This window comes from Chionomys nivalis, chromosome 17, assembly GCF_950005125.1.
Source record: "Chionomys nivalis chromosome 17, mChiNiv1.1, whole genome shotgun sequence".
Classification (NCBI taxonomy): domain Eukaryota; kingdom Metazoa; phylum Chordata; class Mammalia; order Rodentia; family Cricetidae; genus Chionomys; species Chionomys nivalis.
Genome location: NC_080102.1, coordinates 37,983,218 through 38,053,145, shown reverse-complemented (window position 1 = coordinate 38,053,145; position 69,928 = coordinate 37,983,218). Strand labels below are relative to the sequence as shown.

Sequence of the window (69,928 nt, the reverse complement as noted above, 5' to 3'; positions counted from 1 at the left end):
CCCTGCACCCGTCAATCAGAGCGGAGCCCCCTGCCCCCTCCACTATTGTGTGGACACAATGGGAGCAAAGTCAAGGCTCACACAGAGGGAAGAACTAGTCCAGACCCTGTGACAGGGAACACTGAGGCGATGGGCTCTGACAGAGTGGTTCTCAAGGGGAAGCTGCTTCCGCAGAGTCCCCCAGTCTGGCTCCAGAGCCCACAGGAGCTGGGACCCATTCTTGCCGCTTCTCACAAGCCACTCAAATGTGCTTTGTATTTTCTGGAACAATAAGCCCTCATCCCATGGCCCCCCATTGTGCACCCTGGTGAGTTCGGAAGTGGGTTTCCGCTGCCGACCCCATGTGTACCTTGAGTCAAAGTCCTCAGTAGAGCAAGAAGATTTGGGATAAGATGTTAGGAAGACAATGTGGGGTCCAAAAAGACTAAACAAATTACCCCGCATCCTCCATTCCTCCAGCCAAACAAAATACTGTCCTGTGCAAGGACAGGACAGAAAGCCACCAGGTCTCTTAGATAAAAGCCTTTAGGAATTGGGGAGCCTGGTGTACTTTGTCTGGGCTGGGCACCTGCCCGCTCTCGCTCTCTGCTTCCAATCTTCCCACCTCCTTCAAAGTCTTGTTGGAACTTTCTTTCCTCCTCATGGCATTTGGCATTCTCCTTGTTTCTGGGACTCGCAAACACTCTGGACCATAGTACAGGCCTCCTCCCTCAGGTGGGGATCTCTCTGCACCACCTGGCCCCAGTGAGCCGCCTCCTAAAGGTCCGAGCACCAAGGTGAACCCCAGGCCAGGCTTCACACAGCCCCTCTCATGTCCAATCCCATCCCGTTCACTGGTTTTCTGTCTGCCTGTCTGTCTCTGCGTTTTTATCTTATTTTATTTCATTGAGACAGTGTCTATGTAGCCCTGGTTAGCCTGGAACTCTCTTTATAGACCAAGGTGGCTTTCAACCACAGATATCCCCCTGCCTCCGCCAAGTGCTACAGGTTAAAGTCATGCACCATCATGCCCAGCTCTCTCCACTTTTACAAACACAGATCTGTCTACAGTCCTGGCTTGAGAAGCCTACAATTTTATGAAGCCCCTACCCAAACCCCACTATGCCTACCCAGTTGGGAAAGTCTGTCACCAAGATATAGGGGCTTCTGGGACTATACCACTGAGTCAGGGATACTAGCGTGAACATTGTTGGAGACAATCTCATGGCCACCTCTGAACCAGGGCTGGGAGGAAGTGGGCATGGTAGTGGGACAGGAGAGTGAGGCAGGGTGCTGCCTGCCTGGAAATGCCTGTGGCTTTGGCTTCAGTAGGCAAGTTCCGCAGGTGCCAGGCACGAAGTTTCCACAGCTGCCGTCAGCTGACCACAAATCCTGCCGACACACAAGGCAGCAGATCCGGGCCTTCTTTGTGTCAAAGCACATTAAACAAGCAAGAGCTTGACCAGAGCACGTTGTGAGGCCAGCTCTTTGCAGATCCCTGGGAAGCATGCAGGTTTCATGGAAAGCCTTCCTTCAGAGCCCTCACGGGTCCCAAGGACACAGAGCCTACTCTGCCACTGAGTGGACTTGGGTTCCAAGCAGGAGCAGATGGTGAACTCTTTGCAGGACGAAGCTTCCACGAGGTGCGCAGAGAGCCACCAAACAGTGATGGTCGTACAGAACAGGGCACAAACTCCTGTCCTTCCATCCACAGCAGCAGACAAGGAGAGGTGAGGCCGGGTCACTTTAACAGTACAGGCAAGGAACTGTGCTAGTCAATATGGCTGCCCCCAAACAGAATATTCTCTATGAGGCAGGATGAGTGTTTTCAGCTGTTTTCTCTATAAGCATGAGACAGAGGTGCGGGACCCCGAGGTCCCTCACATAGGATAGTTACTGTGGTTGGTACGTGGTGAATATCGTGGTGATCTAGAATCACCTAAGGCAAGTGTCTGGGCATGTCCATGAGGTGGTTTCTAAACCAGGCTAGAAGGAGGGATGATGCCCCTCACCTGTGGGTGGCATCACTCCATGATTGGGGTCCAGGATAACGCAAGGTGGGCACCGGGCGCATCTCTCTGCTTCCTGACTGCGGATGCGATGTGACCCGCTGCCTCCCACCCTGGCTGTCCTCTGCCCCCTGTCATCCATGCCACGGCAAACTGTACCCTCCAGCCATAATAAACCCTTTGTTCCTTGAATTGCTTCTGTCACTCTATCAAGGCAGTAGCTAATACAATTGGTTCAGCACTTGGGAGTTCCCGGCTGGAACGTGAGCTTCGGGATGGTCTCTATAGAAACAACCATTGTGCTGCGACTGCTACAAGGAGCCACACTGCAGGTGACCGACAGATGTTGTCCAAGAGGAACATGGCACCTGCCAGGCTACATGCCATCTAAACCATTGTCACCTTCACTTTGCAGGCAGTGAAGTTGAGACTCAGAGATGGGACTTACCCAGACCCTAGCTGACTCTCAGCGGGTCCCCACTAACTCTAGGACCCTGGCTCCAGCTGTGTGAGAGACTAGAGCTGGTATTTCTTTGTAGGCAGAGGACACAGAGAGTGAAGCCCTTAGCAAGGCTTTGTTTCTGTGAAGCGCTCTATCTGCCCCCAGCAGGGCCAGAGTGGCTATCTTCCAAGGCAGGAGAAGGGCATAGGGGAAAAAGTACCAGGCTGAATTGCCAAGAGAATCCAGTAATTTTATTCACACTGGCCAAGCAGGCAAGGACAGTCAGGCTGAGTGTGGTTTTGTCAAACCAGTCTTCACAGCACGTGGCAGGCCTTGCCTTTGCCACCCTGCCATGGCTCCCTTGACTGTAAGCACCAGAGATGCCTGCCCAGGGCCAGTCGTGCCCTGGGTCTGCAGAAGCACCAATGGACGGAGGCCATCTTCCCCTGAGAAGCTTGGGCAGCCTACAGTGGAAGAGGGGAAGGTTAGAGGGGCCACCAGGCCATATGCTCTGGGAAAGGCATGGGGGTCTCGGTGTTCCTGCTTCTCCATGACCTTCCCCAGGGCCTGCCTTGGCAGCATGGCTCAGAGAAGGCCCCCAGATAACCTGAATATCACTGGCTTCAGTCCCTAGACCTGCTTTGGGCTGAAACCTACCACCTCTGTCCTGCCTGACTCCCCATGATGTCTGCTAGGGCAATACAGGCAGGTGAAGTCCTGAAACAGGAGCCACCTCCTGGGTGTCCTTAGCACCCTCATCAGCCCAGTGTGACACTGGGCTTTTGGAGGGGTCAGGAGGTACAGAGAGCACCTAATACGTGGTCTGACCATGGCTAAAGTCCTGGGGAATAAGGTAAGGAGGGAAGGAGTCTTCAAAGATCAGGGAGCAGAATGGGCTCCAATTCACACGTTTTACCCTGGGTGCCTCCAAATTCCTGGGCCTCCCCCTAACCAAGACTATATCTAGGGTTTGCTTCAATGCTGGGCGTCTGGCAAGAAGGTAGAGAATCTAAAAGGGATATCATCCCCACTCCAGCACCTGGGCCACCACAGGAGCAGTGAAGAACGGCCCTTGCTGCCTCAACACCTAGTTTAGAGGAGCACCCAGTAAGTGCTCAAGTCTTTGTACCCACTTGAGCACACCGCAACCTCTGTCCAGGTTCCTGGGCATTTGCCAGGGGAGGGGCAGCACGATTAGCCTAGGTTTTCCTCAGGCCTGGGACCAAGTGAGCAGTCAGCATTTGCTGAATGCATACGTGAACAGTGGCTAGAAAAGAGGCTGGGGGAGGGACAAAAAGGGCAGGGGCAGGGGTTGGGCCCAGGGTGAGAAGAAAACCTGAGGATGCAAGAATACTAGAGTTTTCAGTGCGGGGGAGGGGGCAGGATTCCAGAATGTTTGGGAAGTCCCTAGAATGCTAGGAACGTTTTAGGGAGCCCAATTCCTCAAGCGTCGTCCATAGACCCGCGGCATCAGCATTACCGAGGAAATTGCTAGAAATGCAGAATCCCGGGTCCACCTCCAAATGCCAAGCCAGAATCTACCATACAATAAAGTCCCCGGGGATGAATAGCACGGTGGTGTGTGAGGAGAGTTGCTCTAAGTCTCTGAAAAATGAAGCCAGGAGGGGAGGGGGCAGAGACAGACTGTAAGTGATGCTAATAATCCAGCCCTGGGGGAACCTACAGGACCTGCCCTAGCCACCAGCTCTCCCCCAAGCTGCCCAGCGGCGAAACTGGTCAGGGAAGGTCAGTCCTCCGCCTTGATCAGATGGCCGCTGAAGGTAATGTAGGTGTCCACGTCATCGCTGTAGATGGCGTTCTCCCGCTCCCGCTTGAAGAGCCGCACCCACACGTGGTCACCGGGCTCCAGCGGTAGCATCACACTCTGGCTCTGCATGATGCTGCGCTCGCTGGGCTGTGCATAGAGGATCACAGCCGCCTGCTCGTTGTGGACGATGTGCACATAGGTCTCCTTGTAATTCCAGCTGTGCACGTTGAGGCTGAAGAAGTAGAGGCCGCGCAGGGGGGCCGTAAAGCGGCCAGTGGTCATGTCGAAGTGGCCGTCGGTGTTCACGAAGACCCTGTCAAACAGCAGTGGGAGGAAGTCCTCGCTGCTGTGCAGGGCTGTCTTGCGACCCACAGAGAAAGCCGAGTAGTGCACCTGACACGCGCTGCCAGGGTTGCCTGCCTGCCCCTTGTCGCCTTTGACACCCTGAGAGCCACGGTCCCCTCGGGGACCATCCTTGCCTGGCTTCCCTGGTGTTCCTAAAGGACCTCTGTCCCCTTTGTCACCTGTGAGGACATGAAGGGGAGAAGTTAGGACAGCCACCCTGGCCTATGCTAAGCACTCACTTTTGGAAGTCACTGCTTTTGCCTGGATCCAGAAAAGGACCTGGTGTTTAGTGAGAATCTACTCCTGCTGGGTATTTACCACCCCCTAACATCCCTCTGCAGAAGTGAAAACTGAGGCCATTTCCAAAACCCAGACTGTGTTTTGTCCGGCTCAGCCTGGGTCCTCTTTCTGCCAAGGAGGGCACAGCAGGATTCCAGGAGGCTGCCTGCCAAGACAAGTAGGGAGGTGGGGCAAGGTAAGATACACTTTGCACCTCTAGTTAAGAATAAAACTACCTTTGCCATGGCCTGGGAACTTGGGGGTCTTGAGTGTCTGGGGTATACTTTAAAAGGATAATGTGCACCTCACAGGTGCACAGGAGTCCTCACTTGGCAGGAGAGGGCAGGATATCCCCTCAGAATGGCCCAGTCCATCTCCACCCTCCCTGGCAGTGGTGACCTGGTTACTTTTCCAGCCCTGGCTCCAGGCTGAATCTGAGCATAGACAGGACACCTCCCATCCCACCACAAAACACACCTAGTGTGCACTGAAGAGACCTGGCTCCACATAGTTCCCTGGTGAGGCTGTGGACTTTCTCAGGTTCCCTGGACCAGGGCGGTGGTGAAGCCAATAAAGAGAATAGAGAAAGGAAGGCACAGGTCCTTGAAGGCAGACCAAAGGAAAGGGAGTGGGGGTGTCCATGACTATGGGATGGCACCACAGATGCCACCTCCCAGCAAAAGCACCTCTCTGAGTACAGCGCTTTAGAGTGCCCACTCTGCCCAGCCTAAAGCCAGGGTGGCTGTGAGGAGGGGGCTGTTTTCCTTCTACCCAGATGCTGGCAAGAGGTCAGCCTGACCCACAAGGCTTAGACACGGCTCCAGATGCTACCCAAGCACCCTTGGTGCTACAAGGAACCGTCTTCTTCTGAAACCTGTCCAAGGGCAACGCAGGGCTGAAGATGGACAGTCACAGCAAAGGGTCACCAGGCCTGGGCCCCTCCACCTCCAGAGGCTAAGCTACCTGAAGTTGCACTGAGTAAGGCCATCAGGCAAGGAGACCAGGAAGTGACCTCCCCCAGGTCTAGAATGAGCGGGAGTCTCAGGTGTGGACTGGCTATCAGAGAGGAGTGTCCTGCTCTGTCCCTGACATGGAGGTGACTCCAGAAGACCCCTACTGGACACTACTGCATGTGGGAGGAGCGACCCAGTCACCCCCTCACATTGGGCAGGGGCATGGTTAGCACAGCTGGATGTCAATGGTGTGGCCATGGCCATCATGGGTCCCATCACCTAAGTGGAACTAATTCCCTCACATCTGAGGCTATAAATCAGGGGGTTGCCACCCCCACTTTCAGCCATAGAGCTCCCCTAGGTCTTTACACTTTCACCTCTCTCCTTATCGTGTGCCCCACAGGACACCAATGGGGGCCAGATCCTCTTTCTGCTCAACCCCCTTAGGCTTGCAATTCACCTTCCCAGGAGCCCCATGAACCTGCCCGGCTCGCTCTGCTACCTGTGCCCCACACTTCACCCCAGTACCTCTCTGCTCACATTTTGGATCCCAGGGCCTTTCCCATTGAGTCCTTCACTCTGAACTCAGAACAGCACTTGCACATTCTAGGTGCTATGCATATACAGACCAAAGTCAGGCAGGGCCTGTCCTTCCCTCCTTCCTTCCCTTCCTCCCTCCCTTCTTCCCTCCCTCCCTCCCTATCCCATAACAATTCCGCCAGGCCACGACTCACCCTTCAGGATGGTAATGTTGATATAGGGCCTGACCTCGGGCAGAACATAGGGGAAGTGGGGGGAAGCAGGGCCTTGGACAGGGTCAGCAGAGGACAGCGGTTCCTCAGGGTCACAGCATCGTCGGCAGCCTTTGCTGAGATGGGAGGCCACAGAGTCCCCAAAGGTGGGCTCCTCTGTGGGGACTCCGAACACAAGGGGAAGCAGGAGTACTGCCCAGAAGGAACCCAGGCTGTCTGTCCCCATGGTGACCTGGACAGAGAGACACATTTGACTCAGCGTATCCAGCATGTCAATGCCCAGGGATAACATTATCTCCTGTAGCCAGGGCAGACCCCGTGTTATTAGGGGGAGTAGGTAGGACCTCCTGTAACAGGCAAGTCCGGGGCCACCAGGGGAAGCAAGGCTGAGGGTGCCAGACTGGCCACCGAGCCTCCTGACATCTGTCTATTGTGACCACTGCCACATGGCCTGAGAAGAACGGAGCCCCTATGGAGACCCTCAGAGGGCACACACCAGGCTCCTGGCCTTTACTGGGGCACCAAAGGAGATGCCAAATGTCCATGTGGCTAACTAAGGAGGTGGAGAATGTTTCTTTGCCCCCCTCATCTCTAAAGGCCATGGCTCTCACCACCACCTGCAGGTACCACAGGCAGTGGCTAGAGCTGGGGTTCCTGAGGATCAAGGCATCAGATCCTGCACTCCTCTTCTGTGCAGAAGCAGGAGGCGTCTTGAAGAAGTTGGAAAATGAGACATTCCCTTTGGAACAACACAAAGTTGAGGATATGCAGCTTAGTAGGACTCACAGTTCTGGTACCTTTGTGCCCTCCACAACCCACCTTTAGCCAGGAACTGCCCTGCCCCCTGCTCCTCCCCACAGAGAAAGTTCGGCGTTCAATCATTGGAAGATGGTTGTATCAATCACACAGGCCTACCAATTGGCTTCTAAGGTGGTAAATTGAAATTAAGTGGTGGGGGGGGATCAAAAGCACTGAGGTACAGAATTAGTGACGTTTCATCTTGGGCCTTGAACATGAAGGGGTCCAGAGTTTCCAGAGTGGGGCAGGAAGTAGGCCGGACACTAAAAAAAGAGCCTGGACGGGTGGGCAGGAAGCCCACAGCGGGCTTTGAGGTGGTGACAGCCTCGGGGACTGGCGCCGCCTGATTATCACAGATCAGAAACTGCTATTGAAACCAGACTGGTTTTTACACCTCTGGCGTCTCTTTGTTTATTTCCTTTTTGTTCCCCGTTAACGTTTAGTACAATTCAAAAATATTTTTCTGTGGTTAATACAGGCTGAGAAGGTAAAATGATTCTTCTAGAAAGGTTTGAAGAGGGAGTAGGGGTTAAAGAGACAGAAGCTCTTGGGGCTTCTCCCCAGCAGCCAGGGTGATGACAGGAGACATCTTAGGAGACACCCCAATTCTGGAATGATCCTGTCCACACTTCTGGGTTTTGCTGGTTCTGCTCCACCAGGCAGGCAAACCTCTCAAGAGACCAACCAGCCCTATTTTCCTTAACTCCAGGTTGTAGCACACACACACACACACACACACACACACACACACACACACACACACACGCCTTATTTGGTCCAGAGATGTGTCCCCGCTGTGGGGAACATCTGAATAACACAAACAGTGTGACCAAGGCTTGTGGCTTAGCCCGTCTGGTCTTCACGTTCCCTCATTCGCACGAGATGCCAGCGTGTCTTCCTTGCCAGGCTATGTGGATGACCGACACACAGGGAAGCTGCCTAGCTTGTCATATATTTCATATACTTCCAAGAGTTCATTCCTTCCTCTGCCTGGCAGTGCCTATGACTTGAAAGGCACAGAACTTCTGGGATGTCATCATGGTTTGGAGACATTTCTGTTTCTTATTGGGGAGTCAGAGGCTCAGAGACACAGACCGGGTGCGGGGAGGAGGCTTAGGGACGGAAGCAGGAAGCAACTCTGGCTCCCTGGAAGCAGCACTGGCGGCTCTAACTACAGCTAGGATCCCTAGCTGGCTTCTGGGATGGGGCCAATCAGGACTGTGTTGGGAAGGGAAGCTCACACTAACTGTAGAGCGATCTTGAGGGTCCCCACCATCTCTACTAAAAAGCCAGAGCCTCCTGGAGGTGGCTGAGCTCCCACTAGCATCCTCCAGTAAGTCAGGGCTGAGCTGTGTGGCGAGGGGAGCAGGAGTCACTGCAGGGGGCAGATAAAAGCCAGGAGCAGAGGGGTGGCAGAGAGGAGGAGATCCTCCAAGGAGCTGGCTAGGCCAGAGGAAAGAGCTATGTGCTTGTCAGAAAGAGGGGAACAGAGAAATCTCAGACTCTGACCGCAGCCCCCAGCCCAGACAGAAGCAGAGAGGCTTCCAGCCACTCACCCTGGTCCTGCAGCCTCAAGCTCAACTCACAGACCCCGGGCGGCCTCTGGCTCCTTGGCCCATGTCTGTGATAATAGCTTGTTGCTGGCCCGACCCCCAAGGCCTACGACTGAGCTGGGAGGGTGGAGGGATGGAGGGAAGGAGGAAGGAGCACGCTGAGCTGGCTTCCCATTCCCCACCTCCTGCTCCCGCCCCTCCAGCCTGGGGCTCGGCCTCAGAGATACTGGGAAATGTTTGAACTTCCTTGGGCATCTGTAGCCCAGTCCCAGCCGTGGGACCCTGTTTGAGTCAAAGGCCCTGAGAGTTTAGACTGCACGGACAAGGGCAGGGGCCTAGAAATACTTGGGCGTGGAAATCTTGCGTGCAGCAAGAGAGGGGGCAGGGTTTTCCATTACTCAGGAAAAGGGAGGCAGCACAGGGAACTCCCACAGCCGTAGTCTAGTCGGAGCCCAAGACCTATCTGCCAAGAGCTACAGAGACAGAGAGGGTGGCGTGAGGGCACTAGTGCCCATCCTCCATAGGCATAAATCCTGGTCAGTCTAACACCTAGTAGCCAGCAACAAAGCCAAGCACTGCCTCTCCTACCCTAGGTGGTCTGCCCACGCCCCCAGCCCATAAGCGCTAGACCGAGATGACTTGCTCCTCTCCTCCACCTGGAATCCTGCCTTTATTGAATCAACCTCTGGTCTCCTAAAGCCAGCTGCCTCACAGAAGTAACCCCCAAGAAGCTCATGGGGGTCCTGCCTCAGTTTCCTCCTAGGCAGGCTAGGGGAATTTTAGCAAGGGCCACAGGTCAGAGTCCTAGTCCCAGCTTCCTGGGGCCAGAGCCCCTGTGCAGATGATGTCAAACGTCCCTCACTCTTGGCTACCTTAATATTTTAATTTCATTATTTCCCACCTGAGTTAGGTGTCACCTCTCTCGGGGACCTTGGTCCTCAAAAAGTGTTTAGACCCACGAACACACTTCCCCCCACCCCTCCAGCCCAGGGAGAGCAAGCAAGTTAGCAGCTAGAGGGTCTTGGCAGTGACACTATTCTCCAGATCACTACTTATAAGACAGATTGAGGTCTGGGACTTCCTGGCCCCACTAAAGCCTCCATGCTTTGGGTCCCTGACAGGGGTGTCTCTGGCCCAGGCTTCCTGTGTGTTTAAGCAGACAATCCAACAGCATATCAGGCCTGGAAGGAGTCTCCGAGATGATCTAATCCCATCCCTTAATCAGGGACATCGTGGCCCAGGGAGCTCAAGGCTTTGGTACAAGGTCACATAGCAGAGCTGAGTCCAAGTTGGGAGGATGCCAGACTCTTCTAGGCTGCCCTCCCAAAATGACTCAGAGTCCTTGGGTCCAGTCAGGAGTACCGGGGGTAAGGGGCAGAAGAGAGTAGACAGAGGGATGGTGGCCATATAGGGACCACCACCAGGCCCACACTGGCATGGCCTCTGTGTGGCCTTGCCTGAACAGCATTCCCAGGGCATTGAGCCAGCTCTGCAAAGAGGCTCCCCCTCCAAGCTGCAGCCACCAGAGCAAAGGGCTGAGTCAGCAGCCCTGGGGGTGGGGACAGGACCAGGCAGTCTCAGTTTTCTGGTGTAGAAAGCTGGGAAGAATGGATGAAAGAAAAGATGGATGGAATAGAGAGAAGGGCGGGGGGAGGCCGGGTTCTGTTGGAGGCCAGCTGTGTGCCTAGCACTGGGCACCCCACTATGTTCTGCACCCCACTTATAGGGCAACACTGCTCACTCCACTTTAACAGTTGAGGTGGCTCCAAGCCACTGACATCAGCCATGAGGATGTCCCAGGCAGGTCAGATAGATTTGAGACCGCATTCCAGTCTGGAGTAGACAGACAGACAGACGCTGTTTCATGTCCTTCCTCAAGTTGTGAGACATTGGGTAAGTTTTCTTCCTACTCTGAGTATTTTGTTTTGTTTCTCAAGACAGGATTTCACTGTGTAGCCTAGGCTGGCCTCAAACTCACAGAGATCCGCCTGACTCTGCCTCCTGAGTGCTGGGGTTAAAGGCGTGCGCCACCACCACCTGGCACTTGTCTGAGTCTTAATGATACTGGGCCAGACAATTTTGACTCCAGGATTGTATGAGTGTCTGGGAATAGTCAAAGGGTGTTTCCTCCTGGTTACTTTGGTTAAGCCCTGTATGCTGAGGCACGCACTCACTTTTCTGAGCACAATTGCCAGTAGGTGCCCCCAGGGCCGTTGTTGCCCTCCAACCTCTTTCATAAGCCTCTATGAGCAAATGTGTACCAGGTCACCAAGGGCAGAGTCTCACGGTGTGAGTCTGTTTCTCCACTCACTCCCGCCCTTTCTGACTTCCGGGAGCCAGGACGATTTGCTGACTCCAGAAGTCAGGTGTGTGAATGGCAATTCACAGAGTTCAAGGTCACTGCCAAGTTACCGGTTGAACTACTGGAGAGGAGGGCGCCACCTCCTGGGGAGTGCCAGCGTGCGGCCCAGCAGCCAGCACACAGCCAATCCAACCTGGTTGGAGAGCTGAGGTCCTCCAAACCTCAGAAAGTAGGCAGGGCTCCTCTGACATACAGCCCCGTGAGGACAGCTCCAAATTGGCTTTACTGGGTGCCCATCTATTGAGCGACCTGGGTTAAACCCTCCAGGCCCAGCCAAAAGTGGGCAAAAAGATGACTTCAAGATCCCTGGGCCCTCAACAAGGAAGCCAAAACCGGAGAGGAGAGGAGCAGAACCGAAAAGGGCCGACCAGAGCCGAGTCCAGCCGAGCAAAGCAGAGTAGAGCCGAACAAAGTCGATTTTTCCCGAGCCAAAACGAACAGATTCGGGTCCAGCCGGTTGGGATCCGACAAAGGCCGAATAAAGCCGAATCTGGGCGAAGAGAAACGTGAGTGCGCTGAGGTCCAGAGGTGCCCCCTGGCGGACACAGGAACACTGAGTTGATTTGAGCGTGACTCATTGGGAGTCCCGTGATAGTCCTATAAAATGGGATCGTGGGGTGCACTTCAGGAATAAGGAAACTGAGGCTCCCGTCGGGTCCGAGACTGCCTTACAGGTCTCTGAGCTGGGAAGTGAAGGCTCTGGAGTTCCTTTGATGGTGTGTGGCCAAGAACACCCCTGCCACTTAAAACTCACATGTAAATTTGGTTGTGTTTGCCGATTTATTGCAGCCAAAGGCCCACAGAGATCTCCCTTGTGGAGGGCTAGCAGAGTTCAGGTACAACCATGGTCTCACAGATGGAGAAACCAAGCCGGCTTCGGAGGTGTTGACCAAGGGCGGTGGGGCAGCAGTTCCCATGAGCAAATATTGACACATTTCCTGGCCATTAAAGCAGAAAGCTGGACTGAAAAGAGAATGTTCTGTCCCTTCTCTGCAAAGCTTAAAGCACCCTGCCCCCACTCCAGGCCTCAGTTTCCCCACCTGCAGCAAGATAGTAGCAGAGGATGTGGCCAGGATCCCCGGTACCTGGATCCTAAGGAGAATGAGGCATTCCCTGGAGCCAGGGAGAAAGAAAAAGCTGTTTATACGCCTGTACAATTCACCCCAATTCACCCCCATGCTACAGCACTCTGGAGTGCCTGCCCAAGGCTGCAGGGTTTGGGGTGCTGGGCCTCTGGGAAGCAAATGAGGCCCTGGATGGCCTGGGTATCTCCTCTGCTATATACACTTCCCAGGGGCATCGTGTGCCACCAGGCAGCTGGCACAGGTGGTCTCAGAGCACCCCAATCCCCAGTGCGCCACTAGGCAGCTGGCACAGGTGGTCTCAGAGCACCCCAATTCCCAGCATCACTTTTTCCACCCAGCACGGGGGAAGCTGAGGCAGGAAGATGACCCCTGTTCTCAGTCTTCTTTCTGATCGTGACATTGGGCAACAACTGTGACATCCCAGACCTCCAGAGAAGGTCTTGCACACCTGTCCTGTGAGAACACTTCTGGATATGCTTGTGCAGTCCCTGTGAGCACCAGGCATTGACCTAATGCCTAGCTCTGCAAATGTTAACTCTTTAACGACCTAAACCACAAATTACCCCATGAGGAAGAAACTGAGGCAAGGAGAGGTTGGTCTGCTGGCTCAAGGTCAGACAGCTAGTGAATGCGTGAGCAGGGACTTAACCACAGGCAGCCCGAGTCCACACACTGTCACTCTCCTCTGCTGTCCCCTTCTTGGCTCCTAGACAAACCATCTGGCCTCTGGGTTGAGCCTTAAGGGGTTAACAGGGTCCACATACCACATGCTGCATGAAGGATGAGCAGGTTGGTTTGACAGACCTTCTAGGGACCTGGGAGGGAAGAGGCCACTAACACCATAAGGCAAATGGGCAGTGGTCTTAACCAGTACCACAGCTGGGAGCTTCAGGAACAAAAGCTTATCGTGTTGGCAAGGATAATGGTGTGTGCCTGTCATCCCCGCACTTGGAAAACTGAGGTAGGATTGCCATGGGGTCCAGGTCAGACTGCACTACAAAGTGAGACTTTACCTTGAAAAAGAACAAACAAGGGCTGAAGAGATGGCATAGCTGGTAAAGAGCCCGCTTTGCAAGTGTGAGGACCTGAGTTCGGATCCCTGGGGACCTGCATTAAAAAGTAGCTTGTGGTCACATGTACCTTCAGCCCTAGTAAGGGCTCCAGTGAGAGACCCTTTCTCAAAAGACAAACAGGAGCCAGGTGGTGGTGGCGTGCGCCTTTAATCCCAGCACTTGGGAGGCAGAGACAGGTGGATCTCTGTGAGTTCAAGGACAGCCTGGTCTACCAAGCGAGTTCCAGGACAGCCAGGCTGTTACACAGAGAAACCCTGCCCCCCCCACTTAAAAAAAAAGCAGGGAGAAATTGGGGAAGACACCCAACATGGCCTTTGGTCTACACATATGATACATACACGCACACACACACACACAAAAGCATGCACACAACATGGCCTTTGGCCTATACATATGATGCACACACACATATATATGCACATGCGCGTGCGCACAGACACACATACACACACACAGAGAAGCATGCACACAAGTTTATTGTGACCCAGTTCTGGAGTCCAGAAGTCCAGGACCAAGGCATCAGTCTGATACCTCTGCTGTGGACTATGGGTCTGTTCCAAGCCTCCTCCTGGTTTTGGGGAGTTTGGTGGAACTCTCAGTATCCCTTGCCTTAGAGAATTATGCCCCTACTCTTTGCAGTGGCAGGGGGCTGGGTTAAGGCAGAGTCTCACTCTGGAATAAAAACTGACCTTGAGCTTACAGTAATGATCACAGGTGTGTGTTGTCCCACCCCATCACCCTGATGACACCTCGGTGCTATCCTTGTGTGTGTCTGTGTCCAAAGCTCTTTTCCTAGGGACACACCCTCTATTGAGTCCACCCAAGTTGACCGTGACTCCCTCCCCACTTACATCTGCAATGACCTTGCTTCCAGAAGAAAGGAAACAGAGGTTAAGGGGCTGCAAGGGACACAACCCAGCCTCCAACTTCAACAGGAGCCGACTCTCCAGGACACCATGACTTTACCCTCGGCTCAGCATGGGACATCACCTCTACCCTTCCCTCCCCATGACCTCGCTGGCTCAACACACACCAGCCCCTCTGTCTGACACACTCAGGCTCCGGCACCAGCCTCTGTGCCAACCCCCTATGGTCTCCCAGCACACATGTTCTCTCCTTCCCCACCACGCCCAAATGGTAGCATTTTCCCAGGTGGCCACCTGGGAAAGTCTAGATGCAGGAGCCACGCCCATGGACCCCAGCCATCTTCCCTCCATAACAGCCCAGTGGCGGGCTGGCCCTCCGAAAACTCTCTGTTAAGTGAACTATGTCCGAAGAAGTGAAAAAAATGAAAAATGCTACACAGTAGGTTCACAGTGAAGCCTAAGGCCCAGAACACCTAATGTTGGATCTCATTTTATCTGTGCGCGCGTGTGTGTGTGTGTGTGTGTGTGTGTGTACTATGGCACACATGTGGAGGTCTTAGGATGACTTAGAGTCAGTTCCATCCACATGCCTTTGGAGGCCAGAAGAGGGTATCAGATCCCCGGGACTGGTTACAGGTGGTTGTGAGCTGCTGTGGCTTCCAGTCCTCTGGTAAAGAAGCATGTACTCTCCTTAATCTCTGAGTCATCTCTCCAGCCGCTCTCATGCCTTTTAGGTCATGCATCTCCCCCCACCCCACACACAACTTTATGTGAACTCCCCGAGAGCCTGAGGGTTACCAGTAGCAGGAAGAACTGGAGGCTTTGTCAGGACCACACTTTGCTCACCTCTACGAGCCCCCTTACAACACAGCCCCGGGTCCCTCTACTCAAGACTTTTCTTCTGAGGTTTTATGGAGCCCAGATGTCACCTCCCTTTGGGACAGTGGCTTCCATCGCCTTTGGATGAAGGGGGTTTCCCATCAATCCGTAGCCTTGTCCTTTCCAGCTTCAGGCTCTGCCGACTCCAAGCTCTTCTCCCATCAGGCTTTTCCTGATGCAAGTCCCAATCCAGAAGTTGGTGGCCATGGGCTGTTGCCTGGCAACCATCTCTGAGCGACAAGATCAAGGTAAGTCAGCAACTTCCATGGCTGAAGAGGAGGATGGAGGCAGGCTTGACGGTCACTGCCTTTCCTTCTCTGCTCAGAACCAAATCACAGATTCTAGTCCCCAGCCCAAAACAAGCTCCTTTGGTTCCCCTCGCCTGCCCCTGGCACATTTGTTCCCAAACACAGCTCTAAAGCAGACTCCTCATGTGTGACTGTGGCCCCAATGACCCCACTCATGTGTTCATTCCAGAGACTCCTGGGAAGGGCCATAGCTGCCCTGCCAGGCCCTGGAGACAGAGCTGCATCAGCCCAGCCCTGCAAGGTCAAGGTTTTCAGATGCATGCGGACCCATGTGCACGCACTTCAGCATGCCCCAACAGTGGCTCCCAATGTCAGTATGTTCAGAATCGTGGGTGCAGAAGAGAAACCCTGGCCCCTGTGGACACTTCCAAGTAACTCCCAGGCATTGGCTGGTGTTTGTACCTGCATACACCTGCTTGATAGAACACTTGGGACACATGTCCTATTACACACCATGCACTGAAGAAAGCCACACACACACACACACACACACACACACACCACTGCTGCTATCTGGCCTTTCCTTCCATGTGCCCACCCCTCCGACTACCCTACTGGCCAGATTATATTGTCTGTCACACGACTTCATTTCTGGCTGGCTGGAAAGATAGACATTGACCAGTTATCACCCCCATGGCCTGCCTTGTTGATTGGCCCAGGAAGCCATCATGTGACTTAGTTGTAGCCGATCACCTTTCTGCTTTGAGAGTTTGCTGCTTGGAGAAGAAGAGGTGTCTATTGTTTCAGGGGCTGATCTTCAAGGGTATAGGCTCAAACTTTTAAGGCCATCTTATGACCCCTGAGGGACTACGAAACCATATGAAAAGAGCCACACAACTGCACACTCACCCATCAGGGCATACAGTAGAAATGACTCAATCACTATCTTTATTGACGGGTCAGAAGCAGCGGAGGATTTCCCAGTTGACCATCCAGCTCCATCTGCAAGACGCAGCTCCCCTGCCTCATCCAGAAAGGTTGGACTGCTCGCTTCCCATCCTAGCTCCTCCTCAGAGGAACCCCAGGGCTGGGCCTCAGGCTCCACACAGGCCTGAGTTTGCCAACTTCCTCCTCCTGGGGTGGCCTGCGTTCTCTCTGACCCTTGACCTTTGACCTTCTACAACCCAGTTCTCATGAATACCTTCACCCCGGTTGCTGACACAGAGACCACTCACAGAAGGGGCAGAATGTGGGCTGAGTCTGAGCTGAGGGTACCTGTACTTTGTATCCCGTAGGTAGGCCCATTGTGGTGAACAGTAGCCTACCCAGTGTGGTTCAGTTTTCTCCTGGATTCCAACAGACTGGTGGGCTGGGGAACCACATCCACACCGTGGTGAGGACTCTGAGGCCCAGAGAACGAGGGCCAGGCCAAGCGGCTTGAGGTGAATAGAAGATCCAGGTTTCTCAGCTTCTGGATTTGTGGGTTCCCTGAGGACCCTATCTTTGCAGAGTAGGGCGGGGGTTTAGGCAGAAACTCCAGCCTCTCAAGGACCAGCTTGGTTAGGACCAAAAGGGTCATTTCTGGGAGGGTGAGGGTGGTGTCCTGAGGAGTCACGCCCCCTCCCAAGATCAACACTGTGGCCTGTGCCCCTCTCACCAGCACCACAGACCCTTCAGGGGCCCCTTGCTGCAGGTTCTTCCTAACACCAGGGCTGCAAGGGGCGAAGCCTGTTCAAGATCACAGCCCAGTTCTGTTCTCTCCTCTCTCCTCTCCTCTCCTCTCCCCCTCCCCTTCCTACTGTCTCCGCTTCCTCTCCTTCATCTTGACCACCTTCTTCCTATGCCTCTTCCCCTCAGGCAGCCTGCCACCTAGTCTCTGCCCTGGGGACCAGGTATCTGACCTAAGTAGGGTGAGTCAGACTGTGGGTGGCCTAAGCCTGTGCCATGTGTGGTCCCTCCCCCAGAAAAGGAATACAAAATTAGAAGCATCAGTCAGATGCAGGCCCTAGAGGGAACCAAGCAGTGAGAAGAAGCTTGGCTTCTTCTTCTTCTTCTTCTTCTTCTTCTTCTTCTTCTTCTTCTTCTTCTTCTTCTTCTTCTTTCTTCTTCTTCTTTTCTTGGTTTTTTGAGACAGGGTTTTTCTGTAGCTTTGGAGCCTGTCCTGGGACTAGCTCTTATAGACCAGGCTGGCCTCGAACTCACAGAGATCCTCCTGCCTCTGCCTCCCGAGTGCTGGGATTTTAAAGGTGTGTGCCTCCACCGCCCGGCTCATCTGTCTCCTAAAAACTTTTTCTCTCACACTCAGGTGCACAGGAGGCCCAGCACTGAGACACTGGGGTGAGGGCCTGGAGGACATTGGGCTGTCCAGCAGGAGAGGTAGAAGCCTAGGCAGGAACAGAGTGGCCAAGGCCACACAGCAGCATGGGAAGGGCTGACCTGGGTCCTAAGCACATCCATCCTACCATCTTACACTCCTTTGGGCTGCAGTCAAACCCCAGCTTATCCACATCCCCAATTCCTCAAGCCCTGCTCTATCTCCCTAAGGGTCAAGATACAGACTGACCCCCCCCCCCCAAGATACCTTGTTTCTTGGTCAACCTGCTCACAGCATCTTAACTTGGGCTTGGAAGAGTCACCCTAGTAACAACGCCCTCCAGACCCCTCTTATGACAGGGCCCATCCAGGCCTCATTATGCCCATCCCTGAGTCAAAAGTAGGAAGCAAGGCCCAGAGAGGGCAAATGACCTGCTAAAGGACACACAGCAAGTCCTAGAACAGTGGGGCAGAACCCAGGCCTCTGAACATTCCATCACTGGACCCAGCGTCCTCAGCGGCCCAAAGACAGCCAGAAGAGCTGCGCAAATGAAGTCACCTCAGCCTGCTCAGACCACTGCAAGTGGCTGGTACTCATGTCCCTGGGCCAGGCACAGCCTCTGTTCTTCTCAGGCCCTGCTGGTCCTTTGAAGTCCTTACAGGTGGCTCAGGGTGCTAGACCTGTCCCCAACTGTGGCCTCCCGGGGTAGAAGCTGCTGCTCCTTGGCAGCCCCTGTGCTGGGTTCCTGCCCACTGGTGCCAGGCTGTGCAGTCTGACTGCCTTTTCCATTCGTCTCCTTCCTCCTCTGAGCCCTCCGCTCCTCCTCTTCTCTTCTCTCTTCCTCCTCTTCATCCTCCTCCTCCTCAGTCTTCTCTGGAGGGCCAGACCCTGGCTCCTGACTCCGTATGCGGCGGGACGGTCTCAGCAGGACCCTGCGGAAGCCCTGCTTGAAGCGGTAGGAGAGGAAGCCATAGAGGATGGGGTTGGCACAGCTGTTGGCGTAGGGCAGTGCCACCACCAGGAAGTAGAGCCCAAAGAAGGCGGGCTCCTCGGGCAGCGGGCACACCACATTAATGATGTTGAGCAGATAGAAGGGCATCCAGCAGAGGACAAAGAGCGCCACCACGGCCACCACCATGCGTGTGACCCTGCGCTCAGAACGCCGCCGCCGCTGGCATGAAGGTGCCTGAACCCACTGGCAGGATGGTGCCCGCACACGCCGTGTGGTCGACCGCACCTTCACCACGATGAGCAGGTAGCATAAGCAGATGACCAGCAGCGGTCCGAAGAAGCCCAGTGCAGCTGTGTAGATGATGAACGCCGCTCGCCAAGCAGCCGCTGGCTCTGGCCACTGCATGTGGCACGTGCTCATGCCCCGGGGCACTCCTGAGAAGACGACCACGGGCAGCACCACCACGGCTGAGGCCACCCAGACAGCTGCACTGACTGTGCGAGCCACGGGTGCCGTGCGCCAGCGCGCCGAGCGTGTGGGATGCACCACGGCCAGGTAGCGGTCCACGCTCATGACGGTGAGGCAGAAGATGCTGGTGAACTGGTTGATGCCGTCCACGGCCATGACCAGACGGCACATGAGAGAGCCAAAGGGCCAATAGGACAGGGCGTTCTGAGCAGCCAGGAAGGGTAGCCCTAGCATGAAGAGCTCATCAGCCAGCGCCAGGTTGAGGATATAGACACTGGTCACCGAGGGACTGGCTGTGTGTCGCAGTACTACGTAAATCACCAGAGAGTTCCCCAGCAGGCCCACCACACACACCACCAGGTACACCAGAGAGATCAAGATGCCACTGACAGCCAGCCCTGCCAGGCTGGTGCCAGCAGATGCATTGCCCAGAGTAGTGTCCAGCGGCCAGGCAGAGGATGTGTTCCCAGGGTCCAAGGTTATGGGCACCAATGAAGGATAGGCAGCAGTGGCCATGGCCACGGAGAGGCTGATCAGCAATCAACTAGTCCTGGCCTACAGGAGGAAGAACACAACGTCACTGTGCTGAGAACACTTCCTTTGTGCCACTCCACCACTGCTACCTAGAACGTGGAGACCTACTATGTGCCCGCTCAGTGCTCGATGAGCATCTTGTAAACTCTGCAAAGCCCAGTAACGTGAGGGATGCTATTCCAATTTCTCAGATGAGACAAGTCCACCAAACCCCAGATGAAAGTTGGTGTAGGAGTGTCTTTTCTAGCAGAGCCCAGAACTTTCCTCAGTTTCCAATTCCAGACAGGATGGCAATGAGCTGATGGTGTTGCCTCTCCTGGGAGTCAGAGCCCTCAGCACCTCCCTAACTCTGGCCATCACATGGGGTCCCTACCTAAAGCCCTACGTGGGGGGAAGACTGTGAACGTGAGAGTGGGTGCCTGTACCCCTTTTCCTCCCAGACATACAGGTGATGTGAAGTCTGGAAGGCATCTGGACGCTACGTCCCCCAGCTGCAGGGCTGTGGGTACTGGGCTGGGCATGAGGGGGCATCAACTGGCAGAAGTGGGCATTCCCTGGCACTTGGTGAGGTTCTTTTATACCGTCTCTGTGCCTGGACCTTGGGGATTCTGCTGGGCTCCCCTGCTGGACTCCTGCATCACTGAGATTCATCCGACCCTGGACCATTTCCACTGTCCCCCACCTCTCACTCCATCATCTCCTGTACCAGTGAATAAGGCATCGAATGAGTCAGAGGAGCCCAGAGTGGGCAGTCTTGTGAAGGAGTGGGCTGCAGCGTGGGGACTGGGCCTGGTCAGCAGGTTGTTGCTTCCAGAACTCCCGGTAAGAGGCTGAGAGCAGCCGTTGGCCTGACCGCTCATCTCTTTCCAGCCATTGAACCTTTCTGCCTGCCCCTAGCAGCTCCCTTGGATCTTGGACCCTGAGTGTTCCCACCTCCATGATGCAGAGTGGAGTTAAGTGGAAGTCTCTAAGCTAATAAGCTTCCCTTCTCAATTCCGTGTTGACCCACTCTGGGTCTAGACCCCTCCCCTGGAAACTGAGAGTGCTTCAGGTATCCCGGTGAGACTCTGAAAGTGGGAGGTTCCTGGGAAGGGGAAGCACCTAGCTCCCAGCATGCTTCTGAATAGGGAGCATGTGCAGCAGCTCTAAGTGCCAGGTTGTTGATGCCAAGGATGGTAAAAGACCCCTGGCGGAGTGCCTAGGCTCTTCCCTGCTACACTCCAGATTGGCCAGGCCTCCAGCAGCCTCCAAGCTCCAGGCTCAGGGAGCCCCCACTTGGTTCTCAACCTGCTGTACCCTCAGTTCTCTTGAGCTGGGTCTGGTGAATCTGGGCACTAAGCTGTGGGATCCTGTAGGGTCTTCACAGAGCTGGCTCTTCCTTGCTGAACGCTGACCCTAGAAGACTTCAGGAAAAGTTGGAGTCTCAGAAGTGACACAACCCCTGTGTCCAAGCACAAAGCATACCTGCTGTCCTCACCAACAGGAGCTAAGGAAAGTCCCAAGACTCTGGCCATAGCTAGGAAGAAGCATGTATAGAACCTATGACTTGTCATCCCTTTTTACAGGCTGGCAGACTGAGGCCAGGCCAGCACAGTCTCCTACCTCAGTACGTGCTGGCCTCACTATCCTGCCAGCCTAGGCAGAACTTGCCTGACTGATGTCTGTGTTCTTGAACTCGGGGCCATGAGCCTAAAGCCTCAGACCCATAGGAGCCTGGAGATGGGAATTTAAATTCTTGGAACACAGCCACGGCTCTCAGAGTCAGGTTTTCAGGCCTCGTGACTTTTAATCAGAGAATGTCGCAACTCCAGACAGCTGGAGTCAAACCATCCTAGGCCGGGAACTGTGGGTTCTAGGACCTCACATTTCTGCTCCCAGGGTGGAGGTGGGGTGCCCTACGTCACCTGGCCACCCTGCCCACTTGGTTTTCGCAGTGCCTCTCTCTAGCTTTCCCACAGGGTGGCCAATCAAAGACACTCAGGACTGCAGGAGGAAAGAGAGTGCCAGGCACAGCGAAGAGCTGAGAGCCAGGCAAACCTCATTTCCAGGTTTCCGGCACAGATGCCCTCGGGGAAGCCCAGGGTGTGCTCCAAGGATGGCCCATCCAGCCTCACACAGGAACATTCATGAACCCGCAGAAGCACATGCGCACATACCACACAACACACACACACACACACACACAGGAACAACAGCTACCCAGCCAAACCCTCCCCAGACTCGGGGGTGGAGCATCCCTCCTGGTACCTTGGCCTCCCTCCAAGACACCCTCCTTGCTGTCAAAGTTGACAGGCCAGGCAGGTGCCAGAATACAGAAATCGCATCCTTTCACCTGGGAAGACAGACCTGCAATTTCGGTGCCGTCTTTTCTTCAAGGATCTGGGATCCTATGCCTGATCTAATTCTTCCTTGGAAGGGAGGGAGGGACTTTGCCTCTCTGTCTGGTTTATCTTTGGCACAAGCTTGCCTGAAAGCTGGGGGTGGAATCTCCTCAGGGGACTGTTCAGGAGAGGAGAGACCCACAGAGAGGGTGAGAATTGTTCCCAAGCCCCACAGCAACTACGGCGGCCCCTCAGGCATGGAAGACACTCCAGTTGCTCTTATTTCCCTCTCTTTCAACTCCCACCCCCTCCAGAGTGCTTTCACTGAGCACTTAGCCCAGCACCCAGAGCTTGGTAAGTACTAACAGAAACAAGCATGCTAGAAAGTAGACCTCACAAGTGCAAAATGTCCCTGGGCCAAGACTTCAAACTCACATCCTGAGACCCTAGCAGAGCCCAGAAAGGAGGGATGAAGGAAAAATTTGAAGTTCGGAGAGGTTATGTGACTTCCGCAAGGTTACCCAACTGGTGAGTGAGAAATCAGATTCCAATTCTGTCCTTCTACTGAGCCATGCTGGGTGTCCTTAAAGGCCTCCAGCTTAGAGTTGTCAAAAGTCAGTGCAGACTGAGGACCCCTGGCTCTGTCATCTGTCTGCCCTCTGCACCTCTGAAGTTGGGGTTTTGTTAGTCAGCAGTAACTGACATATGCCCTAGGCTTGGGGCCTGGCTCCTGGGAGCAACCCCTAAGGCCCTGAGCTGGAACTTGTCCTCTGCTGCTCTGCTGACGGAAAACTATGTGACCTTGGACAACTCATTTCCTTCTCGTTCTAGTCTCCTCCTACCACAATGGAGTCACGCTTACCCAGTCCCAGGGTGCTGCAAGGGTGAAAGGGGTGTGTCAGATGCTCCGCTCCCAGCATGAAGGGGAGCTCAGGAGCACCATCACGAAGGCCCAGGAGGCTGGACAGCAGGGTGCATCTGGTTTGGTCCAGTTCCGACATTCTGCTGTACGGAGGTTTCAAGGTTCTGGAATGACGGCACAAGATGCTGGGATTAATAACCCTTCCTACCTTACAGCCCACACAGAGTTCATCAAAAGCCTCCCTCACTGCTTCCTAGAACTCTCCACCCCCTGCTAGCCTTAGTCTCAGCCCTAAATTCAACCTGGTCAGAAAAAGGGCTTAGGTATCCCACCCTCCAAGATCCCCGTGAGCCCAGCCTCCTTACCTGCCCACAGGGCAAGAGCTCCCTTTGTAGTCGCCGGGCTGGGTAACATTCTGCAGCCAGGCACTACTAGCGGCTGGTGTCCCACACAGTGCCCACTCCTCCAGCGCTCGTGGACTCGGACCCTTTCTAGGCCCTCAGCGGCCACGTCAGCCCACATTGCCTCTCCCATCTGGTCCCCAGCCCTGACTTCCCACCTTCACCTCGTCCGTCCGTCATCCCCCATCTCCAGGACTCGTGGAGGGTGCAGGACACAGAATGGGGTCTTCTGACAGCACCCAGTCGGGGGTGGCAGGAGTCACTTCCCAAGGTGACAGGAATGTGGAGAGAGCAGAGGACATGAGAAGCCAATAGAAAATAAGGAAAGGGGGGGTGGGTCGGAGGTGGAGAGAGGGAGGCGAGGGAGAGGAGACAGTGTGTGGGTGGAAAGACAGAATGAGGGGGAGTGAGGAGAGATGCTTGGCAAGGAGAAGGGACAGAGGAGAAAGAAGGAGAGGAGAGAATGGACGGATGGAGGAGCAGGGAGAGATGCAGAAAACGGCAGGGACAGAGGGAGGCAGGAGGAAGGAGAAAGAGGGGGTGGTAGGGACAGTGACAGAGAAGGATTGTGCCACAGATGGTGACATGGAGAGCCAGCAGAGGGGGGAGCAGGAGGGTGCAGGAGGGGCGGGGAGGAGGGGCTGAGGGCCGGACAGTAGGTGCCAGACTGAGAGGGGCAGCAGGTTAAGGGCGGAGGCCGGCAGAGGGAGAGGCAGATCCCGTTACCGAGGAGATTTCAGCCACCCACGCTGGCCTTGGCTCCTGCAGGGACTTGGAAAAAAGAGGGGAGCAGCGGAGAGGGGGAGCTGCCTGCCAGAGGCAGGACAGCCCCAGATCCCCAGGATATACTCTGTGAGGGAGGGGGCTGTGCAGCAGATGAGGAGGGAGGAGGCAGGATGGGCACTGAGATGCAGGCTCTGAGCCCACAGCTCTCCTGTTGGGAATCCCAAGAGCAGCGGGACAGGTCCAGGAGAAGGCAGCTAGGGGCTATGGTCCTGGGGTCAGTTGGATCTGGACAGAGGAGCAGAGAGATGGAATAGGAAGAAGGTATTTTGGGCTTTGAGAACCAAGAGGCAAAAGTCAAAGATATACAGTGGGAAAACAAATTTCTGCTCTTTGAACTGATACAATTTGAAATATAACAAGTGCACTTGAAGACAATTGTTCATATCAATAATAGACATATCGCCTAATGAGCTCCCTGGGAGGGGATATCTGACTCTGTCGGAGCATAAAGGTGGTGGTCCCCAGGGTCAGATTGTTCACCTGACTAAGCCATTTGTTCTCGATTGGTGAAGTGGACAGACCCAAGCAGTAAATGGTGGCAATCTGTGGCCACTGTTGCTCTAAAGTGGACACAGGCTCTGAGCAGCTCCAGATATGTCCAGGGTGAGCCTCCCGAAGAAGCTGTCTTTCTCCGCTCACAGTTCCCCATGGCTCTTCAGCGCAGTCACCCACAGCCTACTCCCCCTGTTGCCTGCTAACTACAACGTCCCTTTGGCTCCCTGAACTCTGAGCTTATCAACCTCATTCATTCATTCATTCATTCATTCATTCATTCATCCATCCTCAGACACTGTTGCCTCCAGTCTTGTTCCAGTCTCTAGGAAGGAAAGAGAAGAGGTTAGCCCTAAGCAGACAGTCCACACCCCACCACTAAAGGCTAAATCCAACTTCCCAACCTTGGCTAGAACCAAAAGGAAAAGGGGCAGAGACAGAGCTAGGAACCATGAGGGTGGGTGAGGAGCTGGCATCTCACCAAGCAAGGATCTAGGCAGGGCAGTCACAGTCAAACCTGGGGAACTTATGGTCAGCTTGGGATATGGTCCTCTCAAACCTGATGGGCCAGGAGCTTCTGAGAATGGAAGAGAGGGGCTGTGCCTTGATTGAGATTTTCACACTTCTCTATCTGCTGCCCTGAGCCACATCCATGGCAAGGGTAGGAGCAGGAGGCCAGTCAGAAGCCTCAGTGTCTTCACACAGGCTGTACCTGCAGCTGAAATACTGATTTTACCCCATCCCCATGAGTGGGGAAAAAATGGTCGTTAAGTTAATAGTTCTCATCCAGGACAGGGAGTCTCACTCCCCAGACTTCCAGACTCTGTCCTCATAGCCGTGATATACTTCATGATGACACATCTGAGGATGGGGCATGAATGTTTTCTGTACTGGACTGTCAGTTCCCCCAAGGGACAGTTCTATCCAGGTCCCCAAAGCGGCCCTGGGCTGGCACCAGCCTGACACACAGTAGGTATTCATCCCATGACTAGTGAAAGAGGATGGAAGATGGACGCATGTATGGACACATGAATGAATGGATGCACGCATGCATAAATGGATAGATGATGGTGGATACATGAACGGATGATGGATGGATGGATGGATGGATGGATGGATGGATGGATGGATGATGAATGGATGAATGGATGGATACATGCATGGGTATATGAATGGATAGATGACGGGTGGATACATGAATGGATGATGGATGGATGGATGGATGGATGGATGGATGGACGGACGGATGGATAATGGATGAAGTTCATGGGTGAATGAGGGGGAATAGTGAGTAGCAGAGGGACAAGGGACACCTGTTTTCTGAGTGTACACTGGAAGAATGAGAGGGGGTAAAAGGCATCCTATGCAGCAGAGTGGGGTCAACCCTTCTCTAGGAGACTTCTGCCAGCAAAAGTGACCTGGGGCTCCTATTGAGCCCAGAGAAGGGAAAATACAAGTCAATGCCTAGAGTTCTGGGAGCAGGGGACACTGGGAACCCAGAACACTCCAGAGGGATGGTCCTGCCCTGGGGGATTGAAGTTCTAGAAGCCTGTGACTCCAAGTCCCAAATCCCTGACCCCAGGCTGGACCTGACCTCCAGGGCTGTCAGGGTGTAGAAGCTTCCTGGCTGACTTTCCCAAAGAAAGGACAGCGCCAGGCACCCCCATGTGATTTTGGCCTTGGCAAAAACCATGGTGGTGTCTCCACCCTCACACTAGATGGCTCCCATGGCCAGCAATAGTGCCTCTTCCATCAGACAAGGGAGCCCAGTTCCAGGCTCTTCTCCCTGGGAGTCAGAGAAAACCCTCCTCTCTCCTCCCTGACGGTGCCTAGGCAGGAACTGACCATGGGGCCAGGGAGACACCTAGCTACCAAACAGGCCCGTCTTCTAAAGCATGAGGTGCCTTCTTGGCCCCATTTTCACTTTTTCACTAATGTCCCCTTCTAGGGTGTCTTTGGGTTTGTCACCTGCTGCTGGGTCCTTACTGGCTGTGTGACTGACCATCCCTGAGCCTCCTCCCCAGCTCCTATGTCCACCCCCAAGACTGCAGCAGTTCTTGGGAACCTGTCACTTCTGACTTCTGAGATCCTCCGTGTCAGGGACCTGAGGACTGTGGCACTGGACAGCTGGGTTTCAGTCCCAGCTCTGTCCCTCTTGGAACTTCAGTGTTCTTCTCCAGTAGAGGTCACTGCACCACCCAGCCTCAGGAGATCTGACCATGGTTGGCCGGAGTCTGTCTCTGTGTCTGTCTGTCTGTCTGTCTGTCTGTCTCTCTCTCTCTCACTCACACACACACACACACAAAATCTGTCTCTCCTCTCTCACCTGGCTGACTCTCCAGCATCCCTCTTCACCAGCCTTCGTGGGATTCTAAGCGTGCCAACCCCCCCCCCCCCCCGCCCTGGCTGCTATTTCACATTGACTCTTTTTTTTTAACTAAAGGTACTTGAAAATCAAGAAGGACACCGTGACCTTCCCTTCTCCCTTTGAAAGCAGGGTCTGAAGGCCAGGAGAGGCGCCTCCCAGCACCAGGAGGAGGGTAACCGGCTTGTTACCAGGCACAGCTGGGGAGGGGAGGGTCTACAGAGCTCACCTTCTATTTAACCCTCATCTTCCCACGCCACAGTTACCACACTCTCCACCCAGCCCATGAGCACATGAACTTGAACTTTGTTGCCCGTGGGAGAAGTGAGACAGGGGACGCTCCAATACCGTTGCACATTGGTACCACTCACATGCCTGTCTCCCGTTAATCTGTCGCGTGTCCATTTCATTCTTGACATGGTCGAAGACCCTTAGACAGCAGAGTGACATCAGTCTGCTCAGGAGGAACAGCGAATCTATGAAAGTGCTGAGTCACAGACTGACTCCTCATGGCCACCTGTCACTCACTGAATAAGTCCCTGCCTCCGTGTTTAGTGCTAACCTGCCTCTGCTGACCTGTTCTTCCATTTCACCCCTCCTCTTGTTGCTAGCGCAACTGAACCTCATGAGGGTCCTGGGGCCTTTGCCCAGGCTGCTCCCCATGTCTCCCCTACTCTGAGGCATGCTTCCTCCCCTGGGCCTCCTTTTCATCTGTAATGCAACTATTTTTCATTTCTAATTTGTTCTTGCGTTCTTCAAGCATTATCTGCAAGCATGTTTCTGAATCCTGTTGTGCTAAAAAGGTTTTAAATGACAAGATGTAGCCGCCCTCCAGTGGCCCCCTTACCGCCCCCCAGTCTGTCTCAGAGGCAGCGCTGACATTTAGTTATGTTTAAACACCCACACTTCCTAAGCGTCATTTTACTCTTTCTCCAACACCCCCCCACCAACACACACGTTGTATTTTTGAGTTAGGGTCTTACTATGGAGCCCAGATTAATGCTGCATCCTCCTGCCCCAACCTTCCAAGTTTGGGACTTCTAAGTATGGGTCATCCCACACAACAGAGTTTTTTGTTTGGTTGGTTGGTTTGTTTATTTTTTGAGTCAGGGTTTCTTTGTAGCTTTGGGGCCTGTCCTGGAACTAGCTCTTGTAGACTAGGCTGGCCTTAAACTCACAGTGATCCATCTGCCTCTGCCTCCCAAGTGCTGGGATTAAAAGTGTGCGCCACCACTGCCCAGCTCAGTTTTTTTTTTTTAATGTACTTTATGTGTTTGAGTTTTTGCCTGAAAATGTCTGTGTACCATATGCATGTCTGATGCCAAATGGGGCCAGATGGTTGCTAGCCACCGTGTGTGTGTGTGTGTGTGTGTGTGTGTGTGTGTGTGTGTGTAACTAAACCCCAGTCCTCTGGGAGAGCAACCATTGTTCTTTACAGTTGCGCCATCTCTCCAGCTCCCTACGCAGCAGAGATCTTGATTTCTTTCTCTCGTTCTTGCTTCCCACCCTCTCAGCAATCTTCACTCTTTCACTTGCTTACTTAAAAACAAAACAAAAACAAACCTTACTTTTCAGGGGCTTATTATTTCCACATGACCCTGCAGTGCCCCGAAAGCCATGCAGCAGAAGCCCCAGAATCCAGCTGTAGTGAGAATTTTCTCAGAGATCACCATGTTGTTTTCCTCAGTGCTAGCTGTCCCCTGGGCTGACCCCCTGGGACTGTGTCTTCATCAGAGAATGGGTTGCTTCAGCTTTTCCCCAGGTTTTGTCTGTCTTCTGGAGTCCCAGGCTTTCCCTCTGGTGATCTCTTACTTAGGAGTGTAGCCCCTAGAAGACGCGCCAGCCTGGAACACTTAACACCTTACATTCACAGACAGTCAGGATGGGTGTTGCTTTTGAGGCCTGGCTCATGGATGCCACCTCTGGGTGGGCTCTGACTTCCACACTGCACGGGTTCCCACTCCACAGCACATGCGTTCCTATGTGTGGCCTTTCCTCTTAGTTCCTCTTTATCTCTGACTGTTATGAGGCACCAGCTCCCTCCGCCATGCCCTTTCTTCCATGCCCATGTGTCTAAAAGCAATGGAATTGGCTGATTATGGGTTGAAACCTCTGGAACCACAAGTCCCAATCTACCGTTCAGACCCTAGGCTGTTTACTTCAGACGTTCCATCGCCACCACAAAAGTCACACAGAAAGGCTGGTGCTGAGAAGTGATGTGACTTCTCTGACAGTTCTTGGCTGTGTGGTCCTGAAGGCTTCAGAACTGGTTTGCAGGAGGAATTGGGGGGAAAAAAAACTTGGAGACATGGGCTGGTGGAGCCCTGGAATGCTGCAGGCAAGAGCTAAGTGGGCCATTCCGGTTGGACCTTGGAGAACCAGAATGCAATGGGGATGTTCCGCAGAACTGTGAGTGGATGAACCCTTTCCCCACCAAGTTGCTTTGGTCATGGTGTTTACCACAGCAATAGGCACCTTAATTAGGATAAGTTGGTACCAGGAGTGGAGTGTTGCCTTGACAGACATGACCATGTTGTTTTGGGTGGGACTGTGAAGGACTTTGGAACTCTGGGCTAGAAATCCATTGAGTGTCGAGAGCTCAGTGGGCTGTTGTGTAGGGGCTTGAAGGGAAGACTGTTGAGAGCAGCTCAGACGGTGGAGGCCTGACGTGGGAAGTGTAGAGCAAAGCAGAGTCTGCTGGGCCATTTGCGTGAAGGATCCATGGCTCTCTGTCGGGGCTAAAGAACCAGCTGTGATTATAAAGAGATCAGAATTATTGAGGCGACACCCTCGTGGAGGTGTTTCCTGAGAGTCAGCGCACCGGATCTGTGTTCCAGAAGTCAAGGTCGTACCCTGTGATAGCAGCCGAACCTTGGTAGTGTAAGAGTCACCCAGAGGGTACTGGTTTGAAGACATGAAGGGGTTGTGAGGAGCATCTGGGGCTTGGCACTCTGTGGCAGGGCTGGAGTGCCTGAAAAGAGCCCAGGAAAGGCTACTGGTGAACGTGCAGCCCAGCTGCAGCAAGAAGCCCCACCATTCTGGGAGAACCGGTACCGTGGGGTGATCACCAAAAGCAGCAGCTGCAGCAGAGTGTGGTCAGATAGGACCTACAAGACAAGCTGTGGGGGCTGCAGAGGACAGAGTCAGAGACGCGACCCAAGGCTCGTGGAGGAGCCCAGAAGACTGTGAGTGAATCCCTGGTAATTGGACATTGATTATGTAAACTTTAGGAGCTTGGTTTTGCTTTGTTCAGATTGGGACTGTGTGCCGGTTCTTCCCACTTGAAGTAAGAAAGTACTTCATTTATTTTTGATTTTATAAGAACCCACAATTGAAAGATTTTGAATTTTAAAAGACTTTGGATTATAAAAAGAATGTATATTTTAAAGAGACTGAATATTATTTTTAACTTTTTAAAGATTTATTTATTATGTGTATAGTGTTCTACCTGCATGTATGCTTGCACACCAGAAGAGGGCACCAGATCTCAACACACTTATTACAGATGGTTGTCAGCCACTATGTGGGTTGCTGGAAATTGAACTCAGGACCTCTTTTTGTGTGTGTGTGGTATTTCAAGACAGAGTTTCTCCATAGCTTTGGAGACTGTCCTGGAACTTGCTCTGTAGACCACGCTGGCCTCAAACTCACAGAGATTCACCTGCCTCTACCTCCCAAGTTCTGGGATTAAAGGTGTGTGCCACCACCGCCTGGCCAGCCAGTGCTCTTAGCCTCTGAGCCATCTCTCCAGCCCCAAGAGACTGAACTTTGAAGTATTTAAAATTTTAAAGACTATGGGACTTTTAAATTTTGGAATGTTCATATTGTAATGTTGATATTAATGTGTGATCTTGGGAAAGAACAATAAAAAAGGCTATGGTCTGACAGTGATGTGTTTATGTGTCAAGCTGACAATAGGTCAGTGGTATTGTGTGGTTTATATCAACTTGACACAAACTTGAGTTATCTGAAAGGAGGGAACATCAGTTAAGAAAAAAATGCCTCCATAAGAACCAGCTGTTGGACATTTTAGTGACTGTTGGGAGAGGGACCCAATGCACCTGGGTGGTGCCCTTCCTGGGCTGTTGACCCTTGGTTCTGTAAGAAATCAGGGTGATGGTGCACACCTTTAATCCCAGCACTTGGGACGCAGAGGCAGGCGGATCTCTGTGAGTTCGAGACCAGCCTGGTCTACAGGAGCTAGTTCCAGGACAGGCTCCAAAGCCACAGAGAAACCCTGTCTCGAAAAACCAAAAAAAGAAAAAGAAGAAAAGAAAAGAAATCAGGGTGAGCAGGCTATGAGGAGCAAGCCAGTAAGCAAAACTCCTCCATGGCCTCCGCATCAGTTTCTGCCTCCAGGTTCCTTCCCTGCTTGAGTTCCTGCCCTCACTGCTTTTGATGATGAACTATGAAAGTTTTATATGGAACTATTACTGAATAGCCCTTTCCTCCCCAAGTTGCTTTTGGTCATGGTATTCCATTGTGAACAGAGCCAGTGCCCATGAAGGTTCAGACGGGACATGAACACTGCTGTAAACTGGACCATGCATCATTAGTGTTTCCTTACATCAAAGAAACTGTCCCCGCTTCCCCGAGTCTGAGACTTTGTTAGACGAAGCTTAAAGGTGATGGACCAATTAGTACGGCAGAGAAAATTTTAAGGCATTTCACCGTTTAGATTAGCTAACTGCTTCTAGCCATACTGGTGGCAAGAATTTGGAGAAGAAGGTTTGGAAAAACTTGCAGGTTGCTCAAGATAGGAATGGTTAAAGTTGGCTCTAAGTGAGGAATAGATTGCTAAAGAGGTTCACACCATTAAAAGGGACTGGGAGACACAAGCAGAGAATCTCTGAGAGTTTGAGGCCAACCTGGTCTACAAAGAGAGTTTCAGGCCAACCAGAGCCACACAGTGAAACCCTGCCTCAAACAAACAAGCGAACACCAAAAATACCAATAAAAAGGAAGCCAATACCTTGTATCTGAGTAGTAGGGTAAAAATGCCTTGAGACTATCACAAGAGTAATCAGACCTCACCTATTGGCAGAGTCCAGGCTGTAAAAAAAGCTCATTTAAAAGATTTTCCCAGGATTCATTTCACCAAACGCATCTGCCCAGGCACACAGAGGCTCCAGCAATTGCTTGAAATGATTGCAGATCTCGTGCCATTCATATGACACTGGCTTCGCAGGCACGTAAATTGGAAGAGTTGTATGATCATGGAGGCATCCAGCCAGATTTCAAAGGAAAGCCCAGGAGGCCAGTTGGAGAGCGCCGGGGTCAGTCCCTGGGAGGGCAATGTGTGAAACTGAGGAGAAACTGAAGGTGCAGTAGAGACCATGGGGAGCTGGAGATGCCAGAGGCGTGGATCAGCTGCCAGGGAAACCCACAGCCAGTGAGCAGAGCCAAGCCAGCAGAGAGGCCGTGTGCAATATACCCAGCAAAACTAGAGCGCTGGGGTCCAAGCTCACATTATGTCAATGTGTGCCCTGGATGCAAAACATGGATCTGCAGGATTTGGTGGTCGCCCTGTTGGGTCGATGGCCTCACACCTCCTTTCTAGTCTCCTGTTTGCTCTGAAAGAGTGAGTGTGTTTACTGTGTGATTTTTTTTTTTTGACTTTGTAAATCTTCTTTGACTTTCAGCCTCTGTTTGAACTTTTAATCAATGTTGAAACCATTGAGGTTTTTGGAGAAAGCCTCGGTGCGGTGCTGGGTATTCACAGGGCAGCCGTGTTGTGTCCAATGATTGTCTTGCAACTGTCTTCATTTGGAGGTTAAGTGTGGCCTCAGGAAGTGTGTTAGGGTGTCAAACTGACACGTGGTGGGATTCAAGAGGTTAATCTTGATTGCCAACTTGATTGACTTGCGAGACACCTAGGACATTAGTAGAGAACACCCTGGGTGTCCGTGGCCATTTCTGGAAATGATTAGATGACAAGCTTCCGACTTAACCAGGGATTTAATCCACTGAGAGTCTACTTCCAGATGGACTGTTGGGGAGCAGAATTGTGGAAGGTGGAGTCCAATTGGAGGAAGAGGGTCTCTGAGACCTTGTTTTAGAAGGGTTTGTCTTGGTCCTGGCTCCTTACTGTTCATCTCTTTGCTTTGCTGGCTGCTGAGATGAGCAAGCTGCCCTCTACCGGGTCCCTCCTCCATGATGTCCCATTCTTGCTGTGGACCTAAAAGGGAGAAATCAATCCACCACCCACCAACGCCTCTGAAACCTCGGGTGGAGAGGACTCTTACCTCCTTTAAACTGTGTATCTCAGGCATTTTTTTTTAATAAGTGGAATCAAATCCACACCTCTCAAACCCAGTGCGGACAATTCACCCTGGCTCCTTGCAGCAGGCACTCTTCCTACCGTGCGGTCTCAGCCCCAGCAAACCCCCCCCCATAGAACTTGGGAAAGCCCTGCCCCCAGCACCTCTGAGCTCCAGTCTCCTGCCTCTGCCTGCCTCAGTCATTATTGCTGGTTGTTTACGAATAGGACTTTGCCCGAGTGCTTCCCCTAGACTAGAAGTGACCAGGTTGTCTTGTTCTGTGTTACCACTAAGACCCTAGTTAGTGCTGGGCAGAGGACTTCAGTCTTGGGAACAGGTAGACCAAGAGTGAGCTGAATTTGTTTACACTGTGAAGATGTCGTCCTAGCGGCTCTGAAGTGATGTCACATCCACAACACGAAAACAAGAACACCGTGCACGAGGGATGAACAAGTGAACTGTTGTCGCTTGGCAACCACCCCTGCTCCAGATTTCGAAAACTCGACTCCATGGCCCAGCAGTGTTAGGCTCTGCTGTCTAAAGAGAAACATGTGGAGTGGACCTGGACACAGTGAAGCCCTCACCGGAGGGGTTCGATTGTTATGTGGCATGACTGACTGTGACAGGAGGTTTCTGGGAGCAAGACTGGTGAGGACATTTGCAGCGGAGGGGGTGGAGATTTGGGGTCGTCTGGGAGACGTCCGCACGTGGTGAAAGGAAAAAGCAAGGGATCAGAACACATAAAGAATGACGTCAGAGTCCAGATACTGAGTGTCAATGCCGGTAGGGTATATGGGTCTGAGAGCACAAGGGACATTCATACAGAGGGGCCACTTCCCCGCTCTCTGGTGACATGGGACCCTCCTAGATGGCCTAGGAGCTCCTGAGGGCATGGTGCTGCCCACAGACTCCATGACAGCCCGCTAGATGAGTTCAGGTGCCAGTGAACGACGGGTCTTACACATTTCTTAAGCAGCAAGTATAGACGACACTTAGCATGGCACACTGTGTCTGTGACAAGGCCCAGCACAGGAGGGGCAGTGCCGTCAGGGGCTGTAATTGTCACTGGGGTGACAATTGTCCAGGCCTGACCAGTGAGAGCTGATGTGAGACGATGGGGCTAGAAGGTCCCTGCTTTGGAAGAAGGAGCAGAAAGCAGCCAGTTGTTGGGGGGTGGGTAGCTTCAGAAGAGGAGGTCCGGTCCAGCAGGCTCTTGCCTTGGCACCCCGGCTATGATGTCCTGGGTGAGAGGGCTGAGCCCTGGCCCCTCCCAGGCCACACACCACGTGAGTGGGTGCTCTGAGAGGCTGCTGGAGCGAGCCTCACTCCCGAGCCTACCCAGCGCTTCTTCCTGTTTCAAAATATGTTCTCTTCCGCTGTTCAGGGTACACCATTTTCTGTCCAAGAGGCCTCTGAGTCTCAGTCACTGAACTTAGGGTCCGTGGCCTCAGCCAACAGCAAAGGTCAGCAGAAAGTCCCATCAACTGTGGCAAAAACAAGCACGTGGTTCCTTCGTCCTCCATCCCCAGAACGAGGCTGACTGAGGCTTTTGGGACCCAGGTTCAATTTATCCTGTCCCCATTCTGAGCAATTGGCTTCTGTTTATGCTGTGGCTTCAAGCTCACAAGATGGCAGTAGCTGCTCCAGACATCCCATCAGAGTTCCGAGCACAGAGGGGGTGGCACAGAGGGCAGTGGAGACCAGTTCTGTTATGTCTCTCCCCAGAAGCCACTTCTCTGACTGACTCTCCTTGTGTGTGGCTAGCTAAAACAGTGTGACCTCAGAGACCTGAAGGCTGAGAAAAGAAGTATATTTATTTTAAATATCTATTTGTTAATGGTGTGTGTGTATGTGTTTGGTGCCCACAGAAGCCAAAAGAGGACATCAGATCCCCCCAGAGCTGAAGTTAGGAACAAAACTTGGGTCCTCTGAAAGAGCAGCAAGCACTCTTAATTGCTGAGCCATCTCTCCAGCCCCTGAAAACAAGTGTTCTGACTCATGCTAAGCACACTGCTGCCCTGCCTCATGGAGAGCAGAATGGTGGGAGGGAGGGGTGTGGGGGGAGGGGGGCGTCAGGCTGCTTTTTCCATCTGAGCACTGACTGCTAGGCTTTCCAGGGCCTGTTTCTTCCTTTGCCATGACTAGTTGCACCCCACGTGACATGATGGGGACTGAGATTATATGTGGGGGTGGGGGAGAGGCGCAGTGGTGTTTTGTATCTTTACCGTTGATATAAAGGCAAGGGCCCCAGGGCAGCCTGGGGGAGCTGAACACCCGCTGCAGAATCGCATCCCAGCACAGGGTGTTTACGGAGCACAGGGTCAGGGCCCAGGATGGTGGGCAGGTGAGCAACAGACGGAGAAGAAAGGTCATGGGAAGTGTTTCTGGTGTGCAGGGTTTTCTAGGTTCTGGGTCTTGTGTTCAGGGAACTGAAAGAAAGGCTTACACAGGTTACAGAAGTAACAGGGACTTGATTCTGAGCCAAGTGAAGGCAGAGATGAGAAAGAAGCAGGCTGAGGGCGGATGGGTTAGTGACAGCGTTCTCAAAGGCTCCGGGTGGCAGCCCTGGGCGGCTTTTATGCAGTCTGCAGGGAGAAGGGGTTTCACTACTCAGGGCCATAGCTTGAACGATTCTGTATTTTGATCTACGGATTTATATCATGGAAGTCTTTGCTCAGTATCGGGCACAGAAAGGAGCCGGAAGCTAAAAGAGGCACCCTGGTATTCTGGCTAACTATAGGGGCACCCGGGCCTTAAACATGCCAGCCTGACTGGGGTGCAGGTCCTCCCAACCATGTTGGAGCACCCAGCAAGTGTGGGTTTGAATCTTTCTTTCTGTGTCGGGTAAATACATTGAAAGATTGACCTCACATGATCGGAGCTCAGAACAGTGGCTTCCCCTGCTGTACCTAGCCCTTCCGGAGGTGGAGTCCCTTAAAGGAGGGTGCTGTGGACTGGGGGTGGGGGTTGGGACTCTAGGAGACAGAACATGGAGAGACTGGGCACTCCTTGGCAGGAACTGGTCTTCCAGGCTTTCAGGGTGAACCATCTCCTCTCAGTCACTTAGGGCCTCAGATCCTGGGGGTGGGAGTGTCTGTGTCACAAAATTCCTGAAACTATGGAAGCACTTGATGGTCAGTGGAAGTGTGCTGGGAGGACAGGGAATCTCAGACAGTGTCATGCCCAAGGTGGGACTGTCTCAGGGCCAGGCCCTGGGGTACCTGATACAGGCACCTCCTCAACTTCCATAGCAGCCTAAACTTCCCAGCAAGAATTTCAACATTATCTAGGCATGAAGATAATCTCTTATAATCCCAGCACGTAGGAAGCTGAGGTAGGAGGATAGCCGGTCTGAGGTCAACTCAGGCTACAACAAAAACAACAGAAAAAAAAAATCTGTTTTTCTTAGTGCCAGCTGGGGCAGGAACTGTCCCCAGCAATGGTGAGATGGATATTTACCATACGGTTCTCTGGCTTCTGAACACCTATCCAGTTCTAGAAAGGTTGTTTTTCTTGAGAACACATCATCCCCACACCCACCTTGTACCCCAGCTTCCTGGGAGTCACCTCTACTATTTCTAACACGCTTGTGATCACAGCTTAGCGTCTCTCTGACAGACAGCTGGTGGAAGGCGGGCCTAAGACAAACTGGTCCAATCAGAGTAACCCTTCCTTCGAACTTTGCCTGAACTTGAAGCTCAGAGGATCAAGCCCTAAGAGTCAACAGCTTGAAAATGGTCTGCCAACAGCAGACAGAGCCAGAAAGGACAGGAAGGCAAATTCCGTGGCATCATTTGGACCCCTCCGCCATGCCTTGAGCAAGCTGCACCTGAAGTCACAGCGGTTCTGACTTGAATCAATATATTTATTTTCTGCATAAGCAAGAGAGCTGTGTTTTCTATCTGCAGTGGTTCAGGTCCTGGCTGGCAGGGTGAGGTGGACAGTCCCAAGAAAATACAGCTCAGGACCCTTTGGAAAGAGTAGGAAGTCTTGAGAGATGGTAGGGGTGGGCTGAGCCCCTTGCTTGGCTGGGCAGACGGAAGACTTACAGAAATGGATTTGCTCTGTGATTTTCGGAAAAAGGAGAACAGAGGAGCAGACTCATGCATCTCTCCCTCTGGTTCAGGGAAGGAGATGACGCCCACAAGGCAGACCAGGGGCATTGGAGCAGGAAACCCTGTCCCTGCAGACACACAGTGGTGGGAGGCTGTGGAAACCGGAAGCTTCGAGAGGGAAGTCAGGAAGGCCTGGATCAGGTGGGTGTATGATGCTGTATGACGTGAGGACGATGGGCTGAGTCTTGGGGCTCCCCTCTGGTCCCTGGGAACACGGGAGCATTCCAGGTAGGGCATGGCCTATCAACATCCTCCCATCCCAGGGGACCTCCACTGAGGAGATAGACAAGTTCTGCAGCTGTCTGGGAAGAAACATCACAGGGAGGGGACGGCATTTCCCATCCGCACATCATTGGGCTTCGGTAGGGATCCTGGACGGTCAAGAGTGAGAGGACTGGGGTGAGACCTGGAAGGGACACAGGAAAAGGTCAGTATCAGGGTCATCCAGGCCTGCGGCTCCTTCCAACCTCTGCCTTCCCCAGGGCTGCCCCCCACATATCCTGCTGTGGGTTGGGTACTGTTGGGATTCTCTGGTTCCATTAGGCTTTTGTGGCCAGGATGAGCTGAGAGCCTGGCAAACCCTGTGTTCTGGCTTGAATCACTGGGCAGGTTCTGGCTTCCTTGGGCTGTGTCTATCAGGGAAGAAGTTTCATAGACAATGGGGCACCTGAGGCTACTTTAATACCCATGGCCCTCTGTTCTTGTCTAATGCTACTCTCAGTGACCTGAGGCCCAGGCCCAGGGGCAAGGTGCCCTTCCAGCCGCAGAGGAGAGGTGTGTACCCCTAGAGCAGGCTGCAGGGGCGCTTCTGCTGCCGTGTGGGCTGTGGACACAGGACAGCCCGGATGGCCTCATCGAAGACGGTCTTCAGGCCCCGTTGGGTGAGCGCGGAACATTCCAGGTACTTCACTGAATCTGAGAAGGAACAGCAGGGAAGTGGGGACCTGAGTCATGGAGAAGCAGCTGTGTCACCCCAAATAGTGGGCATCGCCAAGTGGGAGTGTCACCCAAGTGGGGAGCAGCCTCTCTGTACCTCATCTTCCTCCTGCAGGACTCAGTGAGGAAGGTGGAGGCCCCAGGGCAGGCCAGACTCTCTGGAACAAAAGGCCCTTTGCTTGGGAAGTGGGCAGGTTAAAGTCCTTCCCGTGAAAGGACAGGACTTGCTTCCATGACCAAATCTCCCAGCATGTCACCCAGGCCTTCCACATGAAGCTGACACCTCTGGGCAGATCAGAGGACACCCCAATATATCTGTCATTTAGTCACAACCCGACATATGAGGAAATCAAGGCGAACAGAGACCTGCCTGCCCCCGGGCAGCTCAGTGAGAGGAAGAAAACAGAGAACCCATCCGTGCCCTCAGAGGACTGACCCCTGGGAGGAGTCTACATGACTTCCTGTCCCCTGCAACCTGAACACAGAGCCCTGACACAGAAGGCCAGGAGATTTCAGAGGGAGGAAAAGGGAAGGAAGGGGAGCCAGGTGCCCTTGCTGGTGCCCTCTGCTCTTCTCTCTAGGGCAGGAACTTCTGACAGCGGTGAGGAAACAGTGGCCCTCCCTATCCCAGTGACCTGAAAGGCCCAGAACAGAACAGGGACGAGGGGTCCCCACTGGAGGAAAAGTCACCAAAGCCAGGGCTTGGGAGACCCAAAGGCAGCAAGGAGGAAATGGAGCTTCAGGGAGCCAGACACTGGTCAGTCACACCTGCGCGTTTCCTGTCCCTGGAACATTCCCAGGACACTCTTTTATCAGCGAGAAGATGAAGCCAGGGTCCTGGCCTGGCCTCTGACCATTATTCCAGAGAGGGCTCCTGACCTCTGTTCCTTGGGGCTCCCCATCTCTGTGACCAATAGTGAGGCACTCTGAACCCAGGCTCCTGGAGATTAGGCTGGGATGTTCACAAGGGTAACTGGAAGGGAGGGGCTCTCAGTCCCTTACAGAGAATGAAACAGCCTCAGGGAGAAGAAGAACCACAGGCAGAAGGACACACACATCACATACATGCACACACATGGACACATGGACACACACATACACACGTGCACATACATGCATACATACACACATGCACATGTACATGCACAGTAGGAGACTAAGGCCCAGAGAGCAAGAGTCAGAAATCCAAGGCCTCATAGTCAATCAGTGACACAGCCAGGAACAGATCCCATCTACAGAGCCCAGTCACGTAGAGCACATGCTTTAAGGGGAAGAAGTTTGGCCAGGAGAGACTGACCAGGCCTGTAAGTCCAGCACCAGGAAGACTGACAGGTGGTTCACACAAATTGGAGGCTAGCCTAGACTACACAGTGAGATGAGTGAGACATCGGTAGGGGGGAGGGGAGGGGAGGAGAGGGGAGGAAAGGAAAGAGGAGAGGAGAAGAGAGGAGAGGAGAAGAGATGGAGAAATAGATAACCTTGGCCAAAGAAGCTTCTTCCTGTAGTGGGCAGTAATCAATGCAGAGAAACGTTGGTCAATGTGCAGAGAGTAGTGACTACTGAGTGCTCAGTACTACATGAGACACCTATACCAACCCCCACCCCACCCTGAGTGCTCAGTACTACATGGGACACCTATACCAACCCCCACCCCACCCTGAGTGCTCAGTACTACATGGGACACCTATACCAACCCCCACCCCACCCTGAGTGCTCAGTACTACATGAGACACCTATACCAACCCCCACCCCACCCTGAGTGCTCAGTACTACATGGGACACCTATACCAACCCCCACCCCACCCTGAGGCTTAGGGAACATTGAGCAAGATGGGGCAGAGTCAGGGTGGTATTGGGTGCTGTGAAATACTGTCTTCTGGACATGGCATGTCCATTGCACCTGTGATCTCATAGCAGCTATGGTTGCCAGCGAGAGACCTGTGCAAGGTTAAAGCCAAGATCAGTCAACATTCCTGCAGGCAGCCCAAAGTGGACTCGGGGAGCTACAGACACTCACACACACATGCACACACACATGCATGCATATTCACCCACATGCACACACACACACACATTCATGCACACACATACACAGGACATGAAGGGAAGATGGACATGTGTCAGATGTCTGGGTAGAATGACGGGATAGTTCAGGGTGGATATGATTGAGACACATTGTTTACTATTATGAAATTGTCTAAGAATAAATAAAAATATCCCGCTTTTAAAAGACATATAGAAGGGAAAGTGAGCTGGGCACCAGCGTTCTCACTCTCAGCTCCCTTGCTGTGGCTGTTGACCAGCTGCCTCAGGTTCCTACAACCATGTCATTCCCACACCATAAACTTCACCTTGAGAGGTGGGGGAGCAATTCTAATGCACCCCCAAACTATGCAGACCAGTTTGGGAATAAGCTAGTTAAGAAGACAAAGCTGGAATATGTCCCTGACATTTATGAGGCTGGAGCAAAGGGCCCAGGGTGAAGCAGCAGAGAGGCCCCTGGGGAGACAGCCATGACAACCAGCTAGTCACAGGAAGGTTGCGGTTACTCTTCCTGTGAAGAGCCCCTCCCCCTATTTCCTGCAGAGGAAGAGGTGTAGGGTTGGGTGGAGGCCAGACCTAGCTGGCAGTTCTGCCTCAAGAGGATACCACCATGGGAGAGGCCAGACCCAGAGTTAGGTCTCCTGGGGATGGAGAGCTTAGCCAGGGCAAGGTGTCCCCACTCACCCAGCCAGCAACCCTCTTCCATGATGCTTTCAATTGCAGCCACCACCTCCCCAGCTGAATGACCTTGAAGGGTCAAGCTTCCTCAGCCTGGTTCTTGGAGGCACACAGTGACTGGTGGCCAGTCAGGATTAGTGGAGAAAGGGAGGCCAGGCCAGGCACAAAGGAATGAGTCACCCTTCAAGTCCCCAGCAGGGACAGCTTCTGCAGGAAGCCTCCCAGAAACAACCTAACCTGACTTGGCTGCCTGTGCTCCAGGCTGTGCCTCCCTCCTCTGCTTCAATCTATTCCCATCAGTCCCTCGCTTCAGGGTCTAAACTTGGCTGACACCATGACCATCTAACACAGAATCCCCCTGTGCAGTGCTGCTCTTGGGACCTGTGAGCCTAGACATCCAACATGGCAGAAGCCATCACTACCGCCATACCTTCCTGTCAGAGAAACATAAGCACAGAGAGAACAAGTGACCAGTCCAAGGTCACACAACTGGTACAATGATTTGAAGCACAGCCAGAGTTGACACACAGCATAACTCTAGGACAAGGGTGTCCAAACACCACCCCTAGCCCTCAGCCTCCCGCTCTCTGAGCTCAAGCCTCATACCAATATCCTTGGCCAGTGCCAGGCCTTGTGGGTAGGTGATGGGAGCCAGCTTCTTCTCCTTCAGCTTCTCAATGGTGTCCTTGTCATCTCGCAGGTCCAACTTGGTACCCACCAGGATGATGGGAGTGCTGGGGCAGTGGTGTCGTACTTCAGGGAACCACTGGCAGGGTGGGGAGAGGAGAGTGAGAAAGAGAGAGAGCAGAGGGAAGTGGGACATAAATCCCCTGGGCACCAGGCAAAGGGAGAAAGAGGCCCCAGAGCAGGGTCACAGGGTACAACAGGAGCTGAGCAGGCGTGAAAAAAAAGGCAAGATTCTTTTTTGGAGATAAGAGTCAAGAGAGGTGGTTGTGTATTGATAAGAGGGGGCACGAGACTGGGCAGGGAGAGAAACAAGGAACAGAAGTGGGCGGAACGCTTCCTGTCCCAGCCCAGGGAGACTCTCTCCTCATTGGCCTTGTGGGGCACTAGTGACCCTCTGTCCTGGATTCTCCTAATCCAGCATGGACCTCGACAGCTCAACCCTCCTTCCCTCAGTGCCACCTAAATGTGTCCCCAGCCCCCTTGAGGCTCACCTTGGCTCGGACGTTCTCATAGGAGGCCGGGCTGACGAGCGAGAAGCAGATGAGGAACACATCCTGGAGACAGAGCAGGGCAGGATCCTCAAGAGGGAGGCCAGAGCGTCCTGTCTGCCCACCCCCTCAGCGCTCCCGCATATGCCCCAGCTCCTGCCACTGCTGTGTAACCCTCTACCTGGCAGTCTGACCCTCCCTTTGCCATGGTGGGTAGAGAGCCCAGATCCATGGACCCAGAAGGCACAGAACTATCTGCAACAGGTCTCCTGCCCACCCCAGACCAGGCACACTGCCTGGCTACTCACACAAACCCTGGTAGTATCTGCCTGTTGCACACTGAGAAAGGTTGGCATCTCAGGGCATGGATACTGGGGGGCAGCAGGGCTGAAGGAGCACAGTTTGGGGAGCATCGTAGCTCAGCTCTGCCCTACAGGCCTCAGAGGGAGACTCAGGGTTGAGCAGCTACAGCTGGCAAGAAGGTCATGGGCAGGAGATGGAACAGGATCAAGACCCAGACCACAAAGAGGCACAGAGGTGCGCACCGTCTGCGGGTAGGAGAGCGGCCGGAGGCGGTCATAGTCCTCCTGGCCTGCGGTGTCCCACAGCCCCAGGTTCACAGGCTTACTGTCCACCATCACATTGGCCGAATAGTTGTCAAACCTGTGGGAAGCAGGAAGGATCAGGTCAGCCTCAAACCCAGAGACCCGCCAGGACTTCCAGCACAGGCCAAGGCTGCTCGCCTCAGAGCAATAGGACTAGCCCAAAGTCACACAGCACTGCGCCGCTGGCTGTGTTCCCAACTGAAGGGCACCATTAAAAACACCATAAGGACAAGTAAACAAATAGGAAAATGCATCTCATTTTCCTGCCTCCACTCGTCCTCAGGAAAGGTGACTGCTGGGTTGTGCGCCATGCACCCAAAGGTTGACGAGAATGGACGTTAACCTTCCTCCTGTGCTGTGCACCTAGATCATCACAACGTCTGCTGAGTGACTGACTATTGGTCCCTCATTTGAGCTGGGTCCCCCTGAAGCAATCCCTGAGGAAGAAGGCAGTGAGGGGTGCACTCAGGAGGTAACTCCAGGAAGCTGTCAGAGGGAAACAGGAAGGAAACAGATGCTAGCGAGCTGATGCCCTGCCAGAGCCGTCTGGGAGACGAAGGGACCACGTCGTGAGCCTTCTGGAAGGGCAGGAGCTGCAGAGGATCCACTGTCTCACTCCTGTGATGAGTAGCTGCATTAGGCCCCCTTCTAGAGGACAGACAGACAGATATCAGTTGTGAGCCTGTGGCCTTGCACTGGTGTAGGTCAGACATTGGACCGGGAGCCCATTGAGCAAGTGTTGAGACAGGGACCACTTGGAAGCCCTGGGAGAGCCCAGCCCAGCTCCATGCTGAGTGGAGGGGGCTTTAGGGAGTAAACCACCACTATTCATACCCTTAGGGGAAAGAAACAGGCTTGTTGGTTGGGGCATGGGGCCAGGATCAGAAGGGTGTCATGACCCCATGCGAGGCCACACAGCCAGTGAGTGACCAACCGAGGGGAGAAGCTGTGTCCCTGGCAGGCTTGCAGCGTCCTGTCACAGTTGTGCCTCTAGGGACACCTTCATTGCCTGTCTATGCGAGCTAGGCATCATCTGACCTCCTAAGCTCAAACACGCACCCAGTCAAGACCTGGTCCCCTGAGACCTCGAGCTCCTACCTTCTCCATCTGCTCTTCCCTCACAGGGTGAGCTTACACTGGCTGCCTGCTGAGCTGGCCTATGCTCACCACTTCCTCCTATCTGAGTAGTCCCACCCCTCCTTAATTGCCTCCCATATTCCCCAGGACTCCATGTCACTCTCTGGGACACCCCAGGGAGACTTTTCTGTCCCAGCCAGGTCAGCCCCATTAACAACACCCCTTGAGGGTTGTTGTTCCTTTCTGCCCTGAGACCAGTCCAGGATAGACAATTGGCACATAGTAGGTCTGCTCTGTGCCTATTCTTGGAACCACTCCTGTGAATCTCGGAAGAACCTTTAGGGAGGCAAGGCTGGCCAAGGTGCCTGGGCTATTTGGGGCCCTGATAAGATGGAGAGATCAGGACCTTCTGTCTTCCCAAGATGGCTTGCAGCAAAGGCATCTGTCTTTCTGGGTCCTCTGGGCTCTAAGGGCATTTGCTCTTCCTATGACATCCATTTGGGGACAAGAAAATGAACAACATAGGGGTTGATTCAGTCCAGGGCAGCTGCCTGAGCTTTGAGAAGGCCAGGGTTCTCCCTGACCTGACTGTATGGCTCAGGGACAGCCAACTAGCTTTTCTGGGCCTCACTCTCTTCCCCATTGCTGGGGTCATTATTGGGCTTCAGTGAGATGGGAAGTATTCATATCATCCCATTGAGAGTGTCTAGGCTTATTATCAATGTCTCCAGTTTCTAGAGGACTAGCTGCTGAATTCAAGAAACAACCAGAGACATGACACATACTTGGACTTATATCACACTTTCCCTTCCTCAGACGTCTTTCATGTACATCACTGTGGCCGCTGTGACCCCTTTTCCTAGATAGAAGTAGGTTCATGGGAAGGAGTGGATTTACCCAGGATTCCCAGGCTGGTAGGCGGCAGGGCCAGGCATCGGGACTTGTTGCCCAGTTCGGAAAAGCCACTGTGGTGAGCGTAGCTGCTGGACATGTTATGAGACGGTGAGAACTGGTGGGACAATTTTCACCTGAGCTGGTGCTCTGTGGCCTGACCTCTGGCTATAGGCCAGCCCCACCCCGAACACGGAGTAGGATGTGCAAGGGGCTGCACACCTAGGTCACTTGGCTGCTGCCCACTGGAGGCCTGGTGTCATGGTGGTCAAGGGAAGGCCAGCTTGGTCCTACTGAGTCACCAGAGCCAGGATCAAGGAAAGAACAGACTAAGTCCCATATAACCTTATCTCAAGGTGATCTTTTCCCTATGGAGCTGAAACTGCACCACCAACCCACAGCAGGGCAGAGCAGACTCCACCCACCAACCAGGATGCTCTGCCCCTCTGCCAGCAGCAGCAATGAGATGTTCTGGAAACTGGTACTCTTCTAGAGTCAGGAGTGAGCTAGCTCACAGGGCCCTGGCCTCACACAGCTCTGCCCCAGCCCTGAAGAGTTCTCAATGGGCAGGACAGAAAGTGGGAGGAAGAGAAGGAGGAAGCGGGCTGCTTCAGGCCAGGAACACTGTCAGGAAGGGAGACATTCTCGGGGTCTCCCTGGGGGAGAGCAAGGAGTCGAGAGAGCCCAGGAATCATGGGCTGAACTCCTGGAAGAGATAGGACAGGTGAGGTGGAACTTGGAAAGTTTTGATATCCCCTTCCACTGGGTTTTAACCATAAAGGGGATCCACCTGAGGTACTTAGGCCAGGTTGTGGCTCTGCCTAAATTCTGCTTTTAAAAACTTATCTATTCGGAAAAAAAAATTACTTTTAAGATGTTCAGCGGTGGCACATTCCTTTAATCCCTGCACTTGGGAGGCAGAGGCAGGCAGATCTCTGTGAGTTCGAGGCCGGCCTGGTCAACAAAGTGAGTTTCAGGACAGTCAGAACTGTTACACAGAGGAACCCCGTCTCAAAAAAAAAAAAAAAAACACTTATCTATGGATTTTTTTTTTTTTAAATAGAAAGATTTGCCTAGGGACTGGTAAGCACCACATGTGCACACCTGTAATCTCAGCACTCCAGCGGTGAAGGCAGGAGGACCAGGAGTTCGAGGTCATCTTCATCTGCTTAATGAGTTTAGACTAGACAGCCTAGACTACAAAACAAACAAAAAGAACCCCACAAATTTTACCTGGAATCTGGCTGTTGGGGAGACAGAGACAAGAGGATAGCTATAAGCTAGAGGCTAGCCTGGGCTACATTGTGAATTCTAGGTCAGTCAGGGTTATAGTATATACCCTACCACAAAAATGAAAAAAAAAGTCAAAGTTTGTGCAGGCTTTTGTTGGACCATCAGGAGGTAGCCAGGGTTGGAGCCCTTGTCTCTGTGCCTGATGGCATGGGGCAGCTGTCATGTTTCCGTGCCTATAGCACTCAGCACAGAACCACCCTCAGGCAGGTGTCACCATCTGAGAATATGTGTGCCAACCTTGTTGGCCACGGGTTCATCTCAGAGAAGGAAATCCAAGAAGCAGTTGGCACCAGCCGCCACCTGCACAGCAGCACAGGGGGATTGATTGGGGACAGACCTGCAAACCCTCGGTCCCCATCTGGCTGACCAGCAGTGAAGCCCTCAGGACATCGAAAGCCTCTGGTCTCCACCTCCCACCTCCTTGCAGGGAAGCTGCTGCACAAGGCTCAGATCTCCCGGTCCAGGGCCTGTCTTGTAGAAAGGGAAACTGAGGCTCGTGGGCTCAGAGGGAAAGGAATTGCTTTGAAATCCTTGAGCAGGTGGGCCCTCCACCATAGCCAAGGCAAGTAAAGACAGAATAGGGTCTTGACTCAGGGACAAGGGCAGTGTCAACATACCCCGGTGACAGCGGCCTTCAGCCAGAATCCCCTTTGCTCCTCTTCTTCCTCATGTCTAACCCCAGCCCTTTCTGGCTTCCAGGAGCCTTAGAAGCCTGGTGGCAAGAGATATCCCACTTTACACAGCGGGACAATTGCCAGTCTTCATTTATATTAGGATACAACTGGGCAGAAAGCAGTGCCCAGCTGTATACCCAGCCCTTCTGGCTGCACTTTTCTGGGTCCTCCCCAGTAGGTGACAGAGACAGATGAACCCCTGTTTCTGAAAGTGAGCTCCATGCAAGCACGTGCCTCCACTTGGAGTGGAGTCTTGGTTTGGCATTAGTGGGGTTGCTTGCTCCTCTAATGGTGTGGGGATTGGGGGTGACTTTAGACCCCTCTATATACCCTTTATGCTCCAGACAACCCTCCCCCAGCAAATAAAAATAAGGGCCCCAGTGAGGCTCTGAAGCCCAATAGGCTGAGTGTCTCTAGGTGACAAGCCCCTTAGCTGCTGTGAGCTATCAGGATATTGTAACACCCTCTTCCCTCAAGGACCCAATGCAATCATGTACCAATGATATCCTGTACCAGGCCATCAACCGAAGGCATTCTAAGTAGATGTTGTGGTTCTAGCTAGTTAGTGTGATGGTTCTCCTGGGCCTTGCCACCTCAAAGCACATACATTGCATATGAGACCGTGTATATAGTAGTACACTGTGTATCAACCACCATGTAGAGAAGGTGGGGGAGAACCCAAGAAAAATGCATGGCTCCCTGCCCTCCACAGGCTTATGATCTTGGGAGAGATTTGGCAAACTCCTCTGGGGAATGACAGACCTTTAGGCTGGATCAAAGCCTTCCCAGGAGGGCACAAAAGATGGGCCTGGACGGTGTAGACATGAAGTTGAGACAGGAAATTACCACAGACACGGGAAAAGCTGGTGTAAAGGCCCTGCCACAGACTTGCCTAAGGAGTGTTGGTCTAAAAAGCAAAACAGTGGGTAACATCTCTAGGAGGGGCAACTGAAGGAGCCCTGGAAGAGCCTGTGCAAGGTGCTGGGGAGCGTCCCTGTGAGTGGTGGGGTGCCCTGAGTCCCTTCTGACACCTGTGGACTCCCCCTTGGTATCATGTGGCAGCTGGTGGCAACATCCTGCACCAGGAAGCAGGCCTCCCACAGACTGCAGCTGGCACTGCCCCACCCCAGTCATTTGGTCCCCAGACTCTGCGCTACCCAAGTGTCTGGAGTTCTCTCCCTCCCTCCACACTCCTCCGCACCACTTTCTCCTCCTGGCCAGCGAAGGGCATCTTCCCATCCCACAGTCCCTCCTCCTCCTGGAGCCTCCACCTCCCTATCACATGCCGCTGCATTGCCAGCTGGACCACAGGCCAGCTTCCCCAAGATGGAGTCTCTCTAACTTTCCTAGCCTGCCTGACTTCAGGGGCCTGGAGCAGGCAGAACTCACACAGTGGGGATGTATTCTCCGGGGAAGGCATTGGTGGTATAGCTGATGAGAAGGCATGTCTTGCCCACGGCTCTGAAAGACAAGAGACACAAAGCAAAAGAGACCAAGGTCACGGGCTATTCCTGAGACAAGGGGACATCTGAGCCCTTACCCATCTCTGGGCCTCAGTCTCCCAATCCCAGACACCCCATGACCGTGTCCTTAAGCCCCTGCAGTATCCATAAACACCCAGACTTCAATCCTGGCAATGGGTCTGGGCCCTACATCCAGGGAGAGCTGGGGAACCGTATGTGCCCCCTGTGTGGTGGGTGCAGGTGATAGACACAGACAGTCATGGGGCAGAGGAGAGGACCCTGCTGGACAAGGCTGTCACACCTGGGCTCAGATGCCCGCTCCACCATCTACCATCTACACAACTTTGGTAAGTCACCTAAGCTCCTTATGCCTCAGTTTCCCCATCTAGACAACAAGGACAAGTCCGTCTTCCCAGTGAATTAAGTGATACTCCGAAGACCCTGAGCCCAGTGCCTTGGGTTCCACAACAGCCAAGGCCTGTTAGGGATTACCCGTAGCCTTAGAGTATATGGGGCTTTTTAGCCAGAGGGGCCTGGGTTCAAATCCTCTGCACTCTAAGGCAGGTTACTTAATTTCTCTGAGCTTTCGGTCTTCCCACCAATAAAATGAGCCCCGTGGTGGTAGGCAGGGGTGGTGGGAAACTAAGATAGACAGAGGGCCATGACCCAGTGACCACACACAGTGAGCAACAGAGAAACGGCACAAATTGAGATGACCACCATTTAGGCTGTCTCCTTTTCAATCTGGGAGGCTACCCAGGTCATTCAGCAGGAAGCTGAGAGGCCAGAGGGACAGCTCTGGGCCTTCCCCAGCTCTATTCTGTTAAGTCACTTCCCACTCTAGGAGCCTGGCCTACCTTCCCTCCCCCCCACATGTCTGCCCTCAAGCCCCAGGTTGCCACCAAGGTAACTCTGAATGAGTAGAACCATTGGCTTCCGGCCAACCCCCTCTCTGTCTCGCTCCCCCAGAGCAGATCCAAAGCAGAAGTGAGCAAGGCAGCTGTGGCTGATAACGGCTGGCTGACTGCTGACACCCCTGGAGCAGAGACCGTGATAAAGTCATCTGAGTGGAAGACAGTCTCTGCCCCCAGCAAGATCAGCAGAGCCAAACCAGGAAAGGTCCCAAGGCTTCGGCCACTCCCTCTTTTGAATTGAAGCTGGGCATCTAGAACATACCAGGACGGATCTAGCGAGACCCCAAGATGCACCTGAGGGCTGCACCCTAATGTGCTGGAATACCCGAGAAAATGACCCGCTCACTGCACTTGAGGAGATTGAGTCCTTGGGCCATGATAGCCTGTGGTCCCTCCTGAGGCCTGACAATGAATATAACCCCTGAGCTGGGGTGCAGCCAGCCTGCCCCCTGGAAGTCCCCACCATCCCCCTTCACCTTCCTCCTTCCCTTACACTGACCTTAGCTTCCTCTTGCTCCCCACCTCTTCCCCACCACATGGAGTAGAGTCACACACTACAGGCAGGACAGCAAGGAACCTGTCTCAAGCCACCCCAGCCCTCCCCTGGGGCAGAGGCCTTGGCCCAGAGGACTGGGTAAGAGTCAGAAAGAGTGGAAAGTCTCAGGAGTTCCCCAGACTCAGCAGCAGCCAGTCAGGCACTAGAGCCCAGGTCAACCTGGAGAACAAAGGTTCAAAGGTCAAGTCTCTGATTTCCCTACCTCACACCTGCACGCTGAATGGGAACCTGATTCTCCGTCCTCATGGGAGGCCTGCCCCAGCTCTCAGGGTACAGGCAAGGAGCAGCACCCCACCTCCAGTCCCAGGCCCTCCACCCAGGTGGCTTCCGGGGAGGGAGTGAACTGAGGACAAAAGAGCAGCCCAGGTTCACCCCAAATGCTCCTAGAGGGCCCTAGGAGATGAAGTGACTATCCCCAGGACCTCCTGGGAGACCTGAACCTGTGAGTATGCCAGGGAGGGTCTCGGGGACATCCTGGGAGGGGTGGGAGACAACACAGTCAGGCACTTACCCATCACCCACCACCACACACTTGATGGCCTGCATTGCACCCGAGACCCAGCAGCCAGTGATGACACTTGGGGACCAGGAGCGTTGCTGTGGACACCAGCGGTATGGAGTGGCTGGGAGGTGCCCCGCACTGCACTGAGGAGCGACACCCCAGCTCAGCAGGCAGGAGGAAACGGAAGAGGAACTTACCCAAGCTGCTGCCCCACAGCCTTGAAGGGGTGGAGCATGTGGTCTGGAAGAGGACCTGGGGCCCCTCAGGTGCTAGGTTGTGCCCTGGCCAGCCATGGGCACCTGACCCAGGCTTCAACAAAAACCTGGACACCCTCTGGGCTTGGAGATTCACTTCCTGATCTAGGGTAGCCCCAGAGTTGATCTCTAAGAATCTGTGTCTTCCGAAAAGTCAGTTGGCCTAGATCCTAGGTGTAAGCCCTTAATGAGTGCCTACTATGTGTCAGGCATTGTGTTGGGAGCTGGTGCCTCTAAAATGCAGGAAACAGGGCTGTCCTGGAGTTCCTAGCCTCTAGAGAGGCTAACTGCATCACAGGTGCCGCGAGCAAGGCAGGAGACACGGGCCATGGGAGAGCTACAGGGTGGCCTCAGAGTCACCAGCAGGGAGAGCTGGTGGCTGCACAATGTGATGCCCAACGGAGGATGCTGTGGGGCGGGCTGTCTAAGCAGGGGCCAGTATGAAAATAAAAGGCAAAGGCGGGGGACAGACAGGAGGAGATGAGCAGGAGAAGGAAGAGGAGGAAGAAAGACAGGAGGGAGGGAGACAGAGGACGAAGGGGCATCAAATGCAGTAGACAAGCTCACAGAAACTTGGCAAGCCATTTGTCACAGCATGGTGGCTCACGCCTGCAACTCAAACAAGCTGAGACAGCAGGATTGCTGTGAACTTGAGTCTGGGATACAGAGTGAATTCCAAGCCAGCCAGAGCTATATAGCAAGATCCTAGCTGGAAAACTGCCCCAAACCAAAAGCCCTACCAATGAACTGATGTGGGCTTCTCGTCATTTTAATTATATCAGCTGATTGCGAGGGATACTGAGACACTTGCCAAGTGTTTAACATTCATGTTTGCAGGTGTTCTGTTGATCATTCGTGTTTGCAGGTGTGTTGCTGATTGTTCATGTTTGCAGGTGTGTTATTGATTGTTCATGTTTGCAGGTGTTTAGCTGGGCATTTGCGTTTGTAACTGTGTATTGAACTTCTGAGTTTCCTGTTGCAGAAGTTGCCTATTTATGTCCTTGTCTATTTCTCTGCTGAGCTACTTTGTCCCCCTCTCTTTGGAGAAGTTCAACTTTTGACTTTCAAGTGTAGATTGCTATAAACATTACCCAGCTCATTTCCAGTCTTGGGATTGTTTTGTATAAGCTATCATATTTATAAATGTTTATTTGTATGTGGTCAACTTTACATTTTCTTCCCTAATGACTTATACTCTTTGAGTCTTTCTTAAGCATTCTTATTCTGTGAGTTCGAGGTCAACCTGGTCTACAAGAGTTAGTTCCAGGACAGCTAGGACTGTTACACAGGAAACCCTGTATCAAAAAACCAAAAAACCAAAAACCAAAAAAAAAAAAAAAAGCTATTCTATTAAGTGTGTAAATTGTCTGTCACACATGGTGACCTTTACACATGGAGTGGATTTTAAATGATACAAGGACTGCTTTTAGTTTTTGTGGGATGTTAATTTGATCTCACTAGTGCTTTCTAAGTTTCTCTTTCTATCCCTTTGAGGAAATACTTTGACCAAAGCCACTTACAGGGGAAAGGGTTTATTCTGGTTCATGGTCAAGGTTAGAATCTGTCACGGAGGGGAAGTTCAAGCTTCAGGAGCTCTGTATTCCACCTGCAGCCGCGAGTGGGCCTGATGTCTTTGCGACATTCCATCTGCCTGCCTATTAGTATCCTCTCTTTCTCCTTTATATCTTTCAATAAAATTCTGCCATTTTCTCCCAGAAAGGTCATGCACATTTTTCAAAAGATTTATTTCTTGATACCTTATTACTCTCAGCACTATTGCAGCTAATAATTTTCAAATTGAATTTCCTATCTGCTCCCTGTATGTAGGGGAAATGTCAGCTTTTGCATACTGGATTTATGCATGTGGAAAACTGGGCAAAAGTCTCATGGCAGCTTTTTAAATTAAAAAAACAAACAAACAAACAACTATTTGTGTGTGTGCCCATGCAAGCAACCTGCCAGGCTGCATCTGTGGAGGCCAGAGGACAATGTGTGGGGTCCTGGGGAACAAACTCGGGTCCTCAGGCTTGTCAGCAAGCCCCTTTACTCTCCGAACCCTCCCGCCGGCCTTTATCACAGCTCACTCTGAGATTTGCTAACAAGCCTGGCAGTGATTTGCAGTTTGTCGCTAGTAAAAGAATGACAGTGTTGCTTCTTACCCTGGTTTTACAATATTCATTCCTTGGCTTGACTGGGATCTTCATAGAAAGCCCATGTAAGCCTGCGGTGCCAAACATGGAGCCTCAGTCCTGGCTAGAAAAGATTCTTCTGACTTCTTAACATGAAACATAGGAGGCCCATGGCCCATTAAAGATGCTCATCGCTCTTCTCCAAAACAGCGGCTTTGGGTTTTATTCTGTTTAATTTTACTGAACACTTTTCCAGATGAACAGAGATGTTATAGGTGACAATGATGTCTTTTCTGAACCCTGTCACCCTGGTTAGTCAGTCCTGACAGTCTGCCGGACTGTCCCCAGCCATTCTCCAATCCATGCGACCCTCTTGCTGTGCTTCCATATGTGCTCACAGAGAGGAATATGTACACACCAGTGTGCACACACATATACACACGTGTATACACTTGTAAATGGAGGTGGAGCTTTTCTTTTGTCCCAACCACTCAGTCCCAAATAAACACACAAAAGCTTAATATTAAACATAATTCTTACTTGATAACTATTTTGTTGTATGTAATTTTACTATGTTAAAGTTAAAGCCTTCCTTTTGGGTGAGACAGAAAGGCAGAAATGCTGTGGGATAATCCTTCTGTACACTGTGAATATGTATTACTCTCACTGATAGATAATAAAGCTGATTTGGCCTCTAACAAGGCAGAATAAGGCTAGGCAGGAAAGCCAAACTGAAGATATATAGAGAAAGGACAGGGTCAGAGAGAAATGAGCCAGCTTCAGGGGAAGCAAGATGCTAGAGGACAGGTAAAGCCATGAGTCATGTGGCAAAATGTAGATTAATAGAAATGGGTTAATTTAAGTTGTAAGAGCTAGTTAATAATAAGCCTGAGCTATAGGCCAAATTAATATTAAGCTTCTGTGTGACCAGGCAATTAGGACAAAAGAATAGCTCCACCTCCATTTACACACACTCACACCTGCATGCACACACATGTGTACATATTCACATGTATGTGCACATACATATACACAGGTGTACACACACTCACATATGCACACATATACACACTCACACATGTAAGCACACACTTGTACACACATGTGCATGTGCACATACAGATATACACATGTATACACACACAATTTACCAATTTTGATATTTTTATAAGCTTGTGAATTTCTTTTTCATAATGTGCCACTTGAAAGTGTATCATTCATGTGCACAAGTCCAGGAAAGGCTGCAGCCTCTCTGCAATACTTTACTTACAGAAGACCATGTGCCACATCCTGCTGACTCCTGTTGGGGTGACAGGCTTTAGTGCTGGCTTGTGGGGTTTTTAATAAACAGATGTGAGTTGATGCCACACCATCTACCATCAGAGATGCTAGCCGCACCTGTCCCTCTTCTGTAACGGCACAAAGATAACTGTCTGGCTAGACCTTGCTACCAAGGCCAGGTGTGGAATCTCTGCTATGACGATAGCCCCACTTGAGCTCCTGTTCAGTCTTTGCTCTCTAAACCTGAGGCTATGTCATCAGGCACACACAACCTTAGAACTGTAGCATCTCCCTAAAAATGTTCACCTTAAACAGCCAGTCTTTATCCCACATCTGGCCAGAGCTGATGTTCAAATGTGGAAATAAGAGGTTTAAAAATATCATTTGGGGCAAAGGAGATGGCTCAGCAGGAAGAATCCTTGCCACACAACAGGAGAACCTGGACTTAAATCTTCAGAACCCACAAAAAAGCCAAGTGGAGTAGTGACCTCACAATACAGATGTTCCTACTGTGAGATGGAGTGGAAGCAGAAAGACCCCTGAAGCTCACTGCTAGCTAGCCTAGCACAGGAGCAGTAGATAAGAGACTCTGCCTCAAAGCAAAGGGGAGAGGCGGACTGGCTCCTGAGCTTGCCTTCTGACCTCCACACGGGCACCATGCCACTGTGTGCCTCAATAACACACACAGTATACACACAAAGATTAAAAGATAATAAATAGGGCTGGCAAGATGGTTCTGTGGATGAAGGTGATTGCTGCCAAGCCTGATGATCTGAGTTCAATCCCCAGAACCCACACATGGTGGAAGAAAAAAAAAGTGACTCCCAAAAGTTGCCCTCTGACCTCCAAATTTGCACATGGTATTCACAGGTACATATATAACAAATAAATAGTTTTAACTTTTCTGTTTTTATGTACATTGGTATTTTTGCCTACATGTATGTCTGTGTGAGAGTGTCAGTTCCCCTGGAACTGGGCCATTGTGAGCTGCCATGTGGGTGCTGAGAATTGAACCCAGGTCCTCTGGAAGAGCAGTCAGTGTTCTTAACCATTGAGTCATCTCTCCAGACCCACAAATAAATAATTCAAATCATTTTAAATGTAGTAATTAAAAAATACCCAGGTGGAGGTGGCGCACGCCTTTAGTCCCAGCACTTGGGAGGCAGACGCAGGAGGATCTGCGAGTTCAAGGCCAGCCTGGTTGACAGAGCTAGTTCCAGAACAGTCAAGGCTACACAGAAAAACCCTGTCTTGTAACACCAATAAATATAAATAAACTTAAAAAAAAAAGGAAAGCTAATCTATCTACCTAATCTCCCCTAACCCTGATGGGTGTGTGACAGAGTTAGGGCTGGGCAGTATATGGACTAGAATCCTCTCTGCCTTGAATGATCAATCCACAGGATCGAGAAAAGGGGGGGGCAGCTCTGGGCAGACACCAGTCTGGGAGGCTCTCCCCCAGAGTGCCAGCTGTTCCTCCTCACCCCCTACAGCTCCACGGGCCTCCCTCAGCCACTGGGACATTCCAGACAGTCTTTCCCTCCACAGCTGAGTAAGAGACCCACTCAGAAGGCTCCACTTAGTACAACCAGAGCTCAGTGAAGGGAGATTTCCCCTCCCTGGAAGAATGCAGGCCTTTTCTTCATCAGTGACTTTCCTAACCAGAAACCTAGACGTGCAGAATAGCCAGGGTCTGATGTCCTGGTCTCGGGGCCCTCTCAGCACTTAGCTCCCCAGCCACCTCAGGTGGATGGACATGAATGGACTGATGGATACACAGATAGATAGATGATAGATAGATAGATAGATAGATAGATAGATAGATAGATAGATGATAAATAAGCAGGTAGGTAGGTAGGTAGATATGTGGATGGAGGGATATATGGGTATACATTTGGATAGGTTGAATTATGGTGTGTATGTATGTATGCATACATGCACAATGTATCAGATAGATAATGCACAGATGAATGAATATGGATGGATGGGTAAAGGGATGGATGAATGGATAGATGGCTACACAGATGGATGTATGGATAGCAAGATGGATATATAGATACATAGATGAATGGATGGAGTTATTCATGGATGGATAGACAGAGACGGATAAATGGCTAGATGCCTGCATGGGTGGATGAATGGATGGGTGGATACACAGAGATATGGATGGGTGCATGGATGGATGGATGGATGGATGGATGGATGGATGGATGCGGATGGATGGATGGATGGATGGATGGATGGATGCGAATGGATGGGTGAGGGAAGCTCCCCTCCCTATTGGCTGCATCTGCTTCTCTAGAAGTTTCCAGTTTTTCTCACTCTCTGAGACTAGTTCAGTGTGGGGCTCTAGACCTCTCCTCACTCAACCCCATTGGCCCTTCACACCAGTCTTCAGCTCATCCATCCCGTTAAGAGCACAGTCATTCCAGTACCCTAACCTCCCAAGCAACATAAAAGCTTTTAAAGCGTTAGCTACCATTCAGGTATTTCCCAATTACTTTTGAGTGGGAATTATCTTTGCATAGTCCAAACTCAAAAGTACTTAAAGGGCTTGTATTAGGAATGCCTTCCTGGAGCTGGAGAGAAGGCTCAGGGGCTAAGAGGGAAGACTGGTCCTGCAGAGGACCGAGCTCAGTTTTCAGCACCATCAAGTGACTTCCAGTAATCCCAGCGCCAGGGCGTCTTTCCCTCTTCTGGCCTCCAGAGGCAACTGCATTCATGTGTGCCTACTCTGCCCCACATACACATAACTTAAAAATAATAAAATCTTCTCAAAAGAATGCCTCCAGCTAGTGTCCCTGTTATCTGTGTCCCATCATCAGGTGACCTTCACGGCTGATTCCTCCAGTCCCATCTAGACTAATCCAGGAGAATAATGCATTCTTTATTTCCTCTCCCGTTGTCCTCTGTCCTCAGCACCTCCTTGGTTTCCATTAATTATTCACCCTGAACTTCGTTCCCTATTTGTGAATAGCTTCCTCTCTTCCCAGTCCCGAGTACCGGCGTGGGAATGTCTGAGGAGTTCCCGCTGGGTGAGGAAGTGGATTCCCGCCTCTCTCAGCTGCAGGGCTACAGCTCTGCGCGTGCGCATTCTCGGAGGCGTGGCTTCTGGAGGCTGCTTTCCCTCCACCTTCTGGGTCATTGGATGGGGGGGGGTGTCTAGACCCTTGTTCTTGACCACCCTGCAGGACTCTTTCAGGTCCTCGCAGGCAATGCCTTAGCCAGCTTCTCCTTTTCCCTCTCACCAACTCAGAGAGCCAGGCACGACTGTTTTTGACAGTCGGGCAGACAAAAAAGAAAGAAAATACGAGTGGGTTGATTGTGATTTGCATTCGGCTTCCTCTCAGCTAGCATCTTTCCAGCCGGCTTGGAACTCACCCAGTTTCCATCCTCCCCCACCGCAGTGTTCTCTTCTGCTTTGCCCTTTATATCCTTTACGTCGGTGCTTCCCACTGATTTTCCTACCAGGGAAATTCGCTCCTTCCCTGGGGAGTGACAGGCACGGTTCTAGCTTTATCGAGTGTGGGCTAGTTACCTATCTCTTCCTTAATGGTTTCGGGAGCTTCCCCGAAAGGCTTCGGCATTCTGGGCCGTGTTTTAGAAGCATCCTTCTGTGACTGCTTCTCCCAGGTTCCTGGTTTTAACATTTCACACTCGCTTGCCTGGGACAGCTCATATCATCCATCCGTGTGGAGCACGTCCTACTTCCTATTTTTCCAGATGGCCACCCATTAGCCAGCCGTTCAGCCTGGTGATGATGTACATCTCCACAGTGACACGCTTCCTGCCTCCTACTAAACCACGTTTAAAGTCAGACTGGCCTGGGCTATCTTTCTTCACAGTATTCACCTGAGTCCCAGCACCCAGGCCTCTCAGGGTCCCTAAAGCGTCTCTTCTTAAATATTTCATTTCTTTTTTTTTGGGGGGGGGAGGGGGTTGGAATGGGTGTGGGGAACAAGGTGTCCTCATGAAGCCCGGGCATCAAACTCATGATTCTCCTACTCGGTATCCCAAGTGTTGGGGTTACAGATGTGCACTACCACACATGGATATAAATATTTTTAGAAAATCTCTCCTTTCGCTGTGCCCCTCCAAACGTGGTGGGGACAGGAGGGTTGTCATCAGAGAAGAGCAAATGCTACACCTGCAGAGGGCCTGAGCTGGGGTCCCAGGATCCACATCAGGTGACTTACAACCATCTTAACTCTCTCTCTCTCTCTGGGGGATTCAGTGTCCTCTTCTGACGGTCACGGGTGCCTTCATCCACGCGCACACATGCACATGCACACGAGAGCACACAGACACACAATACACGGGCACACTATTTTAAAACAATAAGCAAAACACCTTTAATTGGGAATGAAGCTTTTCTGTGAGGAACGTGGAGAGGTCTTGGTGCTGGGGAGGGTGAATTTTGAGTTTTCTGGGCGGTGAGCCTCCCTGTGAAGGCTGCGGTCAAGATCGAGGGCTGCCGGATTCTGACCCCATGAAGTCTGGCAACTGACCGCGGGCTTCCCTCCGCTGGCCTCTAGCCAGACCGTGGAACAGGTCCTTATCCAATGGTCGGCCTTTTCCCGGCAACAGTGTCCCAACTTCCTGCTTAATTCTCCAAGAGAGTTTTCTAACGCTCTTGCTCACCTCTCACAGAAGAAGGTGGCCCGGGAGTAGCAGCCCCACAGGAGCCGCAGGAGCGCATTGTACCCAGGAACCGTCTGGATTTGCCTGTGTACAGAATGGAGGCCTGGTGCCTGCACCTTCTCCTTCCCTGAAACGGCAGGAGGTCTCGGGTACTCTCCGGCGCCCCACTGTGTCCCTCTCTGCGGGGAGGGGGAGCCTTGGAAGGCCAAAGGGGAAGGGGCCTGAAGGGAGAGCTTGGATTTGTCCCCTGTCAGCACATCCCTCGTGCACTACGTAGCTAACATGCTGTGTGTCTCCTGCAACATATTTAAACAGGCTCGTGCAGGGTCCATTTGAACAAAGCGACATCTCTGCCCCAGAGAGCTCCCTGAGAGACAGACAAACATTACAGTAGGTTAATCTAAGGAACCTCACTGGGAAAGGAAGATGGGGGAACTGGCAAACGAAAGTGGGGATTCAGCTGGAGGTCTCGGGTGTCTGCAGGTTGACCAAGAATGCAGTGGGACTGGAACGACTCGTACAGGGTGCACAGTACCAGGTCCCAGAGGCACACTCTAGATGCTTTGTATTTTTTTTTTTTTTCTGGAGCAAAGTGAAAAACCACAGGATGTGAATTCCACTGGCGCCCTCTGGTGGTCATATTAGGAGTAGGTTTGGGTGGGTTGGGGCAGAAATCAAGAAACAGGCTGGGACTGCTACAGGATGGGTAGGGACGAAGGAAGAGATGTAGAGGGAGGGAGGGTGGGTGGTGTGGACAGACTGGAAATATGTAGTATAGAGTCTATGGGACTTGATAGTGGTAGACTCTCTAGTGTCCAAAATGCCAGGCTCTGGCTGGGTACAGGCGCTTACTGGCAAGCTTGATTACCCAAGTTCCACGTCCAGGACCCACACAGTGGAAGGAAGGAGCTGACTCCTGCACACGTGCACCCACACAAACACAATAAATAAAATGCAAAGTGTGATATATTTTTTTTTAATGTCAGACTCCTCTTCCTTAGCAATTGTGGCAGGTGCTGGCATGCTGTCTGTAGATCTTTATGGTACAGTCCCCCCCACCACATGGGGACGTGGCAGGAGGGTAGTGGCCAGGAGCCAGGAAACAGCCTTCCCTAGATGCTGACCTGGCAGAGCCCCGACTTCCAGCCCCCAGAAACACAAGCTGAGTTTATAAGTCATTCAGTCTGCATCTCTCAGTCACTGTGACTGAACAAGACAGAGTGAGGACCAACTGACGCTTTAGCTGACAGGCTGTTGATTGATGGTTGATTGATGACTGATTGATTGATACCGTATAGTACAGCATACTGGTATAGTACTCGGGGTTTACTTTAACACACAGTTACAGTAAGGGACGATCAACAGATAAGAATGGGCTCCACTTGCCCAGCCTGTTGGGGTCTGTGTACGCACTGTGACATGACGAAATCGAACTAATAATCGCCCACATGGTGTTTTGTTTTGCTTTGTTTGCAGGAGGTGAGAACACCAGCTCTTGGCACAGTCCAGATACACAGTGCAGGCTGCAGAGCACCCTCTTCCGCTTCGCAGGCCTCACCCCGCTCACCCCGAGCATCTGTTCCCAGCTCTCAGCTCTGTCTTGGCTGTAGTGGATGGTTCCTGACTGTGGATCTGTGACCAGCTGTCTTTGCATCCTTGCAAGCATATGAGGAAGTGAATGTTGCTGGATCATAGAGTTCCATTTTTAAGTTTTGAGGAAGCCCTGGGCTGTTTTCCATGATGGCTGCTCATTTGCATTCTCACCAGCACTTCAGGGCAACCTTCCTCTCATCCTCCACCACAGATCCTCCGCGGGCTGCCTTCCCAGTCTGATGGCCGCCCTTCTGTGAGAGAAGCCGCGTCTCCCTGCGGCTTTCATTTGGATTTCCCTGGTGACTTATGAAGATGAGCTTTGTGTTCAAGTGTCTGAGCCCATTCTTGTCTTGTTTTGAGACGTGTCTGCTCGAGCCTTTGCCAGCTTTAAGATCAGATTGTCCTCCTGCTCTTGAGTTGGGTTTGGTATTTATATTTCCTGGATAGTGACCATCTGACAGATGTGTGTCTTATGAATCTATCCAGCTGTGTGCATTCTCTCCGTTCTGTTGATTGCTGGCTCTGTCACCTTCTGATTCGATGCATCCTTATATCTTCCTTGCAGTTGTTCTATGTCTTTTCAGGACCGCATTTTAAAACCATCAATGCACAGGACAATGCCAGGGAATTCTCTCCCCTTCTCTCCTAGCACATCTACAGTCCTGCGTTCATAGCTCTTAACCTGTTGTGTGAAATTCTACTCTTTATTGTTATTTTATGTACATTGGTGTTTTGCCTATATCTGTGTCTTATGAGAATGTCACATCCCCTGCAACTGGAATTAAATTGCAGACAGTTGTGAGCCATGATGTGGGTGTTGGGAATTGAACCTGGGTCCTTTGGAAGAGCAGCCAGTGCTCTTACCTGCTGAGCCACCTCTTCAGCCCCTACTCTGTGCATGTGAACATCCAACACTCCCAGTATCATCTAGTCGAGAGACCGTCCCTGCCTCCTCACGTGCCCCTGAAAGCCAGTTGGCTATAGATGTGCGTACGCTTATTTCTGGGCTCGCTGCTGTGTCCTTTTGGTCTGTATGTCTGCTTTTAAGCCAGCACCATACAGTTTTGACCACAACAGCTTTGTAGTGTGTTTTGAAATCAGTTATCGTGATGTCCACAATTCTTGATGTTCAAGATTATTTCTGCTGGGTATGAGGTTCAGCACTTGAGAGGCTGAGGCAGGAGGATCACAAGTAGGAGGGCCTTTCTGTACTACATAGTGGAAGTGGAACTCTATTGTGTGTGAGAGAGAAAGAGGTGGCTCAGCTAGTCCACTCTAGGCTGTTTCATGATTCCATACATATTTTAGTAATTTTTACTCTTGTGAAAAATAACACACAAATTTTGACAAGATCACGACCAAAATCTTTAGGGCACTTTGGTTAGTGGAGGCATCTTTGTTTGATTGATTTTGAGACAGGGTCTTGCATAGCCTAGACTGACCTCAAACTCCCTATATAGTCAATGACCTTGACCTTTTGACCTTCTGACCTTCTCCCTCCACCTCCCAAGTGCTGGGATTGCAGATGTGCACCACCCTGACCGGTTTACAGGAGCTAGGGATGGGACCCAGGTCCTTGTGCATATCCGGAGAATCACTCCAGCGACTGAGCCATGTGCCCAGGCCATCACTGGCATTTTAACAGCAGGAGAATGGAGTCATGGACTCAGCGGTGACCCCGAGCTAGTTCTCTACTTGCTGTGCCTTCTTCCATTTCTTTCTGACCTCAGAGACAAAGATCTGCAGAGCTCCCAGGTGGCCCCATCTCTTAAAGTTCCCTAACATGATCATCGAAAGAACCTCACTTCCAACACACCTCACACATTTTACAGAGAAGCATCCCAGGCCTCATCTTTAGGTCTCTTCCCACTGCCAGTCACCCACACGGCTTCCCAGACCAGTAACTGTAAGTGGTGGCAGGGCTGAGGCCTTGACCCAACTTGACCAGTGTCTTACAAAAGAAGATAGAAACACAGACAAGCTCAGAGAGAAATGTCTGTGAGGTTTGGCCTTGGTGACCCATGCCTGTCATCCCAGCACTCAGGAGATAGAGGGAGAGGATACAGAGTCCAAGACCAGTTTTAGATACATAGGCAGGGCAGTCTAGGTACATGGACTTATCTCTGGAGGGAGGGGTAGAGAGGCAGAGAGACCAAGTTGTAAGCATGTGAAGACCCAGGGGAAAATCACAGAGCAAAAGCCACAGAGATGCCCAAGGCAATCCAGGACTGTTGAGATGACTTAGTGGTTAGGTGACTGCCACCAACCTGATAACCTGAGTTCAGTCTCTGGGAACCACATGGTAGAAGAAGAAAACTGACTCCCAAAAGTTGTCTGACCCTTGACTTCTGTATGTGCACTGTGATACACCTACACATACACAGAAACAAACATACACACACATACACACACACACTATGCTTAGGGGAGTGCACTCTGGGGCAGGCCCCCAGGGAAGCTTCTAGAAAACCATAGGCTTGACCAAGGGGATTATTGCCAAGACATAACCAAGAAAGGAAGGAACCAAGGTCAAGTCACTGCTACCGCTGCCACCCAGAGGCTGGACAATGCCACCACCACTGTTTCTGCTGCTCATCCCTCAGAAAGCACATGACCTGGTGCCCAGTGCTGCCACCTATTGTCACCTCTTTTCCACACTCACAGACCCACTGGCTAGCAGCTTCCCCCAAGAGCAGCCGGAGCACCCCCCCCTCCAGTGTATACGGCATAACCTACCGAGAGCCATAGCTGCAAGGGATCCAGGACACAGCATTGTGAGTATCAAGGCCTTGGCCACACAAGTCAGGGTGCCCCCTCATCACTCCCTAGCTGTGTGATTCAGGGAGAATCATAGAACCTCTTTCAGGCTCAACCCCGCCCACAGGCTGGATGGGGTACCTGCAGGATCTCAAAGGGAAGGGCTTTGAGAGGAGCCAGCCTAAAAGAGACTTCTTGACAAGGCAGGTCCTTTTTTGCTGGCAGGGGAACAAGAGGTGTAGATGGGTCCTAGTGCCTGGCCTCTCAGCCCACTTCCTTTTGAGACTCATTCCTCCCTCCCCGCTGACGTCACAGGCACACACTGACCTACACGCAGGCGTACATGGAGGTCACAGCCTCACCACATGGTTTGCACAGGTTGACCCACCCACTCTTCCCCCTCCTGTGGAGGCACTCAGACCCCCTCCAGCCCCAGGGAACGACCGCTGCTGTCCTCTGCTGCTGCCCCACGTGGTGGTGGACTAACCCGAGGACTATCTGCTCCCAGGTTGGGGTGGACCTCACTGCACCCCTGGTCTCCCACGTGACCCAGATCAGTGTCACTCACCACCTGAAGAACCTGAACACAAAGTTTTGCCCTCTGGTAACAAAGAGAATCGCTGGCTATAGGCATTTGTAGGGACTAGAGAGGGGGAAAGAGAGAAAGCTGATGGCTGTCAGTTGTGCCCAGGAGCACAGAAAAGCTGCACAGGTGACTTGTACCCCCGATGGGGCTTGTCCTCACAGGTGAAGTAAGAGGCAGTTGGCCACAGAGGACCAGAACCACAGTGGCCTGTGGACAGACGGGCAGAGAGGGAACGATGGGGGGGAGGGGTGACCAGAGATGAGGGAGGGGGGAATGAGAGAAGATGGAGGAATAAAGAAAGGTGGATGGGAGAAGGGAGGACAATGGAGGGAGGAGGGAAGATGACGGTGGGAGGAGGGAAGGGAGATGGGGGAGCAGATGAACTTCCTGGAGAACCATCCCAGCTCTCCATGTGAGGCTTTTGAATTTTGACTATACCAGCCTTTCCTGCCAGCCTGTATGGGGTGTGGGGTGGGGTGTGAGTGACCCCAGGGGAAGCTAAGAACTCAGACAGTGATAAACAGTGTCCATACCACACCATTAACCATCAGAAGTAATGGGGGGCGGGAAGTCAGAATAAATAAAATTCTGAGTAGAGATAGAATCTGACCCAGAACATCAAAGGCTTACATCATCCATTCCTGTCAGACCCAACCTCCCACCCCTTAGGAGGAGTTTCTCTACACACCCCTGCAGCTCCTGGCGCCCGCCACACTGCCCTCAGGCCCCAACGCTCTGAGACCAGCAGTGGAGACTCAGGGAAGATGCATAGAGAAAGCAAGGCAGAGGAGGGAGCCCAACCCCAGGACCCCTTGGGTGAAGCTTGAGGGACCCTCAAAGGTGGGCATTGCCCTGGAACCCAGGAGTATTTCTGAGTGTGGTCCCCACTTCCGTCACACGAGGGCGCCAGTGAGCCGGCTGTGCTCAGAGTAGACTTCTGCCTCCCTGCCTTCCCTCCCATCAATTCCTAGGTGCCCACAGAGCCCCAAGCCCAGCCCTCCTGCTGCAGCTGGCCATGGTTGGCTATCTGTTGTGTTCCATGGACATTGTTCGCAAGATCCCTCAGAACTCCCCTTGTTAAGATAATCACCTCCCCCGAGGGGCTGCTGTCAGTCATTACTCTCACAGAACAGGAAGCTGGAGCAAGCAAGAGAAGAGCAAGCTTTCCATCCCCGAAATCCGCAGTTTCCATAGCACCTCCATGCCCACCCCAAGACCACAACGCACATGTAGCCCAGGCTAGCCTCAGACTCACTATGTAGCAGAGGATAACCTTGAACACTTGATCTTCCTGCTTCTACCTCCCAAGTGCTAGGATTACAGGATGCACTGCCACGCCCAGTTTCTGGGGTACTGGGATGTAAACCAGGGCTTTGTTAACACAAGGTAATCATCCTACCCCTGAGCCATGTCTGCAGCCTGCAGTATCTCCACTTTGTACAGCAAGGCTAACAAGCCCGGCTTTCGCCTTGCTGCTAGGACAGAACTGTGGTGGAGGCCTGTGATGTCTGGCCCGAGTCCCCAGGCCTCGTGTTCCTGTCTGGAGTCCTGTGAAGCCCACAGTCTCCTGAGGGCCAAACAAGGACGGCTTCCATCCACAGGTAGGTCATGTGTTCCCATCCCCCACGACGCTGAGCGTGCAAGATGTCCCCACAGCCATATCTGTGCCAAGGCTGTGGTGGACCCTGTTAGACCAGGACGGTGTTTTTCAACCTGTGGGTGGCGACCCCACTGGAGGACGCATGTCAGACATTTACCTCTCTATTCATAACAGTAGCAAAATTACAGTTACGAAGCAGCAGTGAAATGACTTCATGGCTGGGGGTCTCCACAGCATGAGGAGCTGTTTCAAAGGGTCACAGCACTAGGAAGGGTGAGACCCACTGGCCTAGGGTGGCGGAGAAGACCCGGGTAGCTGTGGTCATCAGCGTCCTGACAGTCCAACAGACACAGAGACAAGGGGGAGGACTGCACTGAGCAAAGAACCCGAGGCCCCAGAGGAGGAAATGAAACCTGACTGGGTTTGGTAGCGCTGAGCGGAGCCCGCACCTCACTTCCTCTTCTGTGATTATGAAGGAGACACTTGGGCGGTTGTCAGGGCTCCTCCCGCGGGCTGCCCCGGCCTCAGAGGACAACAAGCTCACTGCCTTCACACTGCCTTAGTTATTTCCTGTATAAAATGCAAAAGCAACTAAACCACACTTCGGGGGTGCAGGCCACTGTCGTGAAGTCAAGACGCCAGAGGTTGGTGTCGCTGTTTGCAGAGCACATACAGTCCAGATGTCCTGTTTGTTTTCTGCAATCCAGGATCCCGAGCCAGGGAATGGCACCACCCACGGTGGGCAGGCCTTCTCACTTTAATTTACCTAATGAAGGTAATCTCCCACAGGTACAACCAATGGTCATCTCCCATATGTGTTTAGAGCCCATCAAGTTGAACACAGATCTCGACCATCACAGGCTACCTTCTCTCCACCCCTGGGTAGGACTCCCTCCACCCAGCCCTGGCTAAGGCAGGCTTTGCAGTAAGCAGGAGCTGTGGAACCAGTGAGGGCATAGAACCCCACCTCACACCAGGAAGTGTGAAGCCTGTGGCTTTGCTCCCGGTGCGGCCCAGGGCCATATTGGGAGGGAACATCACCACCCCCAAGGGAGTAGGGAGGAGAGCTCAACCTTTTGAAATCACCCCTTGCTTTTTGCTGGGGTAGAAGGTGGCAGCTGTGGGCTCTGGGAAACCAGCCAATAGACATTCCACACACCACATGCAAAGAGCTAGCCGGACAGTCCCAGAGCCTACAGCGAGGAGTGGTGGAGAGGGCAGAGGGGCTTGTGGTGGGTGCGGAAGTCAGGGAAGAGATTTTGTTCTGTTCCCTTTGTGGGAACTTGTTCTTCAGGGCCAGCAAGAGGGTCCAGCAGGTGAGGGTGCTTGCTGCCAATCCTGAAGGCCTGAGTTTGAACCTCAGGACCCATGTGGTAGAAGGAGAGAACTAACTCTTGCACACACATGACCAGGCACCCCCATGTTCCTCAACACACATGCTCAAAAATAATTGAAAATGTAATAGAGTTGTGTTTGTTTACATTGAAGCAAAATAGGCATAAAATTGACCGTTTTTACCAGTTTGAGATGCGTCCTTCCTCACCAGGAGCATTTGCAGCAGGCACCACCGCTTCCAGCCCGTTCCAGAATGCTCTCCATCCTTCAGAACTGGCATTGCACCCCTCCCCTGGCAACCATGGATTCCCTCTGTCTCTGGATCTGATGCCCTCATGATCTCCTGCAGTATAACCCTGCAACCTGGCCTCTGTGGCTGCCTTACTTCCTCAGCCTAGTGTCCTCATGATTGATTCATACCGTAACCCATGACAGGATGCCGTCCTTTTTGGGGGTGGATAATATTCCGTTAACTATGTGCATACCATCTCCTACAGTCCATACATGGACTTATTGACCATGGATGCTTGACTCCACCTTCTGGCTACTGGCTACTGTTAATGCCTATGGCCAAATAGCCATTGGAGTTCTATTGTGGTTTCAAGTCTAAATAATCAGATTTGAGTTTTAGACAACCACTTCAGATACCGTTGGGGGGGGGGGTAGGACGGGATGGGACAAGGCTAGTAACCAAAAGGGCTGCTGGGGGCTGTCACAGCTGCAGAGGTGGCAGTGGTCCTCAGAGGTGGGACAGCAGCAATGGCAATCAAATTGTGTCCTAGTCCACTCTATTTTACTTTCGTTTAAAGTTTATTTTTATTTATGTGTGTGTGTGTGGCTATGAAATTGTGTGTGCAGTGCCTGCAGAGACCAGGAGGGGGCGCCACATCCTCCAAAACTGGAGTTTCGAAGGGTTGTGAACTGCCATGTGGGTTTGGGAATCAAACTCAGGCCCTCTGGGTGAACAGTCAGTGTTCTTAACGGCTGAGCCACTGCTCTCTGGCTGGTGCGGCCACCCCACTGCCAATGCATTCTGTGCACACTGCCCTTGTGTGGTTAATCTTTGTCTTCTCGTTTTCTCTTTGTTCTGTGTCATAAATTCTGAGGAGAAATATTTGAACAACGAAGACGCTAAGCGCAGGAACTGCTGATTACAGGGTAAATAGCGAGCCGGCAAGCTCTGCCCCAGAGCCTCTTTGCCAGTCAGCTGTTCCTGTGGCTTCTCACAGCCCAGTTCACCCGATGGTCTCCAGATGACATTGAAGTGCGGCCCAAGGGCTCCCTAATCTTGTTCTTTAATTAAGAGTAGATGATGCTCATTGCAGAGAGACTGTGTGTGGGTCTGGAAAGTTCTAGAGGACTGGCCTAGGAGCTGAGAGTCAATTGCATCTCAAGGACACTCCAGCTTAAGGACAAACAAGACACCGGCCCTGAATAATAATGACCTGCTGAAAGCCTGCTGCCCAATGTCTCCAGTCCCCCTCCCGGCACCCCAAGAGAACCTTCTGCAGACCCAAGCCCTCTTAGATGCTCTTTGTTTGAGAGGAAGCAGACTCTTTTGTTCCCATTTTCTGAGGCCCTTGAGTAAACAGGATTCCCCCAACCCCGACTTCACAGATATGTGTTGAATGATCACGGGGCCCAGGAACACACACATGCCGATACCTGGAACATTGGATTCGGCACTCCCTTGTCTCTGCCAGCACACTTCATCTAGCCCCTTTTTCTTCCTCTTTCCTTTCTTTTGGTTCTGAGAATCGGCCTCCCTGGGACCACACCTCCCACATCCACAGAAGCCAGTGACAGGAAATTTGGAGGCAGCTACGCCAAAGAAAGGGGGTGCTGCAGCTGACCTTCAGATTTGCCTGAGCTTCCTGGCAGCTGAGGCAAAAAAGGGAAACAGCAAGTGGCTCGGTTCTCCTCACTGCAAAAGAAGAAGCATGCCAGAGCCTTGGTGACGCCGATTTTCCAGACAGCATGCTAGAAGAAAGTCCTGGTGTGTGTGACACCGGGTGATGTCACACCTCTAACATGGCACAGGCGTGGTTTATGTCTCCAGTAATTTCATTGCCGAAGGCTACAGCCCAGAGTGTGTGCTGTCAACTCCATGGGGACAGGAGGACATTTTGTCACTTGAGTCCCAACCGTCCCAGCACAGGGGTGAAGAGGCCCCAGGCCACCTTCACAGTGTCCCTATAGGACACGGCTGTGGCTAGAGGAGTCCTCTGCCCTGAGTAATTTTCCTAAATCCCACCAAGGGCAAGCAAGGCCCTATCTGTGCCCAGGGATAGAGCTCTCTGGGAGCCCAAGAAGGGCACAGTAAAGACAAGGAGCCAGCAGCATGTTATCACAGCTCCCTTGCCCCCAAGATTCAGTGAGATACTGCGGCTTCCCATTATAGAGAGGAATGCTGGCCTGGAGGTAGTCACAAAGGCTCAGAAGCAGGGACACTGGAGTTGGAGCCTGGAAAGTGCTCAGGGTCCCATGAGCTGCAACTGCCACCAGCCGCCAGCCACATCCTCAACCCTCCCCAAACAGCAGGAGTTGTTCCTCCCAGAAGCAAGTGTTGGCCACCTACTACAGGTCTGCCCTACTGTCAGGGACATGGTGAACCCAGCAAGGTCTTTGCTCTGTCTTTCGGACACACAAAAGACACTTGTGTAGCGCTGCGCTCCGAGCGGTAGAGCCACCATGCTCTTCAGATCAGCTGTTCCTGATAACAAAGGGCCCTGGCGGCTGAGCTTGCAGACTGACTTCCATCATGGAAGGAGGCGTGAGGAGGGCCACTCTACTCTCACCTGAGGTTCCAGCAACTCCTCCCAAATGCTTGTAGAGAATCCTGCCCTGAACGCACATGGCCCTGGAGTCTAGGCAGATGCTGGTGGGGAGGGAGGGATGCGTCCTCACTCATGAAGGTCAGAGGACCATTCTGTGGAGTCAGTTCCCTTTCCACTTTTCTGTGGAATCTTGGGTGTTAGTTCAGATCATCCAGCTTGCACAGAGCTATTTTGTGAGCCCGTTTATTTAAGTTTAATTTGTTGGCTGTGTGATTGTGTGTGTTTACATACATGTGTATGCATGGGTGTGTGCTCATGCAAGTGGTATTTTCCTCTCACTAAACCTGGCACTCACTGTTTCTCTAGGCTGGCTCATGAGCTCTGTCTTCACCTCCCAGAGCTGGGGTCAAAGATGTGCACCATCATGCCTAGCATTTACATGGTATGGTGGATTGATGCAAATGACCCCATAGGCTCATATGTTTGAATATTTGGTCCCCGGTGGATGGAAAACTGGTACCATTCCCAGTCTATCTGTTTCTCTCTGTCTCTCTCTGTCTCTGTCTATCTGTCTCCCTGTCTCATACCTTGATACTTGGGGATCAAGATGTGAGCTCCCTGCTGCTCCAGGCTATAGCTGCCTGCTGCCATATTCCCCACCATGATGGTGATACGCTGGAACCAAAGCCCAATCCCAATTACACACTTACTTTTCTAAGTTGCCTTGGTCTTCTTCTTCTTCTTCTTCTTCTTCTTCTTCTTCTTCTTCTTCTTCTTCTTCTTCTTCTTCTTCTTCTTCTCCTCCTCCTCCTCCTCCTCCTCCTCCTCCTCCTCCTCCTCCTCCTCCTCCTCCTCTTCCTCCTCCCATGAGAAGTGACCAATGTAGTAGATACAGGGTATCTGGGAA

General features: G+C 52.4%; 3 protein-coding genes across 5 annotated transcripts; all 3 read right to left on the bottom strand.

Annotated features, from left to right (window-relative positions):
* Positions 1–2,671: 2,671 nt before the first annotated feature.
* Positions 2,672–9,141, bottom strand: C1qtnf6 (C1q and TNF related 6). Its single transcript, XM_057792027.1, has 3 exons — positions 8,882–9,141; positions 6,510–6,759; positions 2,672–4,722 (listed from the first exon to the last, which is right to left on the bottom strand). Exons 2-3 carry the CDS (start codon positions 6,751–6,753, stop codon positions 4,178–4,180), a joined length of 789 nt encoding a protein of 262 aa, XP_057648010.1. The 5' UTR covers positions 6,754–6,759; positions 8,882–9,141; the 3' UTR covers positions 2,672–4,177.
* A 7,187-nt stretch (positions 9,142–16,328) lies between these two features.
* Sstr3 (somatostatin receptor 3) lies at positions 16,329–24,061 on the bottom strand. 3 transcript variants are annotated; one of them, XM_057792755.1, is made up of 3 exons: positions 23,208–24,061; positions 22,843–23,006; positions 16,329–19,680 (listed from the first exon to the last, which is right to left on the bottom strand). In XM_057792755.1, the coding sequence occupies exon 3, from the start codon at positions 19,639–19,641 to the stop codon at positions 18,361–18,363; it is 1,281 nt and encodes a 426-aa protein (XP_057648738.1). In that variant the 5' UTR covers positions 19,642–19,680; positions 22,843–23,006; positions 23,208–24,061; the 3' UTR covers positions 16,329–18,360. The 3 variants fall into 3 exon arrangements, with proteins under 3 accessions (XP_057648738.1, XP_057648740.1, XP_057648739.1); XM_057792757.1 differs by having other exon boundaries at positions 23,402–24,061; XM_057792756.1 differs by having other exon boundaries at positions 23,408–24,061.
* Positions 24,062–36,991: 12,930 nt separating this feature from the next.
* Positions 36,992–50,230, bottom strand: Rac2 (Rac family small GTPase 2). The gene is made up of 7 exons (XM_057791848.1): positions 50,078–50,230; positions 48,023–48,094; positions 42,639–42,756; positions 42,097–42,159; positions 41,525–41,684; positions 38,044–38,176; positions 36,992–37,667 (listed from the first exon to the last, which is right to left on the bottom strand). The coding sequence occupies exons 1-6, from the start codon at positions 50,110–50,112 to the stop codon at positions 38,046–38,048; spliced, it is 579 nt and encodes a 192-aa protein (XP_057647831.1). The 5' UTR covers positions 50,113–50,230; the 3' UTR covers positions 36,992–37,667; positions 38,044–38,045.
* Between the last annotated feature and the right edge of the window lie 19,698 nt (positions 50,231–69,928).

Excerpts from the sequence above, each read along its gene's own strand:
- Sstr3 (XM_057792755.1), bottom strand. The coding sequence starts at position 19,641 with ATGGCCACTGCTGCCTATCCTTCATTGGTGCCCATAACCTTGGACCCT.
- C1qtnf6 (XM_057792027.1), bottom strand. The coding sequence starts at position 6,753 with ATGGGGACAGACAGCCTGGGTTCCTTCTGGGCAGTACTCCTGCTTCCC. Across the intron at positions 4,723-6,509 it reads CAACATTACCATCCTGAAGG|GTGACAAAGGGGACAGAGGT; the intron begins GTGAGTCGTGGC and ends ATGTCCTCACAG.
- Rac2 (XM_057791848.1), bottom strand. The coding sequence starts at position 50,112 with ATGCAGGCCATCAAGTGTGTGGTGGTGGGTGATGG. Across the intron at positions 48,095-50,077 it reads TGTGTGGTGGTGGGTGATGG|AGCCGTGGGCAAGACATGCC; the intron begins GTAAGTGCCTGA and ends CTTGTCTTTCAG. Across the intron at positions 42,160-42,638 it reads CGCTCTCCTACCCGCAGACG|GATGTGTTCCTCATCTGCTT; the intron begins GTGCGCACCTCT and ends CTCTGTCTCCAG.